A 72,089-nucleotide genomic window follows, 5' to 3' on the forward strand; every position below is an offset into this window, starting at 1 on the left:
TAAAACGGAACATTCAAACATTGACGGTCTTCGGAGACTCTCGGCTCATCATTCAAGCAATGAATTCTCCTTCGAATCAGTGGCAGATCCATTTAGGCCGAATTCTAAAGAAAATAAGACCCATGCTGGCTAAGTTTCAGAAAATCTCCTTCTTCCACATTATGAGGCAGCTTAATTCTCAAGCTGATTTTGAAGCCAACCTTGGAGCTGCCAGAAGCCAAAGAACCCTATCAGTCAATTTGGAAGATTCTCTCTGCATCATCCCATAATCGGATTAACCAGTAATTCTGTTTTAACACAGAAAACCCAGAAATTTGCTTGCTGGAAATGGTGTTTCAGTAACACAGTTATATTATCAGTTGCTGAAACTGGTGTTTCAGCAACGCCGCTCGTGGTGTTTCAGCAACGCACTGCGGGTGGAGGTGGAGTGCTGCTGAAACCCGATGGGTCTACTTTACTCAAGTACCATTGGGGTCTGGGAATCGAATCAAATAATAGAGCTGAGGCTCTAGCTTTGTGGCAGGGGCTGACTCTGGCTCTAAAACGGAACATTCAAACATTGACGGTCTTCAGAGACTCTCGGCTCATCATTCAAGCAATGAATTCTCCTTCGAATCAGTGGCAGATCCATTTAGGCCGAATTCTAAAGAAAATAAGACCCATGCTGGCTAAGTTTCAGAAAATCTCCTTCTTCCACATTATGAGGCAGCTTAATTCTCAAGCTGATTTTGAAGCCAACCTTGGAGCTGCCAGAAGCCAAAGAACCCTATCAGTCAATTTGGAAGATTCTCTCTGCATCATCCCATAATCGGATTAACCAGTAATTCTGTTTTAACACAGAAAACCCAGAAATTTGCTTGCTGGAAATGGTGTTTCAGTAACACAGTTATTTTATCAGTTGCTGAAACTGGTGTTTCAGCAACGCCGCTCGTGGTGTTTCAGCAACGCAAAATTTTGACGTCAGGCTCTGTACATTCAATCGGACAGCTGCCCATTTCGCACGGCTCTTTCTGCTCCAGGGGAAATTGCTCTGACAAAAATCAAGGCGTTGGAAGAGTTAGAGGAAGGCTCCAGAAAGGCATACTCAGGTTGTCAGAATCAGCTGGTAACATCAAGGTAAAGAACCATCCGGCAGAGATACAGCGTTGCTTCTCCAAAAGACGACCCTGAATCAAAGATTGATCATGGAATCGTGGACTTCATGAACTCAGAGAGAAATGAAATTGAGAAACTCAATCCAATGTAAATGCAAGCGGCAGCTGTTTTGCCGCCTTTTAAATAAAAATCTAACCGTTAAAGTAAAAAAAAAAAACAATAATGGGTTAAACTAGTAGTATAGGGTCCTAACATGCTCCTCTCCTTTAAAAAGTGCTGTCCTCAACGCTTGAGTAGTTCTGGATGCTTTTGTATAAAATTCTCGTCCTCCCGTGTGGAATCTTCAGTGGGTAGGTTCTTCCACTTGATGAGATACTCTAAAATTGATCTATTTCATAGCTGTCAATTTCTCAGTTCTGTGACTGCTTCAGGTTCCAATATGATTTTTCCTTCCTTGTCAATTTCTCGCAATACTGTTTGAACTCGGATCTTCTGCAACTTTTGAATGAGTTCCCACCCTGCTTCATCATTCTTCCATTCATCCCTTGCTTCATTTATCGAATTTGATTGGATAATTATACCAACCTCTAACATTTCGGCAACCATACATTCAATTTCACTCCTTTCGGCATATGGATATCTGTAAGGCCTGTTGTTTGGAGGAACACTTCCTAGAATCAAATGAATAGCATGATCATGATCACGAATAGGTGGGATGCCTTTGGGAGTCTCAAATACCTTGGAATGATTATCCAAGACGTTTTGGAGATCTAGAGAAATAGATTATTTCGATGTGGGAACCTTTAGCGAACATAATTGTGAAATTACGCCTCTTTGTTCTTTCTTTAGAAGCTTTGTCATTCCGTTAGAGATGATTATCTTTCCCAGTTTCCCTGTGATACCCCTTAATTCAACTTCATTTCCTTCTGAAGAAAATTTCATGAAAAGTTCTTGAAAATTAAAATCTATTGTACCCAAGGATTGTAGCCATTGGACTCATAGTACAACATCAGCACCACCCATTGGAATGGAAAGCATTGTGCTATTCAATACATATTATCCCATGGATAGCTTGATATTATGATGATTTCTAGAGCAATTTATGGTTCCACCACTTGCAACCATCACTTGACACTCTGGTGCTGGATATAGGAAGCAATTCAATTCCTTGGCTATCTTACAATGAATAAAATTATGGGTACTGCCCGAATCAATCAACACTATTACCTTTTTCTTCTTGATATGTCCTTCTATCTTGATAGCTTGAGAAGTGGTAATTCCGGCCAATGCATTACAACATATTTTTGGATTCATTTCTTGATGACAGTGTGATCTTTCGCTTCTTGAACCTTTGTCTTCTTGATATGTCTGTTTATCTTGAGAGTTTGAGGAGTGGTAATTCTTGCCAATTCTTTACAAGATATGGTCAGATTCATTTCTTCTTTCTCTGGGGTTGGTTCCTGGTGTATATCCTCTTATTTTGAGTTTCTTGATCCTTTTCTTCCTCCTCTTCACAATCTATGTAAAATAATTTCTTCTCAGCACACTTATGATCTTTAGTGTATTTACTATCACAACTGTAACAAATCCCTTTTTCTCTTTTTTCTTCCAATTGTTGTCATGTAAACCTTGTAGGTTAAGGTTAGGAGAAAAAACACTTCCATATTTGTAGTTGTGAGTGGTAGGATTCCTTGTTTCCATAATTCTGCTTTCAATTTTTCTTGCCAACTTGAATGCCTTCTCCAATAAATCAAGTTCCCAAAGACGAACCTCATGTTGAATGTTATCCTTTAAAGTCCCTATGAAGACATCAATCCTTTTGTTATTTGAAATATCATTTACCCTTATATTCAATTTTTGGAAGTCCTCAATGTGCTCTGCCATTGAACCCTTTTGTTCAAGATTTACCAGTTGGCTAAAGAAGGTGTTACTCTTTGTATCCTCATAATGTGCTATCATTTCTTCTGTGAAAATTGACCAAGTGACAAGTGCTTTATGAGAACAAAGCCCTTTATACCATAAAAATTGGTTTGATTCTAAATATAAAGATGAAATATGTAACTTTTTTAACAGTTACACCTCATGTGGATCAAAATATTGCTCCATCTATAGTATCCAATTTACCAGATCCTTGCCATCAAACTTTCGCATATCGTTTTTTTCTTGATTTTAGGAGCTCGATTTTGAAACAAATGTAACTCTATAATTTTGGATCTTTAAGTTCTAAAATTTTGGCCTGTTATAGCCCTTTGAGTCCTCTCTCTAACCCGCAAGTTTGATCACAATTGGATTCCCGAAAAAATAGTTATGCCAAATCTCCCACGATGACCTGATTATAGACTAGTTCAGTAGAGCGAACTTGTACGACATGCCACATGTCACTGTTTTGACCTTATGTTCTAAAAATGATACCCAAAAAATTACAGTCTGTCGTCTTTCTGTCACTTCTTACGAAATTTGAATCAGATGCTCCGAGAGAGAGTTATGACATGTTTTCCAAGGTCACCTATTTGGGATGTAATTTGGGGGCCTGTAGAAACCCTACATGTCTTGGACTGTATCTCTGAAAAGATAGTGAAGAAAAATCTGACGTTCGGGACCAAGTGTCACCACGTTTTCGGCTCAACTGGGTTTTAATTTCAGAGTCTGACACTTCGTAGAAAAACAATTATAGCGAAAATTTCACGATGGCCTGTTTGAGATGGAATTTTGGAGCTTGCAAAAACCCTAAATTCCTTAGATCAGATCTCCGAACATATAGTGATACAAGATCTGAAATTAGTATCCGAGGTTCAGCGTGATTTCGTATCAAATGATTTTTTGTTTTAGCTTTTGAAACATCGCAGAAAAAAAAAAAGTTATAGCGAAAATGCCACGATGTCCAGTTTGGAGCAGTGAAACCCTAGAATCCAAAGCTCTGATACCAAATGTTATGAAACCATTTCACAAAAAGATAGAAAATATAGATGAACGCCTTAGAAATCGGCCTCTTTAAGGGGGCAACCTCCTTTACATTACGAAAATGAACAATTCGTGGATGATACAAATGACAATACCTCCTTTCTATAAATAGGAGTCTAAGGGGACATAATATAATCATAGCTGATATAACAATAATAATGTAAGGGCACAATAATAACAATAGTGGGCTTCTATGGGGCACAATAATAACAATATGGGGACTACATGGGCACAACAATATAATAAGGGGGTTGTACTAATAACAATAAGGGGTTAAACTAGTAGTATAGGGGCCTAACATAATCATTAATGATTGAATCATTAAGAGTAACATCAACTGGGAACTTATTCAAGATGGTGGTGAATCACTGATTTAAGTCTTTAACTTTTTCATTATTACCAATCTTCAAAGAACTTAGCTCAATAAGAAGCATAGATGGTGTCTTATCTTCAGAGAACTTTTAGAGGAAATTATTTTGGAACTCATCCCAATTCCATATATAATCTACATACAAAGAGTGATACCATGTGGCCGCTTTATTCTCAAGGGTGTGAGGGAAAAGCTTAAAGGCAACATCATCATGTTGTAATTTCATCATTTGCAAGGCTAGATACAAATTGTTGATATGGTCTTAAGTCGTGGTCCCTTTCTCAGGATCATATTTTGGGAGGTTTTTCTCAGGGTGTCAAAGAATACCATGAAGCTACCCCCTGATATCCAAAGGAGACGGAGCCATCCAGGATAAAGGTTGTTAATGATTAGCTCTAGGTGGATGGTAGACAACTTGGTTAATGTTATCTTCTTGATCATTTTCAAAGCCAGACCTAGAGCCTCCACTAGTGCGTGGAGGTCCTTCTTCATCCCCCCCAGGGACCCTTAAGTTTCCTAGATTCCTAAAGTTTCTAAGGTTTCTAAGGTTATTCAAATTACTCGGGGATATAATGTTCCTCTTGTTCTAAGGGTCCTAAAAATTGTGCAAATTGACTTGATTCTTAATGTTCCATCCAACCATTGGTTTTTGAACCACCTCAACATTATCTTTCTATGGTTGGTTGCCACCTTGTGAAGTCACGCCTCTATGTCCCTCCCTTTCAAATCCTAGGGGGCTCTCCAAACCTTCAATTGAAAGTCTCTCAGCAACATTCACATAATCATCCAAAGTCATAATGATCAAATGTGGTATCGATCTTACCAAGAAATCTTTACGGGTATGGTGAGGCTTAGAAGTCAGTGGATTAGGGAGGGAGATTGTAGCATCGATACATTTAAGGCCTTTTGGAAATTGTTGAGTAATAGGGGATAAATATAGCAACTGCTCGTATGTGATTTCATAGAGAAGTGGTTCCTTCTTGATTGGAGCATCCTCGAGTGGAGGAGGTTGAGAATCATCTGGGGGAAGGTCACCTAAAGGTGGACCAAAAGAGGGACGGTGAGGTGATGTGGAAGGAATAGGCGAGGTTGGTTACTAGCTTGTTGGGAGGTTTAAGGATGAGGATGGGTTTTACTACCAATAGTTTTGTAAAGGCCCTCCTTTAGCACCAAAATCTGTTGACAGGTTGGAATGTACAACCAACAACTAGGGGATCTCTCCGATGTAGGGTCCAAATCAGACTCTACACCATTTTCTTTAGGAGTCCCATCTGGTATGTGGGCCTGATTTCCATCTCATTAAGTGCTATTTTTATTCACACAAACAAATTCCATGAATAACAATAATATGACAAATTCCATGAATAGAAACAACGTAAATTCAAAGTGTGGACCTCAAGAAAAGCATTGTTAGCAACGCCTTAAATCATATTCAAACACATATACATATAAGCTTATCAACCATGAATGAGTTCATTACTAATAACCATGTGAAAGAATAGACAAGCATATGATTCCATAAAGATATAATGCTAATGCCAAGGAAATATTTGATCAAAACTAGAAAAAGGCAAGAACATCATATACTAGTTGTTCACTGGAAGAAGAACCCTGCAATGCACAATGATAAATAAGGAAACAATTTGCCAAAGTTCAAGGAACCTAGAACATTATGCTGAGAATATCCAAAGCTCTATCACATGAGACATCCATCAAATCCAAGAATGGATTTTTTTTTTTTCTTAGTGAATATTCTCAAACCATATGCACAAAATATAAGTCCAAAGCTAAAAGTCCTTTACACTATGCCATGGGGACATATTTATAGAAAGAAGGTTGAATTTTTTCCAACCTGTGACTCTTGAGCTACCCTGTGACCTTCACACCCCTATGAGACCCTACTCTACTCTTGTCTCTATCCTACTATGCACATGTTGCATACAAGAGATGGCTCTACTCCGCTAATTAACCAAAGATAATTCAGGAATATATACATATAATTCTTGCACAAGATATGAATTCCAAACCTTGTACTTTCTTGCCATGCTAACCACCTTTTTCTACTCGTCACTGTGTTCTTTTTTTACCTTGATTTGATTTGATAAGCTCACCATCTTGGTATATATCCTCACTGGTTCTATCACATACTGAGTAATTGTTTCTTTTTTCACCTGCAAGTTTTCCATAGTAGAGGCCTGTTTGAGAGGATTGAGAAATGCTTGAATTTATTGGAGAAACTCTTCTTGCTTCCTTACTTCCCTGACTAATTCGATAGAAGGGACTTTGTGTACTTAAATCACAGATTCTAGTCGACTCAACAAATGCTTATATGAAGGCAATACTCTGTCTACATCCTTTGCTAGTTTGTCTCATGATTGGACCTTCATGTGAATTTGGACTTTGTCATTTTGAGCAATTATCCAATCTTTTGTAGGGAGAGTTTCGGCACATTCAAATATTTGTTAGTCCATTCACATATGTTGTTGATAACTGTGGTGGCTTGTCTAAGCATAGTTGTCTTCTCCTTAGTTTTAGCTGGTATGATTAGGAATGGTGCTATAGTCTAATGCCACTTCAACATCTATTCATAGACTACAACCATAACTTCCTATAATGTTGCTACCTCTTCTTCAATAGATGCTTTCGACTCCTTTGCACTTGAATGGGATAGACACACAAATTTATTATCTTCTTCAGCCTTAACATCTCTTTGCTCGAAAGCATAGAGATTGGCTTGAAGTTTTACAACTAGTTTGTTTAGCCTACTTGCATTTAGCTCTATTGCAGTCACAAATGTGGTTCCAACCGAAACGATCATTTCAGGATTCATTGTAGTATCCAGGACAATCCCCTTCTCTGTATTCATTGATAAAGGCATGGAAGGGTTATTGGCATAAAATTTTCTTCTCTCTTGCATAATCTTACAATGGACTTGATAAAAAATTAATCTAGTAATGTCCAGTACTTCTTCCTCTTCCTCATATGGGATACCCAAATCTTTGAGTGGAAGACGTCTGCCAGTAATTGGGGTGGATGGAGGAATGTCCAATGGAGATAAATCAATCTGCATCCCAGAACCTTGCCCTTGCTGGTCATTTGATGTACTGCCTTATTGCTTGCTAAGGCAACCTAGCTAAGCCTTCTTATGGATTTCTTCATACCATCTCTTTATTTCTTCTTCAACCCGCTACTCCTTGTCTTCTTCAGTTTTCCTCTTTCATTCCTCTTCAAATACTTTCTTTTCTTGCTCCTCTTCTTCCTGCTTCCTCTTTAGTTCCTCCTCTTATTGTTTCTTCCTAATTTATTCTTCTTCTCGACTTTTCTTTTTCTCAACTTCCTTTGCTTTTTGTTCTTCCTCTTCCTTTTTAAGTCATTCTTCTTCCTCTTGTTGCTTATTCCTTTCCTCTTCTAACTTTTGTTGTTGAAGTTCCCTGACCTACTGATTTCCTACTCCTTGTGATTATCTAAGCTCTTCCACCCTTTTCGTCCTTATCTCTTGCTTTTTCCCAGCAATAGATGCATTCCTTTCTTCTAGGGTTTCTTCATCTTCGTTTCCCTCTTGCTCATCCAATGGGTCCTCTTGGTCATTTATTTTATGCTTCTTTTGTTTTCCATTTGTCTTTTGTTGCTCTCTCTTCCATCTAAGTAGTGTGGCTTTAGCTTCCAGGGTTATACTTTCTTGGGATTCATCTGCTTGTTCATCCTCATGCTCCTATTGTTCACTTGGTCCTATTTCCCTAGTGGCATTAGAACAGATTCTAACTTTGTCTTCATGCCTATCCCTTGTATGAATGTACGACCAATTGAAACCTACCCTTTTGTAATGAATTATACGATTTCCTTTGGGTTGTAGCTGCGGTGGTTCAAATGTACGAAGTAGAAACCTTTCATCTCCTCCGCCTCTTTTTCAGCCTCCTTGAAGTTCTCTAGGGTGTGTTCCCCAATGGCTAGAGGGAAAAAATGCCATGGTTTTTTCTTGCCTTTGACTAAGATCTTGGGGAACCCCTGTAGTTAAGTGGTAGCAGACTTCTTGTAAGAGCACTTTGTCTGTTGCCAGTATAGGAAGAGCATGTGGAGGCTTATAGGAGCCAAAGAATCTGATATAGGTGGCCTCTCCAATGGGAAACAAATGTGCCACCTTGTTTATTGTTTCCTTATCCATTTTATACATGCAAGGGGAATCTTCTCCAAAGAGCATCTAGTATAAAGGTGCAATGAATGATTCAAAAGTAATTTCATGCATAATTTTGTAGCCTAGATCCCATAATATTTTATAGTGAATGTGCATGGGATCTGGTACCTCTGGGGTCCAATCATAACTCCATCCCTCAAACTAACATCTAGAACATACTACATCCAATAAGTATGATTCCATATAAAACTCCGATGACTAATTTTTTATTTTTTATTTTTTTATTTTATTATTATTTTATTTTATTTTTATTTTTAATAGTATAAAGGTGCAATGAATGATTCAAAAGTAATTTCATGCATAATTTTGTAGCCTAGATCCCATAATATTTTATAGTGAATGTGCATGGGATCTGGTACCTCTGGGGTCCAATCATAACTCCATCCCTCAAACTAACATCTAGAACATACTACATCCAATAAGTATGATTCCATATAAAACTCCGATAACTAATTTTTTATTTTTTATTTTTATTTTTATTTTTAATTTTTAATTTTATTATTATTTTATTTAATTTTAATTTTATTTTATTTATTTATTTATTTTTATTTATTTGAATCAAATATCAAGTTTGTTTCATGATTAATTTAATTGGAGATTGTGAAGATTTCAATTTTAAAAAGCGTAAGCTGACCTTTTTGACATAACACCACCAACTAGATGAAATGCTATGTCAAAATGATTAAAAGAGACAAACCAACCACAATAAGAAGTGGAGTTAAAAGGTGAATGAGAATCCATGAAGCTTTAATTTTTGTTCATCCTTAGAGGAAGTGCAAATTAAAAAGCTTATGTATTGTAATCAGCTTGATATACCAAAAGAAAACATCAACGCTGTCATACTACAACGTTGTGGCAGAAGGATAGGGAAGAGGAGAATACTTTCTGTGCAGAAATAGCGAAAATATGGCTGACAAGCCTTCCCGTGCTTTGTTGATCTATGGGGATGGCCTGATGCCTGCTCTGGGTTCTTCTCATTCTCATCTACATGCTCTAGCTTCTCGAGGCTGTTGTGGTTTTCTTGCAGTTAGAGATCTACCCTTGCAAGGCATGTTATATGTATATGTTTCTCTGACTCTTTTAAGAAAAAAGAACATATTAGTGTTTTTGATATTATGGATTTATTGGAAACGACTTATGAACTTTTGGGTTTAATCAAACCGTAGTTTCTGATCAATGATTGTAGAGTTCTATTAGGGAAGTGGGATTGTATTTCACATTTTAAAACTTTCCATCACTAGCAAACAGAGCTAGAGTGTACTGCACAGATAATGCTCCAGCAAAAGACTTTTACATGAATAATGATCTTTGATATTGAAGCAACATTACCTGCTGTGTCAAAGCGAACATCAGGATAACCAGCTTAAGGAATTCAGGATAACCAGCTTCAGGATCCGGATCCCCCCATTGTTTTGCCTTTCTCCTTCCTCTGTTTGTGATGTATTTTTATTATATTCAATGTACCACTTTACATATTCCATTTTTTCGCTTTTTAGCCATTTGTCATGTAGACAGATACATTATTGTTCTAGGGATCAACACTGGGGGTAGTACATAGATAGCATTATTACCCAACTCCACTTGCATGTCTCCTTTTGCTCTTGAAACATGCTGGATATCGCACAGTTGAATGACATGTGCTTCGATCCTCCACTATGCACATGCTGATCAACAATAAAGTGGTATTGGTTGAGAAACAAGAAATTGTGGAGAAGGATGTCTCTACAAGGGCATAGCTCGGCAAGGGCCCCCGTTTAGAGGACCTTGTTGGCTGGCTGTGGTATATTGGATTGGGGGTTGACAGAGTCGTCGATCAGCTTCGGTCGGTCGTTTGGTGGTTTTGGGATAAGAGAATAAAATCAATAAGTTCACTCGATCAATGCTTCTTCTCCCACCTCGTAAGATGGTCATTTTCTTAGTTTGCATTATATATGTAATTATACAAGAATGCTGGGCTTAAATAGGCTAACTGCCTCCTTCCTTACTTCCTGCGCACGTATCTAACTGGTAACGGTGTATCTAGAATGTTGTGGCAGAAGGATAGGGAAGAGGAGAATACTTTATGTGCAGAACATAGCGAAAATATGGCGGACAAGCCTTCTCGTGCTTTGTTGATCTATGGGGATGGCCTGATGCCTGCTCTGAGTTCTTCTCATTCTCATCTACATGCTCTAGCTTCTCGAGGCTGTTGTGGTTTCCTCGCAGTTAGAGATCTACCCCGCAAGGCATGTTATATGTTTCTCTGACTTTACTAAGAAAAAAGAACATATTAGTGTTTTTGATATTATGGGTTTAATGGAAACGACTTATGAACTTTTGGGTTTAATGTCAAACCGTAGTTTCTGATCAATGACTGTAGAGTTCTATCAGGGCAGTGGGATTGTATTTCACATTTTAAAACTTTCCATCATTAGCAAACAGAGCTAGGGTGTACTGCACAGATAATGCTACAGCAAAAAACTTTTACATGAATAATGATCTTTGATATTGAAGCAACATTACCTGCCATGTCAAAGTGAACATCAGGATAACCAGCTTAAGGAATTCATATGGATAGAATTGGCCTAGTCTGATTCATATACACATCAAAGGGGCAATGGTGGCCATTGAATGGATCGTTTGGGTTATGAGTGGGAGTGCACCATTACAGATATTTGGTTGAATTGCATTCAGAGTCTTATATATGTCAATGTCATATTGGGCACCCCATGGCATTGAAACATTTAGTCCCTAGTTTAGGTATCCTCAAAAGGATATGGCAGGCTTGAAGGAGATATCAACTTATCAAGGGGGTTGCACCAAGATTGGGGATTGTTACAACGGATGGGATTTGGCAGCACTTTCAGTTTGAACTTTCCTTGTGGAGAGGGGCCAAGTTAGTTTAATTCTTTCTTTATTGGAAAATGGCTAGTAGTTGAAAGTTTTTACATATGAAAAGACTTGTCGAACAAGGATTCCGATAAGTAGCTGTCTTGAGGAACCCTCCGTTGGTTTCCAAGGCTTCAAGCTGTGGACATAACTGCATTTAGCATACTCTGTTAAATAATTCCAAATGACAACTTGTTCAAGTTAAACTTGGAGTTCTTGGACCTATATGTAAAGATTGAAAATGGTCTTGTGGAATAGGACCAAGGAGCTTTATTCCAAGATTTGTGTGTCTTCCCATTATTGTTTCTCTTTATAGGAAGCGGACGTTTGAAGATCATATGACAAGATGTATTAGGCAGTCTCAAGTTATCTGGAAGTTCTACTCTACTATTCCTTTCAAGTCTTAAGTTCTTGGGTGGTTAGCTCTTCATAACATGCAAGGGGTAAGAATTGTCTACATCGTGCTGGTTTAACTGATAGATGTTATGTAGTTTGGCATAAAGCACAAATGGTTAATGTTCTGTGAAATGGTAGGGTCACCAAAGTTCGTTGGTTATTGATTGTTGCTGAATGCAGTACCCTCTTGTTATCCCTCTACATTGGAAAGAGATTCTTTTTGAGGATACATGGATGATCTGACAAGCGGTAAGGAGTGTGTGGTATGCGATGTGACTACGGGGCATCTCCTCCTTATGAATAAACTGGTGTCGAATAACCTTTCGTGGGGCAACCAATCTGTTCCATTTAGGAGAACTGACAACTTTTTAATCAGAGTTGGCTATGCAGATCTCATCCAGGATGGAGTTATTTAGGAAGGATGTAGATTCTCTCGAGGTTAGAACCAAAGGAGATATTCTAGTGTTGCTTGATTATGTAAGGAGGGGCGGGTACCTGTAGTGTATGTGTCCGCTTTTTGGCTTCATGATGTATTTTTACTTTGTGTAGTAATGAACTATTAGATGCATTTTAAATATGCTTCTGTAAGAAATAAAAAGGCTATTGTGCAATTGATGTGGATGCTGTTCGTTTTGACAATACACTAAGTGCAACATACTAAAATACTAAGGCTGTATTATTTTTCTTAGATGTTTTTCCTATTTTATGTGAATACATCCTCAACAAATTTGAAGCAAACTATAATTTTCCAATTATTGTTGTGACATGCGTATTATTAGTATTGTTTATAAATTTCCATCAAATAAACGAATAATATCTTTGAGTTTGTCTTAAATTTTGAGTACCATCACTGTAGTATTTAGCATATTGAACACTGTGATTGAGCATGATTGATTTAATGATGCAATTTGAGAACATGCTATAAAACATAAATGATTGTCATTTCTTTGGCTCGGTGTTTTACAGTGAGTGAAGATGAGAGAATGGTGAGGGAACTAGCACAACTGTTGGATCTACATGAATTCTATTCAGTAAGATAATTGCCTTATCTAGATTTCAGTCTGTGAATTTATCCAATCGGTTTCTATAAAACCACTAACTTGTTTACTACATCATCTATGCATGCAGAAAGAAAAAGCTGTTGAGAACAGTGCTGATGCTGGTGCAGCTGCCAGTTGGGAATGTAAGGAATATGCAATTATTCCGAGGATAGCAGAGAGGTATATTTTTTTTGGTTTAGTGTCTGGACTAGGCTTTTTGTTTAAGCCATGTTTCTAAACAAGTTTTTAAAGCCAATATATGCTATCTATTGAACTTCAGGTTTATGGGAATGAATGCTGCTATGGTAACAAATTCTGGCACTGCTAAGATATTTGGGGAAAAAGTGGGCTTTTTTGTCACACCCTTGCATGAACTTAGGAACAAAATGGAAAACTCAAAAGAGTCAGAAGAGCTCCCAGATCCTCTTTCAGCAGCATCTGAACTTTTGGATATGATAGGGTTACAAGAAGACACAGTAGCAGATACTAGCAAGTTTGACCTTGTTATTGTGCATATTGCACCAACCCTGAAAGTAAAAGAAGCTGGAAATTGTGACAATAGCGCATCTCCAGCCAATGCCCTCGAATGGATCAATGCATTAGTTGGGGAAATAACAAAAATCGTGCACCATGGTACTGCAGCTGCCAGTCGTTTGTATCTTTCGTTGGTATTGAGCTATGGATCAGTTTCTCCTGACAAGACTGATGATTCTTCACTTCTAGTTTCGTCGGAGGAAATAAGTCCAAGCCTGGCATCACTTTGCCCACGTCAGAGCTACACCATGAAATCAGGGAAACCACTAGATGATGTGAGGTAGTTTTTTCAATCTACTTGATACCTGGGAATTAACATAGCTCAAGCATCTCTGATTGGTGTATAATTATCATATGTCTAGTAAATATTCATATGTTTTTCCTGAAGAGCTAATATTGCTATCTCAGCAGGCACCATCATCCTATGCTAGTTGTACAACATCAGCAAGCTGTCACCCGATGTGACGATGCAAAAACATTTTCCTTTGAAGATTTCCAAGAGGTAGCAATTTGACTCTTCTGTGCTCTTTATACTCACATAAACACATTTGCAAAGTTTTTAATTAGTATTTATAGAATGCTGTGGCTGTTTTGTTGGGTTGCATGATGTTGAAATGGCAAGGGGGTCTGTGATGAGAATCTATGTGTATATTCATGTATTTTAGTAAATGCTCACGTTTCTTATGTGCATAAAAATATATTTGTCATACATCTTTGGGATATTTATGCTACGTCAAGATGAAAAGATTCTTAGACTATATTTTCTATTCTCTTCCATGTTTTAGACATCCTTCCTATCTTTGAGAGCTGTTCTAATTTTTGAGAAATACTGCATATATTGCTTCCTAGAAAAAATAAATATATCATAACGTAGGGAATTACAGCATACTAACAACAGGGGTACTGGGAAAGTCCCGCCTCAAAAGGGCCCAAAAGTAAAGCATATGAGCCCATGCACCAAGAGGAAGGGACTCGGCATCTTGATGAAAGACGCTAAATTGAACTTTTGCAAGTAAAGCTAGCTTTTACTTAAAGCTCCATAATTACCCTAGGCTAAAAGCATAGTGGTCCTCATGAAAAGTTATTTTACACTGATGTTTCCATAGAAAACTAATTATAGCAGCGGAGCTTTGTGCCATAGAGATTTGTGGTTGTCCCTAATCATCCAATTGTTCCCCAGTAGAGAACCTTTCCACGAAAACAGGGCGGTGAAAAGGAAGTGAAATTCAGCTTGAAACCATGCCCAGAAAATTCTGATGGATCAGCATCTCCAGAAAGCCATACTCAACCATTTTATCCTTACTACACAGGGCACAGGCAAGATATGCTAACACCTAATTATGAAGCTTGCTCTTGATAGCCAACCCTGGATGAAGTAGAAGGCACTCACATATTCTGTGTTTAAAAGAAGAGTGTGATTACCAAATGGACTGGCATCTCCTAAATCAATGTGCCATAAGATCCCTTAACCCCTACCTTTTGTTCAAGTGGGGGACAATGTTGGATGAGTGCCTTACCAGATCATAGAGGTTCTTTACCACATAGATGTAAAATGGCTTTTCACTCCTCCATCTCCAAGACCTCCAGAACGGCCTGACTCATCTTGGTGCATTTTCAAAAGGAATCATATGACATTAGACCCTCTAAAACTGCTTTGTCCAAACAATTGAGCTCTTGAATTCCGTTAAGACTCAAGAGCATGGCATGTGTGCTATTGTTGGTGATCATGATTCCACAAATCCTTCCAAAAGAAGAGACCCTTTTTGGCCAATCTTTTGCTTGCAAACCTATGACCATTGAGGGACAAAAATTCCCAAATCAATTGTGATGTCAAATCCTAGGTGATGTCTCTCAAATTGCCAAGGAAGAAACAAGAAACAATTTGTGAAGCAATCCACACCCTCTTAAGTGGGGCAAAACTTATAATCATATGAAATCCTGAGCATTAGTGATTATTTCACAAAATTGAAAGTGATCTTTAATTCTTTGATTGTGTTGAGTTTGATGAATTTTGTGTCAAACTAAAAATTACCAAGCAGCATCCTTCTCCACTTTGCAAATTGCCGATTTTCTACAAACAACCAGCCCTTGAACTCTTACTTTATGGAGGCTCAATCCCCCTTGATCTCTTGGTAAATTGTAGAGATGCCAAGCCACCAAAGAAAACTTCTAAGAATGCTCTTCAACATTTTTTAAGTAGGTTCAAAAAGGAAAAGATGAGGAATAATAGATTTGCTTGACTGCTAAGATCTTGTGAACAATTGGAACCTTCCCAGCAAGAGGAAGATTGAGACGATTCGTGAAGTTTTCTTCAAACTTGGCCATGATCCACTTCCATCGATCAACAAGAGAATTTTGAATGCCAAAGGGAATATCCAAATACTGAATGATCTCTCTAGCTTAAATAAACTTCCATTTATGGTTCAACCAATGAGGAGGGTCATCCTGGCCAATAAAAAATATTTCTGTTTTCTCCTCACAAACAACCACTCCATTAGCTTCTGCAAAAGTGTCCAAGCATAAAAAGTACTCTCCACAGACTGCTGAGTCAATTCAGGTATTAGGGCCGAATTACCAACAAAGTGGACATTAAATAATGGTTACCACCAGGCCAGGAGAAACCTCTAAGTTGCCCATTGCAATGTAGTATCCTCCAACAAATAATCTAGGGCACAATCACATAACAATTTGGACTAAGAAGGAAACCATGTCAAATGTAGCATTGTAGAAGAATAAAATTAGAAATCACACTATTCACACTAACTCTTGCTGAGGCCCATGAGAAAATAAATGTGGCTGACCTATGATAAAAAGAGCCAAAGTCCAACATGTTACGGATGGAGTCCAATTCAATTCTGTCATAAGCTTTATCAAAATAAATTAGAAAAAAAAGACTTTTGGCCAAACCACCATGCCCATTTAAGCCCCTCCCATGTAGTTATAAGATAATCAAGAATAAATCTGCCCCGAATTAATAAAAGTAATTGGGCCCCGTCCATTGACCAACTCCCTCATACCACCACTTCGGATAGCTTCTTGGGACATTTTCGAATACACGGTCTAAAACCACATGCCACATTTTCTTGTACAATTCCACCGGAAGATCATTGAGGCCTGGAGATTTTTGATTCTTGGGTTTTCTAATGTTTGTCTCCTCTATATATTTGTTTGGGGCCTCCTTCAACCCCCAGATTTAGCCAAGTACACTTCATCATAGTACATTGGATTCAATGTATAGGCTAAAGAATATAGATGAGTATCGTATTTATTATATTTACTAATGATTATGTCCAATAAGGTGCCATACAGAAGAGTTACCTGCTATTCAAGACTTGCTTAATTATTTCCAACAGATGGTCAGAGTCCTCATAAATGTCACACAACATATGCACATATGAATCACAGAGTTGTGGCAAATCAACCAATGGCTCCATTATTGAAATAAAAAGCTCAGCTTGACCCTTCTAGCCCTGACTGCTTTGCTGTGTTGCTTTGTTTCCATGTTTGCCACTTTTAATTAACAACCATGGAAGACAAAGCTTCCCTCATGTCTACTAGCCACTTAATCATTTTGTAGTGGGTTGCAAGTCTGGTTTCTCCAAACTTTACAAGTTGGAGTTTGGCAAATCTATGATACATGGTTTCTGTGTGTTGGTGGTTAATGATAAATCCCAAATTTCTTTTGACTTTTCACATATTTTCCATCTGTTGAACTTTAGCAACAATAGATTTGAAAGTAAGATTTAAACTATGTACCACACACAGGGTCCAAAAAGTATGGTTACGCCTTTCCTCAATAATGGCAATAGCTGCTTTGCCCGAACATGCATTGTTTGTTATTCCAGATTTGATGAATGCCTTTCTTTGAGGAATAATAAAACATAAGAGCTTTGGGAAATAGTATCAGTCAACACAACAACAACTTCTGAAGGCCAAACATTCTTAGGTATTCCATGATAAGACTTGATGAACATTGAATCTTGTTGCACCTTCTGAGTCATCCTTTCTTAGAGAATTAAATTCTATTAAAAGTTGGAAAGTATACTTTTTATTTCCCCACAGACATAGAAAATGATCAAGTAACTGCTCCTAAGTGGATATGGAGTTGGTTGTCAACTGCATGAACCAAGGTCTAGCATCCCCTTCCAAGGAATGTACAAAGAGACATATGAAAACATCTTGTTAAAATTGGCAACTAGGGACAAATTCCACTTTGGACAGCTCAATTGATGGAGATGATTATTGCATTGAATTCCTTTTTTTGAGATGACCAAAATCGACCTAAAGATCATCAAATTTGGATAAGGAAAAATATGTTATTGAAGTCAAGTCCACACATGTGCTGATTGTCAAGGTCAGCCACATCATTATGTAGGTTCATGAAGCCCAACAAACATGTCTTTTGATCCTCAACAACTTGTATAAATAAGAGAGACCTCCACCCTCATTTGGCACTTCATCAACTCACACATTCTTCTCTCTCCTCATCTGATTGGTTCGTACACCTCATTGGGAAGCTGATTTTCTCACACATGTGGCAGGAAGGAGGACAAAATTACAGGGCCGAAAGTTCTGAAATTTTCTGCAGTTTGACCAGGGTTTGACCAGCGTTGACTTTGACATTTTGGGCACTTTTTGACTTAGATTTTCAGGGAGAATTTCTGTCTCAGCAGGCTGCATTCATTGGCACCAGAAACAAGATTTTCTTGGCTGTTTGACCTGCGTTGACCACAGGGTTGACTTTTGTTTGACTGGGTTTGACCGCTGCAAACAGGACTGTTTTGACTGCCGTTTGACCAACTAAGGCCGAGTTGAATGCACTTTGAGTCAGTTGCTAAAGGGCTGTTTTGACCCTTGACCGTTGACTGGTTAGGGCACACACTGCTGCTGATTTCACTGCTGTTGATCAGGGACAGAATTGCAGATTTGACTGGGCTGTTTTGGACAGTGGTTTTGATCATCTATTGGCAAGTCAATTTTGACTTTATTGTACTCTCTCTTTGCTGAAGATTTGATATAATAATAAGAAGAATTGTTCAAAGGGTTTTCCCCATATTGAGGTTTTTTCTTGGCATTCGCCAAATATTGGTGTTCTCTTGTCTTGGCTTGACTTCTGCGTTTTATTGTTCATGTTCTATCTATAGTTTCTGTCAATGTGATGATTAATTTGATTGCTATTTGAAATTAAATTGGAAATTGTCATTGGGCTAACTAAAGGACATTAAAGGAATTGATGCAAGCATAGAACATACCATTGTTAACTAAAATTAACATGGTATCAGAGCCTAGGTGAAGACAAAGCCCAAGCAAGAGAGAGAAAAGCAATCACTAAGAGATCTGTTGGACAAGGGTCTCCATGGCATCTACATCTTACTTCAAGACTAAGGACAAGCTCAATGACAACTCTGATTATCATGAATGGAACATAACTTTGGAGGAGCATGAAGTATTGGACTATGTGCAGGGAAAAGTGATGGAGCCTCCTTAAAATGCATTGGTTGCTGCTAAGACAAAGTATAGAAAGGAGCTCACTCTCATTGCACTTGGAGGTCTTTCAAGACCATGGGTTGTATTTACCACCACCATTCTCAACAATGACAGGATACCTGGTTTTGATAAGTTTTTGGGTAGATGCACTCAAGAGGAAACAAGGATGATGGAGAGAGATAAGCCCTCCAATGGAAATGAACCTACTGCCTTCTCCGTTCATGCAAAAAGGAAGAATAATGCTCGTCGAAGGAGACAGGGTCAAGGATATAAGAAGGGATTCAGAGAAGGAAGAAAAGGAAGGTGCTACAATTGCAACAGGTTCGACCACTATGCTAGAGAGTGCCCTCACAAGAACAATTCTCCAAGGGATGATGACAACAACAACAATAATTTTAAAGGCAATGGCAATCAAAGGAACAACAGGTTCAACAACAAAGGAAAGAGGAATGCTCCCACTGCTCGAAATGGAAATGATCAACCTCCCAAAAGGACAAGAAATGCCAGGTATGATGAAAGTAATGTTGTAGAAAAACAAGATGAGTTTTGTCTTATTTCCGCTCTATCTGCTGCTCTCCTCCGGATACTTTGGATCATTGGTTGATTGATAGTGGAGCCTCAAGGCACTTCACTGGATATAAAGAGACCCTCTCAAATTTAATTAAAAAGAAGACTAATCTAGAGATTATACTTGGAGATAATGCCACCTACCCCGTGAAAGGGATAGGTGTTGTCACACTTCACTTGAACCAAGGTCAAACCATCCATCTACAAGAAGTGTTGTATGTGCCCGATTTGAAGAAGAATTTGGTGTCTATTTCTGCAATGGAAGATAAAGGCTTCAAGGTAGCATTCGTTGATGGAAAGGTACGTATTTGGCAAAGAAACCCTAAAGATGCATTTACTCTTGGATTTAGGGTTGATGGTCTCTGTCAAGTTGGAAGAAGTCCTTTGGGAGCTTTGGTGACTGATACTTCTCTTCAATGTGACTTATGGCATCGGAGATTTGCCCACCTACATTACAAAGCCTTACTGGGGGGAAGGAAGATGGTCGCAGGTATGCTTGAGTTTAATATGAACCATGAAGGTGTTTGTCAGGGTCGTGCAGTTGGGAAACATACAAAGAAGGTGTTTGTCAGGGTCGTGTGGTTGGGAAACATACAAAAGGACCATTCCCTTCTAGTGAAAGCAAGACAACCGATATTCTTCAAGTGGTCCATTCTGACCTGTCTGGTATCTTGCCCGTAACTTCATTAGGAGCTACCTATACTATGCAATATTTGTGGATCACTGCTCACGCAAAACATGGATCTATTTCTTGAAGAGGAAAGATGAAGTGTTCAAATGGTTCTGTTCTTTCAAAGCATTGGTGGAGAATCAAACAGGGATGAAGATCAAGATATTGAGTACCGACAATGGAACCGAATATGAATCAAATGAATTCAATGACTTTTGCAGAGAGGCTGGCATTAAGAGGGAGACAACTATTCCATACACCTAAGCAAAGTGGTGTTGCTGAAAGGAAGAATCGAACAATGATGGAAGCCACTCGTGCCATGCTCCATGATCAAGGTCTACCGAATTTCTTATGGGGAGAAGCTGCTAATATGTTCAAAATAGGAGCCCTCATCAAGCGTTGGATTTCAAGACACGCGGAGAAGTTCTCATTGGTAAAAAACCCGATGTTTCTCATTTTAGAATCTTTGGTTGTCTGGTATATTTTCATGTGCCTAAAGAGAAAAGGAATAAGTTGGAAGCTTCAGGGAAGAAAGAAATATTTGTTGGCTATAGTGAAAATTCAAAGGCATATAAAATCTAGGTGCTTGGTGAAAGAGATGTGGAAATAAGCCATGACGTCACCTTTGATGAAGACACTGCCCTTGGGAAAGCCAAAGATCTCCCTATCCCAAGGAAGAACGATGATGCTGCAGAAAAATAGGATGAACCTCCGACGGATGAGCTTATGCTTGATGTTGAAGGCCTGATGGATCCTATTGATCCACCTCCTGGTGATCCCTCTACCTCAAGGAAACGTCCATTATGGCTCAAAGATACTCTCGAAGATGTTGAAAGACATATTGCTCCAAGAGGGACATTTCGTGAAAGTAAGAAGCCGAACAAGTATCAAGGTTATTTGGTTGCTATGAGTACTATTGTTCAAGCTGAACCATGCACGTTCGAGGAAGCCGTAAAACACCAAGTTTGGAAGGATGCGATGAATGAGGAATATGAATCGATCATGAAGAATGATGTCTGGGATGTGGTGCCTAGACCTAAGGACAAGTCTATGGTCACCTCAAAATGGCTTTACAAAATTAAACATGGAGCTGATGGGAGTGCTGAAAAATATAAAGCCAAGTTCGTTGCTCATGGCTTCTCTCAAAAGGAAGGAGTGGACTATGACGAGATATATGCATCGGTTGCCCGATATACCACTATTCGATCTAGTATTGCTCTCGTGGCCAATCAAGGATGGAGCTTGCATGAAATGGACGTCAAGACTGCTTTCTTGCATGGGTCACTTAAGCAGGAAGTCTACTTGTAACCACCGCAAGGGTTTGAAGTACAAGATAGAAGGACACGTCTGTTGGCTAAAGAAAGCACTCTATGGGTTGAAGCAAGCACCCAGGGCTTTGTACGAAAGGATTGACAATTATCTTATAAAGCTGGGACTTACGAGGAGCTATGTTGATCCAAATATATATTTTAAGGTTGAAAAGGACATGCCTCTTATTTTGGTTCTTTATGTAGATGATCTCTTTTTGACTAGTGTGAACCCTCTCATTTCTCAATGCAAGAGGGAGTTGACTTCCGAGTTCGAGATGAAGGACCTAGGTCTGATGCATTACTTCCTAGGCTTGGAGGTCTGGCAAAAGCCAAGCGAGATTTTCGTTTCTCAAGGAAAATACATTGTGAAGTTGCTAGAGAGATGTGGGATGGTGGATTGCAAGTCTGTGTCTACAGTGGGATGGTGGTTTGCAAGTCTGTGTCTACTCCGATGGAACTCAACTTCAAGAAGCTATGTGGAAGTGCTGTTGGGCTCGAATTGGCAAAACCTTCTGAGTATCGACAACTTGTGGTGGCCCTGATGTTCTTGGTAAACACCCGACCAGACATATGCTTCACTGTGAATATTTTGAGTCAGTTTATGGTTGAGCCTCATCACATACATTGGATTGCTGTTAAGAATCTCTTGAGATATCTCCGTGGCACAATCAACTATAGGCTGAAATACACTATTGGGAATTTGAGGCTTCATGGATATTCTAACGCTGATTGGGCTGGCAATGTGGTAGATAGAAAGAGAACGTCGGGATGCTGCTTCTCATTGGGGTCTGCTTCAATTTCATGGATGAGCAAGAGGCAAAAATAGGTTGCTTTAAGCACCGTTGAGGCCGAATATATTGCTACTAGTATGGCCTGTTGTGAAGCTATTTGTTTGAGGAAGCTCTTTAGTGAGCTATTTGAGCACGTGCTGGATACCATTGTGATCTATTGCGATAACCAGGGTGGGATTCACCTTTTAGAGAATCCCGTATTCCACTGCTCCAAACATATGGACATCAAGTACCACTTTATCCGGGATATGGTACAATGGGGAGCAATAAGGCTTCAACACATCAGGACTGATGAGCAGATTGTTGACATTCTCATGAAGCCCTTGGTGAAGGTCAAATTCTTAACCTTTCGAAAGATACTTGGAGTCGTGGAAGGACCCTCCCATGAGGGTCCTACTTGAGTTGGACATTGAGCTCTGGGAGCTCCTGGGGGCCTAGGGTACTTCTTGGAGCTATGTGCAACCAAGGTGAGTGGTTCACCTTCCCCTATAGGTTCACTGTGTACAGGGTGAGTGGTTCACCTTCCCCTGTGATACCCCATGATGATATATGAGAGCATAGGGTGAGTGGTTCACCTTCCCCTATAGCTGATGATATATGCATAGGATGAGTGGTTCACCTTCTCCTACGGCATATGAGCGAGATGAGTGATTCACCTTCTCCTGCGGATGCCTTAGCATACATCCTACCCATGCAGTCCGCGACTCATGGGAAGTACCTCTCATTTGGCCAATGAGTTGGGAAAAGGGGATAGGGACCATAGCACTATAGATGGATGCATTGTGTACTGTCATACTCCCTATGTGTAGGATGCATGGTGTTCAACAACTTGATTTGGGATCAAATCCGATTTGGGTTCTATCCCTGGACTGGCTTTTGTCAGTGGAGAGTGGCAAGGTCTTGTGACTCGCTCTTGATTGATTCTTCTTCATTATTACATTAGTGTTTAACAAAATTGAGACGAGGTGCAAAGATGGATCATTATGACATGATGGCATGATAATGGATGGATTGGTAAGTAGAATTCTCCCTAGTTGAGAGGGAGTGTTAAAATTGGCAACTAGGGCCACATTCCACTTTGGAAAACTCAATTGATGAGATGATTATTGCATTGAATTCCTCTTTTGGAGAGGACCAAAATCGACCTAAAGATCATCAAATTTGGATAAGGAAAAATATGTTTTTGAAGTCAAGCCCACATGTGCAAATTGTCAAGGTCGGCCACATCATTATGTAGACTCATGAAGACCAACAGACATGTCTTTTGATCGTCAACGACTTGTATAAATAAGAGAGACCTCCACCCTCATTTGGCACTTCATCAACTCACACATTCTTCTCTCTCATCTGATTGGTTCGTACACCACATTGCGCAATTTCTTTTCGCACATGTGTGGCAGGAAGGACAAAATTAGAGGGCTGAATTTTTTGAAATTTTCTGTAGTTTAACCAATGTTGACTTTGACTTTGACTTTTTGGGCACTTTTTGACTTTGATTTTCAGGGATAATTTCTATCTCAGTAGGCCACATTCATTGGCACAAGATCTGAGATTTTTTGGGTTGTTTGATCTTGTTGACTGCATGCCTATTAACCCTAGGCTTGACCGCTCCGAAGAGGACTGTTTTGACTGCTGTTTGACTAGCTAAGGAGGCTGAGTTGAATGCACTTTGACCGACCGCATGCCTATTTGACCCCAAGGTTGACTTTTGTTTGAGTGGGTTTGACCGCTCCGAAGAGGATTGTTTTGATTGCTGTTTGACCAACTAAGGAGGCCGAGTTGAATGCACTTTGACCGAGCTGCTAAAGGGTTGTTTTTACTTTATTGTACTCTCTGTCTCTGTTGAACATTTGATATAATAATAAGAAGAATTGATCAAAGTGCTTTCCCCATCTTGAGATTTTCCTTGGCATTTGCCAAAAATTGGTGTTCTTTTGTCTTGGCTTGTCTTCTGCATTTTATTGTTCATGTTCTATATAGAATTTCTGTCAATGTGATGATTAATGTGATTGCTAATTGAAATTAAATTGGAATTTGTCATTGGGCTAACTAAAGGACATTGAAGAAATTGATGCAAGCATAGAACATACCATTGTTAACTAAAATTAACACACCCTCGTCCTCAACAATGGGGCTATTAGTGAAAACCTAAAATGCTGTGATATGTTCATTGCCACTTCTAGAGTCACTTCCACTAAACTTTGGAAGGGTTTTCAAATATCCATTAGGCAAAGGTTGAGTGGATATAGGAAAGATTAGGGGTTGATACCTTGCACCTAGCCAAATATTGACATAGCTAGGTTGATTACTGGCCATTATGACAACTAATGCATAGGGCGAGTCATGGTTTTTAGCATTAGGGGTCTTTGAACATAAGGGTTTAGGGCAAAGAAATAGAGAAATAACATCCTATCTTAAGCAAGATTGACAATGTATAGTTTTAAGCAAAAATGTAGCTGTAAGAAGGGTATTTTCCGAGATATTTTAATCAAAGAGACAACAAGGACTTTTAGGATGAGATTTAACAAAATATGCAAGATGAACGTAGAAGCCCAACTTGAATAAATGGTGTCAATCAAGAGTTGGCCATTGAAGAGATATGCACTAATTTAAGCTTGGTCCAACACTTTGAGATGGATGTGGAGTCACCAGGTAGATGCTTTTGCTTGAAGAGCCACTTCTTACTCACCACAAGTATTGGATAATTAATAGTAATGGCAATAGGGCTTCATTGCCTAGTGGAGTCACCAATGACCTTCTATCAAGCTACAAATCTTCAATAATATGGGAAGTTGGGTTATCATTATTCACTAGGTTAAAAACCTAGTAATAGATGAACAATCGAGGCACTAATAGATTTGTTGTTACATGCCAAAGAGAACTCTGTCGTTGACAACGACACCAATTCCTATATTGTGACCCAGGTTGCCCCCTATCACTCATAGAGGGGCCAAATGGTAGGGCATAATGTATAGGGTGCACCTTCTTGTGCTACTCCAGGCTTTCGAGGAAATTCTTGGCCTAAGGGGTATCCTCAATATTTTCTAAGGTAAGAGTCCTTGTTTGTCAACCAAGGATGAACTATTTAAATAAATGAAGCTTAGACTAGATTTATATTAGAGAAAAAAGCTGCATGGAGTCAATCTTTGTTGTTGATTTAGGATAGAAAAAGGATGTTGAAATGTATTTTGGAGGTGATTCAAAAAGGGCCATCAATAAGGAAGTTTAAGACGATTCAACCATAAGAATGATTTATGAACCATGGCACCATAATCTAGTTTGTCTTGGCAAATAACTTTGAAAAAAGAACAAATATGAGTAGAGGAGGCATAATTACTTTCCTATCACATATTTATTAGATAGAAAATCAAATGGGTAAGGCAAGCATAGATCCATCAATTTATTCAACACTATGTGAGACAAAATGAAGAAGAAAAAACTTGCATGACTTGCTTAAATTTATTATTTACCAATGGAACTATTGACCAGTTCGTGTCAACCACCTTATAGTTGCATACATTTTTTCAAAGAAATCCATCATGTTCAAGCAGTCACACATCCATATATCATCAACATTTTATCAAAGTTGTCAATCCAAATTCTATAGCCCTGTGGGCCTTTATTTTAAAAATGATTCTAGTATGACTATGAAGCCATGTAAGACCTAGGTAAGCTTAGGAATTTTCATCAACGAGTTTCATCTTATGGAGTTTTTTAACCTCAATTAATTACTTGTGTTTTTAAACAGTTAGATAATTAATAGAGTTTTTCTTTCAGATATACCCCCAAAGCTAGTGTGGGACTCCATGGTGATGTCCTAAGCGAGTCCTAGTGTATCGAGTCTATGTATAATTATCATACTAGATCATGTCTTGAGTTTTGCAAAATTTGGTTAAGTCTAAGTGTCTATTTTAAATTATTAAAATTTCCAACTGGTTGGAAATTTAATAATTATTTGGATGTAAATTGTAAAATCAAATGTTTGTAAAAGTTGAAGGGGGTAGAGTACTCATAATTAGAACCTCTACACCTCAACTTTGTGTTTAGACACCTTTTGAGGGTTGAAATTATGTTTATCCCCTCAATTACTTTTATTTTTGATTTTTGGAAAATAAACGACAAGAAATTAGCCAGACAATAGTCAAAAAAATAAAATTGAGAGAAAATAATATTCTCTCCAAGTGGAAAAACGAATTTTTGGAGAAGGTGGTCTTTCCCGAGGAAGAATTAAATTTGACAAACTCAATTCCAAGGCAAAAAAACCCACAAAAAATTTGATGGGGCCAAAAAAGAATTAATTTTCAAGAAAATTAATTTTATGGGTCCAATTAGTTGAAGAAAATTCGTGGGTCCAAAAGAAATTAATTTTCAAGGTCCTCCATTAATGGAAAAATCAAATTTTTAAGAAAAATTGAGCCTATGGACCAAGGTGGTTAAATAAAAAATGTTTTTTTGAGGAAAAAGTTCAAAATAATATTTTTTGGAGCAAGAAAAAAGGGATTTATCATGGAATTCGAATTTTTGCTCCAGATCAAGGGACAAAATTTAATTTTAGGATGGATCAAGCATCAACTAGCCATTATTCTCCAGAATCAAGTCAAAATTTTGCACATTTTTGGACCTAGCTGTTTTCCACTTGGAGGGGGATATAGATCTTTCTATTTTCTATAAATTGAGCTTGAGGCTTCTCATTGTAATCATCTTTGGATGGTGATTTGGTTCTGAAAGCTCTGTAACAATATTTTTCTGATTAATAAAATCAAAGTCTTTGGGGGCTAATTATGGTGTATCTCTTCAGCTGGTTGTGGTAAATTTATTTTTGATGTTGCTTTAAATATCTACTTTGTGCTTTAATTTGTTAAATTCTATAGCCATTTGGATTTATAGTTGCTTATTTGCACCTATATTTGGGTTGAGAACATTGTTGATTTGCTAGATCTATTGGATTCTTGTTTGAATTACTAGATCTGCTTGTCCCCTTGTGACTTACCCGTTTTGAATCTAACAAAATCTTTCGAGTTGTGTAGAAAATCTTATTAATCAGATATCGAGCATTTGAAGCGAGTTCTTGTTTGAATCTTCATCCCCTTGGCACGCAAACAACGAAGAACCCGTAGTGGGTTTTTCCTGAAGGCTCATGATAAGATTAATTAATGGGGGTTTTCTTAGCCACCTATCTAAAAGGAAATTTTTTATTAATCTTCAAAAATTCTATTGCATTGTGCTATAATTGATTTATATGCTATTCAAAGAGCTTCAAATATTGTGATAATTTGTAAATTTTGTAAATAGTTGTGAATAATTATTTCTCTAACCCTTTTGTATCTATAGATTTTGTATATATTTACTGAATTGGAGTTTTTCTTCTTTGTTTCTTGGTTTTTATTTGTTTTGCAGGTAAATTTGCTCAAGGGTTGAAGGGAAAGTCGAAATTATTTTTCAAAGATCAGTGTCCATGCTCCTAGCTTTAAAACCCTTTTTTCTCTCACTATAATTTGCAGCTACCCTAGCCAGTAGGGTTTGCGGCATTTGGCTTTCAAATTTGAGCAAGAAAATAATATTGTAAGGCTTTGAATTTCAAATTTTGTAGGGAGGCCTTCCAGCGAAGGGTTATAAATTTTTAAAATCTATTTTGGGCCTTTAACAAATCAAATTTCGAAATTTTATCCATTTATCCTTTATCCTTTTTGTAGAGAAACCATTTTTTTTAGGGAATCCAGACTTTGATTTGGGGAAGGTTTTATATTTTCAGGTTTGGGAATTGGTTTCAATTTTTTTCTTTTTTTTAGGGAAGCCGCAATCTCCTTGGGGGCTTTCTCTCAAAGCTGCAAGCCTTCAGGGCTTTTCTCAGCAGAAGATCAATTTTTTACTAAGCCCTTGGAGCAAAATTTTTAGAGATTACAAATATACGTTTGACCTAAGAGGGCTGAGATCTGGAAGCATACAATATTCTAGAGGGTTTAAAAAATTGAGGGTTTTCATTACAAATTTGGGCCGAGGATCTATTTTTGAAGGGTTTCATTCATTGGTAGATTCGTGAGATAGCCACAAAGGGGTAGGAGATGATTTCTCTAGGGCGCAGACCATAGAAAAATCATTTTTCTCTTATTTAAATTCACTAGCGCTTCAACCTTTTGAAACTTAATAAATCCCCTATAATTATTTGAAATTTAACTCATATATTGTTCGGCTTTGGGAAGCTAGTTTTTTTTTTCGACTTTAATCTTATTTTGGCACTGTTACCCACCGGGCCACCACCCATGGGTGGTATCCATAGGAGAATTTTTTTTCTCCTAGATGGTCCTCAACCGGCAGCCAACACCCCCTTGCAGCGACTAGATAATTTGATGTGCAACTATCTCTTCCAAGTTCCACTTGAGCCAACCATGTGGTCTCTCACCCATCTGTTATGATTGTATGTTTGAAGGTGGGCCTCCCGACCCCAAAGGTATGGATTTTCATTGTGTAGTTTGGTAATTTTGTTTACTTATCATGGACACTTTTTGGGCATGGCTTAGAGGGGGGACACTTTTGTACTTGTCTCCTCTCTGCGATTTGATGGTTAACCTTGTCTCCTCTCATTTTAACCCCATTCATCACTTTTCCCATCCGGGTGCACATTTGTCCATTGGGTCCACAAGGAGTTAGCCTCCTCCTCCCCTTGCCCACACCTTGGGTCGGGCCTGGAATGATGACCCGGAGATTGATGCAGCTAAAAGAAAAAGAAAAAGCATAGTTTGGCCACTTCAATAGGAAATGTACCATAATGGCCGGGGCATACACATTTAGCACTTGGGCAAAAGCCGAACATGAGCTCTAACCCTATCATTGTGGCCATCACCTCGGTTCCTAGGGTCCCTCATGTTGACCCCTTTCATCTTTAAGAAACCCATGATTGTTCCAAACCCTGTTGGGCGATGAAGTACCCCACCTTAAAGGGGGTAATTACTGCTATATCCTACACATCATGCTCTCATCCCCTGAAGCCTCGAGCAGTTATAAAGAAAATCAATAAAAGGCGAAAAGCATATGAAGAAGGGTGGAAAAACAAAGGTCGGGGTAACTCATGCACTATGATTGCACCCTCCTATTCATACACCCAAGTGTGGGCTTCCTTTATTATGGCTACCCTTATACTATGGCATGTGGCTTGGAGCCTTCCCCTGATGCCCCCATTCCATTCCACCATTATATCACGTAGTACCTACCAATTGACGGATGTACCATGGACATGTCACCCCCTTTAGAGGTAGAAACCGCCTAACAAGGTCCTTGGTTAACCCCCTTATTGAGCTTGGAGACACCTGTACATGCTAAAACCCACTATGGAAGGGCATGCCACCATGAAGTGTCCATTTGATTCCATGATTTGTAAGCTCTTTTACTCAATTACTCTAATGATTTGTTGTACTGGAAGGCAAGAGAACGCATTGGATCTTATACAGGATTGCAGGTGGGTCTCCATTTATGGTTTGGTCTCCCTCTAAGGGGTCCAAGCCCTCCAAAGGTTCATATTGGCACTTGTAGGGTGAGTGTTGAGAGCCATGGGCCTCCACCATAGCAGAGAGCAGTTTAGCCACTTCATGGATCCCTCAAAACCATTCATTGATTGCTCGTGTTCCACCTTTTGAATGAGGATGATGCACCTGGACCACCTTGCCCAACCGATTTCACACTTGCACCACATACTTGGTAGATGTTCCAGGGCCCAGATGAGGATGTGTCTCACCATGGGAGACGGAGGGAGGGCTCATGTCATCATTCTAGTCCTTACAGATGGTATACATGCATTGTTGATTCACTTGGAGACCCATGAGGATGCCATTGTGCCCCCACACCCATTTGGGGATTACCACATTGGATTCGCTTGAGTATCAAGGGCCCACCCCCTAAATCACTATGTTTGGAGCCTATTTTCTCACATTGCAACGCTTTGGACTCCACTAGGCTTGCTCAATGACCCAATGACTCATTGTATTGACTATTTGCCCTCTTGAGAGGCTTCATTTTTGTATTATTGAGCTATCTTGGTGGGCTTGTCACCAAGTCATGTTACTATTGTACATTATTTTATTATTTGGGGTTTGATTAGGCCATTTAGGCTGTTCGAACTCCCTTATGGATTGTATAAATAGACGAGAGGCTCCTTAATTCCTCTCATCATCACTTGGATTGGATTAGTATCTCTTGAGAGAATTTCAAATTTCCTTTTGGAGGACGTGTTTGGTTTCATTGATGAATTTTAATGTTTGGTTACTATCTCTTGATCTTGGAGCTTCGAATTATGTCTTGAATTGATGGTTGGATATACTCACTATACATGTAAGTGCTCTTTTTCATGTTTTTCTTTACATTTATCTTGTCACATGAATAATATATGGGATTTTTGCTCTCTAGATCTGAAATTGTCCTAAATTAATATGAAATTGTGGAATTTCAGACTTTTGATGTTGCATATATTACATGTGTCTTGTATGGTGAATGAATGTTCCTAGAGGTAAAAAAATCATGTATTTTACCTTGATAAGCCATCAATTCTTGCACATTGAAGTATAAATACCTTTGGTAGCGGAGTTCATGCCCTAGATGTTATGCAAAGTTGCTTAAAGTCTCCTTAATTGGGTAAAAGGTTCTTCAAACTTTGAAATCACATTGTCTCCATCTCTCCCTAAAGGCAAGGCACTAGACTAGTCCTTGGTGGTCAGTTAAGCGAACATCTTTTCTACCTTTTTCTCCTCCATTCAGGGCCTAACCCTAGAAGGTCGCCTAGGGCATCAAGTGAAATCTTTTATAGCCAATGGCCATAAAAACCCTTGAAAATCGGTCCACAACTATGCTGGGGTCTCAGATTCAGTATTGCTGAATGTATCAGGGGAAGCTACGACGAAGGCTTTGTGGGACAAGTTAGGGACTTTGTACCAATCTAAGTCTCTGGTGAATAAACTGTTCCTGCGGAAAAAACTGTATAACCTGAGGATGAAAGATGGAGACTCGGTGACAGAGCATCTGAACGCATTTAATACTGTGGTAAGTCAGTTAGCTTCTGTTGATATTAAAATTTCAGATGAAGATAAGTGCATCAGTTTGTGGTGTTCTCTACTAGATTCGTGGGATAGTCTGGTTATTGCAATAGGTAGCAATGCAACTGCCTTGTAGTTTGATGAAATAGTCTCATCCTTGCTGACGAAGGAGATGAGGCGGAGAAATATGGAGAGCCAGAATGGTGATGCCTTGTTTGTACGATGACAGTTCCAGAACAGAAACAAAAATAAGTCATCGAGTGGGAGATCTAAATCTAGAGGGAGATCTAAATCTCCAGGAAAACCTGTAAAGGTGGTGTGCTGGAAATGCGGAAAGGAAGGGCACTACAAAAGGGACTGTAAATCTAAAGCTCCTGGTAAAGGAAAGGGATTTGATGATGCTCCTTCTGCAAAGGCGAAAACCACCTCAGATGCAGGTGGGGATGTGTACTTGGCTTCTTCAAGTACACATGTAGATCATGAGGCATGGTTGATTGACTCGGGTGCATCCTTTCACTTCACTCCCCATAGAGAGTGGTTCTGCGAGTATGAAAAATACGATGGTGGTGATGTCTTCTTAGGGGATGATAGGAAGGCTAGAATCATTTGTCGCGGAAAAGTAAAGTTGAAGTTGCAAGGTGGAAGGGTTAGAACACTTCCGGGTGTTCTGCATATTCATGCATTGGCCATAAATCTAATTTCTGTAAGCAAGTTGGATGATGTAGGTGTAAAAACAATATTCGAGAAGGATACCTGCAAGATGGTTTGGGGAGCACTGGTATTGATGTAGGGAGTTCGGATTGGAACTCTATACAAGCTGCAAGGTAACAAGGCTGTTGATGGGTGCAACAGTTCTGTGGTTCCTGAAAGTGGAGCAGAAAATCTATTGGTCTCTGGAGAGAAGACCATGCTGTGGAATCAAAGGCTTGGACATATTGGAGAGAAGGGCCTTCGAATACTTCATGGTAAAGGTATGAATAATAGCTCTCTGGATTTTGATTTATGTGAAAATTATGTATATGGGAAGCAGAATCGGTGAGTTTCCCCTCTGGTGGTAAGAGGGCGAAACATGTATTAGAGTTTGTGCATAGTGATGTGTTTGGACCTGTGAAGGTTCCATCACTGGGTAAGTCTGTGTACTATGTATTATTTATAGACGACTTCTCAAAGAATACATGGATATATTTCCTTAAGAAGAAATCTGAAGTCTTTGACAGGTTTAAAGAATTCAAGGCTCTGGTGGAAAACCAGATAGAGAAGAAGATAAAGGTGTTGAGGACAGATAACGGTGGAGAGTTTTGCAGTAAGAAATTTGAAGAATTCTGTAAGAAGTGTGGTATAGCACGACAAAAGACTGCTCCATATACACCTCAGCAAAATGGAGTTGCAGAAAGAATGAACAAGACGTTGATGGAAAGGGCAAGAAGCATGCTCAGTGGTGCCGGGTTAGGACAGGGATTCTGGGCAGAGGCGGTGGAGACATCGTGTTACCTGGTCAACAAATCACCTTCATCAACGTTGGAGGATAAAACTCCACAAGAGATATGGACTGGTAAGAAACCCTCTCTTTCACATCTGAGGGTATTTGGATGTGATGCATATGTACATGTTCCAAAGGAGAAACGAACCAAGTTGGATAGTAAATTTGAAAAGTGCATCTTTATTGAGTATAAGGATGGTTTAAAGGGTTATAAGCTTTGGAACCTAGTAACAAGGAAGGTTGTGTACAGCCGAGATGTGGTGTTTAGAGAGGTGAAAGATGTTATTAAACATGAAATCCAACCAAAGGAACCTAAGAAGATAGAGTTTGAGCTAAAGGAGGAAGAATCAGACTCTACAACAAAGGAGGAATCAGAAGATGAAGAGCCACAAACTCCGAGTGTGAGAAGATCAGTGCGAGAAAGAAGGCAACCAGAAAGGTATAGTCCATCTACTTTCTGTTCAAATTTTGCTTTATCTATTACTGATGATGATCCCAGAACTGTGAAGGAAGAGGAAATCTACATGAAGCAACCTGAAGGCTTTGCGGTGAAGGGTAAGAAAGAACTGGTTGCAAGTTAAGAAGTCTTTGTATGGGTTAAAACAGTCACCAAGGATGTGGTATCAGAAATTTGATACATTTATACGGGGACTTGGCTTCACCAGAAGCAAAGCAGATCACTGTGTGTATTTTAAATTAATTGGTGACCGTGTTATTTATTTGGTCTTGTATGTGGATGATATGTTGCTGGTTGGAAATGACAAAGAAATTATCTAGGATTTGAAGACCCAATTGTCTTCCAAATTCAACATGAAAGATCTTGGTGCTGCAAACTATATTTTGGGCATGGAAATTAAAAGAGCTCAGGCAAAGAGGAAGCTCTGGTTAAACCAAAGGAAGTATGTCGAGACAATATTGCAGAGATTTAATATGTAGGGTAGTAAACCGGTGAAGGTTCCTATTCCTGTAGGTGTAAAGTCATCTGCTGAACAGTGTCCCAAGACACAAGAAGAGGAAGAGGACATGTCCCATGTTCCATATGCAAGTGCAATCGGTAGCTTGATGTATGCAATGGTCTGTACTTGATCAGACATTGCACATGCAGTGGGAGTATTGAGCAGGTTTATGTCAAAACCAAGAAAGGAGCATTGAACAACAGTGAAGCGGGTTTTTAGGTATTTGCGTGGCACTAGTGATTATGGTTTGTGCTACCAAGGAAGACCAGGATTGGACAGAGTGTTGGATATTCGTGGCTTTGTTGATGCAGATTGGGCTGGAGATCTGGATCAGAGAAGATCTACAAGTGGGTATGTGTTTAACCTATTTGGAGGTGCAGTTAGTTGGATGAGTAATAAACGATCTGTAGTGGCACTATCAACTACAGATGCCGAATACATGGCAGCCACTCAGGCAAGCAAGGAAGCAGTTTGGTTGCAGAGATTGTGTTCAAGTATGGGGTTAATATAGGGAGCTATAAGGATAGACTGTGACAGCAAAAGTGCAATTTTCTTGGCAAAGAACCCTGCATATCATTCAAAGACAAAGCACATTGATGTTCAGTATCACTTTGTGAGGGATATGATAGAATACAAAAAGGTGTTGCTGGTAAAGGTGGACACTTTGAAGAATATTGCAGATGCATTGACAAAATCTGTGAGCTCTGAGAAGTTCTCGTGGTGTAGAGAAACAATGGGCGTTGTAGGGCTGGATAAATGACTAAGCTCTCTTGTGGCCCCCTCTGGAAAGAAAACAACAAGTGGGAGAATGTTGGGTTGTATTATATTCTTTCCACAACTAGCCCACGTAGTTAATCGGGGGGTTAGACGGGGGGCGGAGCCCCCCCCCCCTCGTTGCGTTGATTGCGTAGTGGGGGGGTCACAGGGGGTTTGAGGGGTACTCGTAACCTCGTGCCTCGGAAAATTTTGGCTTTGAACTCTATGTTAGGATCAACGGACCCACCTATTGTTTTGTGCATGATTTTCACACATGGTTTTGGATGCGATGGTTTTCGGTCCATGGTTTTGGGCGCGATGGTTTTCGGTCCATGGTATTGGATGCTTCGACATGTATAAATATGTATTGTAATATTGAAAGGAATATATGAAAAATCAAGCTGGTAGTCCCGGTTTTGGGATCCAGGGGAAAATCTCTGTGTATATGTGTTTTATGTGTTATGCTCTCGCATTGTTTATTTTCTGTGTTTTAGAATTCGTATGCAGGTAATTTCTGTACAGGGTTAAAACCTACAAGCACAAAAAATCCTAAAAGACTTTCGCTCCTTGATTAGTCTCCTTAAGAGGGAGACTACTTTCACTTCCTTACTCGGCCTCCTTGAGCAAAGTCCTTTCCCAAACTAGATCAATGCAGGTTGCGGTCTATCCTTGCTAACTTCAGACCTGCTCTTTCTTGTACATGTGAGGGTAATCTGGCCCAAAAACAGTCCTAAAGATGACCCTCTCCTTTGTTATCTTCCTTCGTTTTTTGTTGGCTTGGAGGCTTCTTCTAAGATGTAATGCACACTTCCTTTTCGAGACTTTCTTCATCGATCTGCTTGCCTTCAAATGAGGCCAAACATTGCTTATATATACATGTTTTCCCATGGCACTTAGGCCGATAAGATCACTTGGAGGAGGGCCGACATCGTCTTCTAGATTTCTCCCTTCGTTGTAGGCCGACTTGAAGAGGGCTAGTGACAAGGTCTTGGAGGATGACTTTGCATAAACAAGTTTGCCTCTTTATAATGTGTAACATGTCTTCATTACATGACAATGACTCTTTAGACTTTTATGACTAGATGACAATATCCCTAAGGGCTCTCAATGGGAGTCTTAACTAAAATAAAATCTCTTGCTCATGAAACCCATGATGCAAGCAATACAATAATTTTATTTTTCTTCTTTACATCTCTTACATAAAAATCACAATTACATGTCATTATGAAGACCGACCCTAGTTACACTTTTCAATAGGTGTTAGTAATGTAAAGCAAATTAAAAGAGAATGAACATACCTTCTCTATGAAGAGAACGTCGTAACAAAATTTGTAGATTAAAATATACCTTGAATTGTTCTTTCACAAACCTTGTAGGAAATCAAATCTTGACAGGCTTCCTTTGCAACAAAACTTCTTCCATGCTTCAAGTCTATCCTTTGAAGTCTCCTCCATAACCTTTGTGTATTTGCAATCTTTTCTACCAAGGAAAATATAATGAAAATGTTGTTAGCATACAATACAAATAAATCTTGATGTGAGGAGGAAACCAAACATGAAAAGATGAAACAAAGAACAAAATACTTATATTTTGGTAAAATGGTGGAGACTCCCTCTTAATTCAATCTTTCTGAGGGACACCTACAACTTATCAAAATAATTCAAAAATATTCTAACAAGACATGTTAGACCTACAAACACTAAAAATCAAAACATAAAGGAAAATAGTACAAAGCTTTAGAATAGAAGACTAAGAAGGATATGTAAGGGAGGACTTAGTAGTATAAGTTTTTGACTTCCGATTCTTTAGTGTTGTTCTTCTTAGGTGGAGCTTCATCAATAATGTTTGCTTGTTCCCTATCTCTCTTCTTATTCCTGGGATTCTTAGGACATTAATTTTTATAATGACCCATCTTATGACAGTGGTAACATTCAATTTTGGATAGGTCGAATTTTTTCTTTGGTCCTTTGAACTTCTTGAAGGTTCCCTTCTTCTTGTGATGAGCAGAATAAACATTAGATGTGTTTTCTTCTTCATCCTCCTTCTTGTTGTTTACTAATGATATTCGGGCTTCTTCTTGACTGCATGCATTCCACATTTGTTCGAAGGTTGGCGTTGTTGATTTTTGTTGCTTGGGAGGTACTCCAAGCCCTAGGTTTCAGGGTTTGGAGGTTGGAGCACCACAAAATCATTTGTGGGCTTGGAACCCAAGCTTGGGGTTTTGCACCCATCGATGTTTGGGCCAAAACCATGGAGCTTTTTGGACATGAGATGGATGGCGATGATAGAAGACGACGAAGAGAATCCAATTTTTCAAGAATCGTCGAATTCTAAGATGTTGTTGATTAGATGAATTTTTGAAGTTGACAATGAATTTTTTGGGTGTTTAAGTCACGTAGGCTTGAAGTGAAATTACCCAAAAGTCATGTATCTTCATGAAGTTGTTGAGCCCTCTTGTTTGGTATAAATAAGAGGTGATTTCAAGTCATTTTACCATCCAAATGTGCAACAAACATAGAAGATCAACTTCAGAGGTAGTCACAGCGCTAGAAGAAGGCAGGCCGAGTTTTCGTAGACTGGGTTTCCGTAGGAAGCGAATTTTTGCAGACTAGGTTTCCGCAGATTGGGTTTCTGCAGGCATCGAGTTTCCATAGACTGGGTTTCCGCAGGCAGTACGTTTCCACAGACTGGGTTTCTATAGGCAGTGCATTTCCACACACTAGGATTCTGTAGGTAGTGCCTTTCCGCAGACTAGGTTTTCACAAGCAATGCGTTTCCGCAAGCTGGGTATAGGCCGAGTTTTTGTAGGCAGGGGCCGCAGTTTGACAACATATTTGTGGTATGGCGATGTTGATTTTATGTTGAATTTGTTGCTAGTTGGATGGTCCTAGTGTGGACAGATTTGATGGAGTCTGTTGGCAGCCAAGAGGAAGGTTTCGTAAGTGTGAGGGTGCCTTAGCCAAAGGTATATGCTATAGTGAGGATTGATCACTCGTGGACTGTTGGAGGGTAGCGTGAGAGTAGACCAAGTGTGGATAGTGATTGGGCATTTATGGTCTGGTGGAGGACAGCGTGATAGTGCCCAAGTTGGAGCTCGGTGTGCACCATCTTCATGGACTTAGATGGTTGTTAGAGTGGTAGAAGTTGAGCTCAAGATTTGATCAGTTAGAGGAGCAATTGAGAAGCCCTTGACTTGTGTATGGAGGACTTCTATAGCAGATGATGGGTAGTCCTCCTAGCCCCTGTTCATTGTGGTAGATGGACATCTTGCAGCGATAGGTGGCAACCCTCCGTGCCTTATGTTGGTCTTCATTGGAGCAATGCAGGAAGACCATAGCGGGCTGAAGTACCTAAGTAGCTAAGGAGCAACAATGGGTATGTTGAGAGTTGTTCACAAACGGAGTTGTGAACTACTCGACAGGAGTCTCGATGTGTTGTGTCCTTGATGGACTAAGGCACAACTAGTGAGCAGATTGGATAGTTGAGATTCAGTGGCCAGATGGACTTGGATCGTTGATAGAGGCAGTGCTGTAGATGTGGAGCCGAAGGACCGGGCAGGTACAGGGTATGACCAAGAGGAGCTGAGAGAGTGCACGCACTACATCAGCCAGATGGTCAGTGTATCTTGTATGGGCAGATTGGTTGTCGATGGACTGACACCAAGCCCTAGTTTTGTGTCTTGTATCAGTGGATGTATGAGGGCCATTATCCCTTGTACAGGAGCCCTAGGCTGTTGTATTAAATGTTGATTAATAGAACAAATTTGGGTTGAAAATTGAAAAAAGTTGTCCATAGTTTGTGCACTAGTGGATTTACTGCTGTTTATATTTTGCCGTGCAAAATAGTTTCATTGTGATCTTTGGTTTGGTAGCGTCAGTGATTTAAGATTCTATCCTAGACACCAAGATAGTGGAAAAACAACATGCTATCAGAGCGTATCTGAGCTACTTTGAGGGACAGTGAATCAGAGTGTGAATAGCGAAGCAACTCAGAGGGAGTTTGGGTGTCTAGATCATGGAGCAGAGGGTTTAGCTGAAGACATGGAGATGTGGTCTTGATTGGCTTGGTAGCGAGATTGGTTGGGAGTTTTGGTGGATGGTGGTGAGCTTGGTGAACAACAGTTTGTTGTAGGGCAAGTTGCTGATCGTGGACTTCCTTTAACTTGCCATGGATGGTTGGGACAACTCGAGGGTTTCTTTGGCTTGGAGAAGATCAGGTTGATCAAGATGGCTTCATGTGATGGACTACAGATTGGTAGGCTAGATTCTTCATTGGATCGTGATGTTGCATATCCGAGATTGGAGGGATTTGCACGAGTGATATTTAATCTAAGAGGATGAGTGCTTGCAGGACTGAGCTAGTGGAGATCGTGGTGGCTCAAAGGGAGTCTAGCCTCAGAGGGAGCAACCCTATGGAGGTTTGAGATATTCAGGCTCAAATATGATGAGGCAGAGGCACTATCGAGATTGTCGGGTTCATTCTACAAAATACACTGCAGTGATGGATGCCAGATGGGCTAGTGTCACCGGATGATGATGGTTACTTCCTAGTCCTGGAAGTACCTCCCTCGCTAAGAGGGAGTGTTGATTTTTGTAGCTTGGGAGGTACTCCAAGCCCTAGGGTTTGGGGTTTGGAGGTTGGAGCACCACAAAATCATTTGTGGGCTTGGAACCCAAGGTTGGGGTTTTGCACCCATCTATGTTTAGGCCAAAACCATGGAGAATTTTGGACATGAGATGGATGGAGATGATAGAGGATGGCGAGAAGAATCCAACACTTAGAGAATCGTCGAATTCCGAGATGTCCTTGATAAGATATTAATTTTTGAAGTTGACAATGAATTTTTTGGGTGTTCAAGTCATGTAGGCTTGAAGTGAAATTACCCAAAAGTCATGTATCTTCATGAAGACGTTGAGCCCTCTTGTTTGGTATAAACAAGAGGTGATTTCAAGTTATTTTAGCATCCAAATGTGCAACAAACATAAAAAATCAACTTCAGAGGTAGTTGTAGGCCGAGTTTCCACATAATGGGTTTTCACAGGCAGTGAGTTTCTGCAGACTGGGTTTCCGCAGGAAGCGAGTTTCCCCAGGCTGGGTTTCCATAGGCAGCGAGTTTCCACAGACTAGGTTTCCACAGGCAGTGCGTTCAACAGACAATGCGTTTCCGCACACTGGGTAAAGGCTGAGTTTTCGTAGGTAGGGACCGTAGTTTGACAATAGATTTGAGGTATGATGTTGTTGATTTTATGTTGAATTTGTTGCTAGTTGGATGGTCCTAGTTTGGACAAATTTGATGGAGTCTGTTGGTAGCCAAGAGGAGGGTTTCCTAAGTGTGAGGATGCCCTAGCCAGAGGTAGATGCTACAACGAGGATTGGTCACTCGTGGACTGTTGGAGGGTAGCATGAGAGTGGACCGAGTGTGGATAGTGATTGGGCATTTATGGTCTGGTGGAGGACAACGTGATAGTGCCCAAGTTGGAGCCTGGTGTGCACCATCTTCATGGACTTAGATGGTTGTTAGAGTGGGAGAAGTTGCGCTCAGGTTTGATCAACCAGAGGAGCAGTTGAGAAGCCCTAGACTTGTGTGTGGAGGAGGAGTTATACAACAGATGATGGGCAGTCCTCCTAGCCCGTGTTCATTGTGGGAGATGGACATCTTGCAATGATAGATGGTAGCCCTCCGTGCCCTATGCTGGTCTTCATTGGAGTAGTGCAAGAAGACCATAGTGGCTGAAGTCCTTGAGTAGCTAAGGAGAAACAATGGGCAGATCGAGAGTTGTTCACAAATGGAGTTGTGAACTACTTGATAGGAGTCTTGATGTGTTGTGTCCTTGATGGACTAAGGCACAACTATTGAGCAGATTGGATAGCTGAGGTTTAGTGGCCAGATGGACTTGGATCGTTGATAGAGGCAGTGCTGCAGATCGGGAGCCAAAGGACCGGGCAGGTACAGGGTGCGACCGAGAGGAGCTGAGAGAGTGCGCTACATTAGCCAAATGGTCAGTGTATCTTGTATGGGAGATTGGTTGTCGATGGACAGACACCAAGCCCTAGTTTTGTGTCTTGTATCAGTGGATGTATGAGGGCCATTAACCTTGGTACGAGAGCGCTAGACTGTTGTATTATATGTTGATTAATATAACAAAGTTGGGCTGAAAATTGAAAAAAGTTGTCCATATTTTGTGCAATAGTAGATTTACTATTGTTTATATTTCGCTGTGCAAAGTAGTTTCGTTGTGATATTTGGTTTGGTAGCATCAGTGATTTAAGATTCTATCCCAGACACCAAGATCGTGGAAAAACAACAAGAGTATCCTTCCAACTGCTAATTTCTGATGCAAAATCACTCCAAGATTTTGGTAGACCTAGAAGAGCGACAATTTATTTATTTATTTGGTACTACTTCATCTATTGCTTGGAGTTCATCTCTTATTGTAGATATCCTTACAAAATATGATGACACAATATAATCTTTTGTCATCCTTATTGTCCTTAGTTCATTCTTGAAGCTAGCTATCTGACCAATGTTCTTGATGGTGAATAACTTGGAAAGAGCTTCATACATTTCTTGAGCGAAGTCTATGTTGGATATGTATGGAATTAGGTTATCCTTTACTCCATCTACTATTAGATTCATGGCCAAGATTTCAGTTTCTCTGAACTTCTCCTTTCCTTCATCATCAATACATTTCTTGAGTTTTCCTTGAACAAGATCCAAAACTTTGTGCTTAGCGAGGATAAGATCTATCCTCTTTTTCCATGCCTTGTAGTTGGAGGCTCCTTCTAGCTTATTTTCTCCCTTCAGTTGACATAGTTCCTATAGATAGTAGTCTCCTTGTATAGTCCTTTTTCCTTAATGATCTTTGTTTGATCCCCTTTTCTTCAATAGATCTTGAAGCTACTTTTTTTTTTTAATCTTCCTTCTTCACCTTAGCTCTGAAACCATGTTAGAAAATCAGAAAGGTAGAAAGATTTCCTTAATGTTGATAATTACTTGTGTTCTTATTATTTTCTTTAATGTTCTTCTATCATTGTATCATCAAGCAATCATCAAAACAAAAACATGAAGATCAATGACACTAGATGTAGGCTCTCAGCCAGGGCTAAAACCCGTCATTAGGGGAAAACCCAGTCAAACTCTTCCACTAGTAAATCAAATTGAGATGAACCAAAACCTTAGACCCAAAAGACCTTCCTCCTCCATTAAGTCAGCCTTCCAAGATGATTCAACAAACTTCAATAGTCTCTTCTTGTTCAGCTGCTATAGCTCAGCAACAATCCAGAATTTCGACCCACAACAACTTCAGAATTTCAGCCCCCAGCAACAATCTAAAATTTCGACCCCAGCTATTTCAGAACTCCGGCCCAACAACAATTCAACAACTTCACATGTATGAGATAAGGAGAAAATTTCGGCTTCTAGTGCTTGATAAAGTCCTCCTCCTTTTTCGCTACCCCTTTCCTCCCTATTCCTTGAATTTCACACCCTTTTCTTGTCCTAGAAATTGTAGATTGAACTTGATGAGTGAGTGCTCCAAATGAGGTTGAGTTGCTGCCTTTATATAGGAGATTTTGCCCCTCAATTAGATCGACTTGTCCAGTTTGAGGCCGACTTGGTGGAGGAGGCCTAGAAGACCTAATTTACATCAAAATAAATTTGTTTCTTGATCGACAATGCCTAAGAAGGGTCTATTACATTATGACATGGACAAGGACATTTGACATACTCCCTAGAAGCCTACAATGGAGGCTTTGACCTATAAATCATTGACCCAAGCATGAAACCCATGCTTTAATAAGTCAATTTCTTTAATAATAAAATTCCTTTTTCTTTCATTTGACAAATACATTACAATTATGAAGACCAACACTAGTTACATTCTTCAACAATTGGTTCTCATCTCGAATACTATGGTTAGGTAAACTTGTGAACCAATCAAGGACATTGACTTCTAATGATAAGTCCAACAACTTTATGAGAGAGTCCAAATGTGGTACACTACGTTTTACAATTAAACTCATGAAATCCCTCCAATGATCACTCGCTGTAACAACATTGTTTCCTGGGAAGGTGGGTAGTTTGTCAATAACCTTTTCAGATAAGTTATGTGGACATCAATTTATTTGTGAAAATTCAAGAGGTTTGTAAATTTCATCCAATCAGGGTGCAACCATGTTAAGTGAATCTAAGTCTTCAAATAGGAACTTAAGGTCTTCAACTACTTGATCAAGGTTTAAACTGTTTGAAGGTCTATTTTATTTACCCTTTATCTAAGATATCTCTCAGGTTTTGGATTCATGTGATTAAGGTCTTGTGAGGAAGTCTTAGTAGGATATACTAGGGGCACAACTTCACTCAATTGTTGTCAAATGAACGTGAATGATCTAAAGTTTTGTGTTTATGCTCATCAAAGGTTTGTGAATATAAGAATTCTAAACATTTCGTGATAGCTTGTAAAGCTTTGCCTGCTAGATTGCCCACCCTATATATCAAAACGACAAACATCACCACTTTATCCTTACATCTATTTCTCCTAGAAATTTGACTTATCTTGCATAAGCAACTCAATGCTATGCATCAGTAAACACCCAAAGGAAGACACAAGATTGAGAAAAAGCTACTTTATCCAGGCAAGATCATGAAAATGCTACAACAAAATCTAGCACCTCCTAAGTATAAAGTCCCAAGCACAAATAGGCTCTAGTGGCCTTTAGTATCCAAAAAAAATCATGCTACAACAAATGCCTACATATCATCAAAATCATTGCCTATATTAGGATCTTTGTCATCGATATAATCCTCTAAGCATTAAAATAAGATAGAAAAAACGTAGCATGTCATGTCAAGATTTTGTTTCTGTGATGGGTACATTTTTAGTAGAGTCGTGATAGAGGAGTTCGACAACCAATGCCACTAACATCAAAGTACATAGAGGGCTTGGTGCTGTTCATTAAATATTTGTTCCATACCCTCATACATGACAAAATCCAATGGAAACATTGCAATTCCCCCAATCTTGAAATCTTGAAAAACTGTTAAGTCTGTTGGATTTTGAGTGAAATCTAAAATTCTGCTTTCTCCATATGAAATCCAATGAGGTTGGAACCAGTCTCAAACATCCTGAGTCATTTCATGGTAATGTTAAAAATTTAAGTAAAAGGATGAAAATGAAAGATAAAGAAAAATGTCACTTTACATTACCATGAATTGCATTACAATACTAGGGCCATAGGCTTGAATATTAGGTTGAGGGCTATAGGCTTGAATATTAGGCTGGCCTAAGGGGTAATTAAAAGTGGGCCAACCAATTGAAAAAAAATACAAATAAAAATAAAACATTTTTTTTTATGCTAGCTCGGGTAGGTATAGACTTCACGAAACCGGTCCCGAACTATTTGGTTTGGTACCGAACCGGCCTATTCCGGTTCCAAAGCCCTTATGGGACTGGTTTTGGGCCCAAACCGATCGGGATGGCTGATTCTGCTGGTTCCGATCTGATTCTGATAACATTGGGGTGCACTATTCCAAGTCAAATGTCCATCATCAAGGTGAAAACATGGTGTGAATTGGGCTTATTCAAATGCGTAGGTGGACCTTCTAGTGGAACACACCACCAAGGAGTGAATGCCAAGAATATGGAGTTATATAAGTGAGTGGAAAAATGGTTAAATAAATAGGAAAGTGGACAAATGGGTAGGACACATTCATAACTAACCCTCATAAACTGTGTAAGCTCAATCACCTCCTCAACATATGTGCCAAGGCTAATAAATAGTCAACAAAGAGTGGTAGTGTGAGTGTGAATTTTTGAAAAGTGTAACTAGGTTCGGTCTTCATAATGATGTGTAATTGTGATTTTATGTAATTGATGTAAAGAAGAAAATAAAATTATGTTTGTAATGCTTGTCTCATGGGTTTCATGAGCAAGGAATTTTATTTTAGTTATGGCTCCCATTGTGTACCCTTAGGATTGGTCATAAAGTCAAATTGACTCAAACAAGAAGGATCTCATCAAGGAAGCTTTGTGTATTGGTCTTGGAGTGGAAAATAGGTCAAGGGTCTTGGTCTTGGTATTCGTCAATTGAAGTGTCTATAAGAAGAAGAATTCGTTTGGATTTTCCTCTCAAGTGGGAGAGGTTTTGGCCTTGGCTGACCGCCTATATTAAGTGTCTCTTGTCTCTTTATGGTTTATGCATTGGTAGCTGTTTGATGAAGAAGAACATTATAATAACATAAGTAAAAGAAGATCCTAATCTAAGAAGTAAAAAGCATTCACAAACAATTATCATAAGAGAAATCACCTAATTGCAAAGCCCAAGATTTGTCAAAATGGTTTCAGAGCGAAGGTGACAAAGTCAAGGAAGGACATCAAAGCAAATTGAAGAATATCAAATCTCAAGAAAGACATTATGATTAAAGCAAATTGAAGGATATCAATGTAAAGTCAAGATCTACAAAGAAGTATCAAAACCCTAGATCGAAGAAGAAGTTTACACCAAGAAGAAGTCTTGGGATCCTCAAAAGACCACAAAGACCCTACTCAAGTTGAAGGGACTTATGAATCAAGTTGCTTGAAGACTATTCATCCTAGATAAGCAAGATCAAGGACATTGTCATCATCTTCAAAAGTTCTAAAGTAATTTACTCTTGTTGAAGCAAGGACCTTACCATTCAAGAAGATCATCCAAGAAGCATCAAGACATCACCAAGAAGTCATCATCATCAACAAGGTCATCACTATCAAAGGGTCTAAAGTGATCTCCTTCTTTGTGAAGTCAAGGATCACTCTTGCAGAGATCTATCTTCATCCACGAGAAATTCTCTATCGTCTATATTATCATCAAATTCAAGGAGGCAGTGAGTGGAAGAAACATCTTCACAAGTAAGTATATTTATGTCTGAATCTGTCAAAATGTATTTTTGCAAGGAAAACAACAAATTGGTTGAGGCTTCAAACTATATTGCATGGATGAAGAGGACAGATCCGAATCTCATTGAAAATGAGGTTATGGTTCATGTCAAAGGATCTATCACCAAACCAGTGAAAGAAGATGCTCAAGCACTTGAAAATTTTATGAAAGGGGAAGTGAGGGCTCAAAGGATTCTCATAGAATCCATCAAGGATCCCTTCATTCCATGTATCTAAACTCGACACCTCAAAAGAAATATATGACAAATTGGTAGAGTTGTTTTCTGTAAGGACTGTAGGAGAAGTTATCTCTCTAAGGAAAGAACTCTACAAGCTAAGGATATCGAAAGAAGAAGGAATAGCCTCATACTTTATGAGGATATCTGAGATAAGGGATCGACTTCAAGATCTGGGTGAAATAATGTCTGACAAGGAGATGACCACTGTAGTACTAAATGCACTACTAGAGGAGTGGGGCAACTTTACTTCAAGCATCTATGGGAAGAAAGAAGCTACTCCATTCTAGGATCTATGGTCACTATGTAAGATTGAAGAAACTAGGTTGAAAGCTAACACTGATGTGGGATCAAGTGATCAAAATCAAGCATATGTTGCTATGACAAAGAGAAGAGGAAAATCTGGGAAATTTGGTCCTCAAAAAAAGACAAGGAACATGGCTAAGATTCAATGCTATGGATGTCAAGAATATGGGAATTACAAAAAAGATTGTCCTAAGCTCAAGAAGGACAATAAAAAAGAGGTAGAGAAGAAGCCCATATCACCGAAAAAGTGGAGGAAGCTGAAAAGAGGAAGTTCAAGAAAGAGGAAGTAGGAGATCTCTGCTATGACCGAGATATTCTTCCTCGCCTAATTCTTTTCAAGTTCCTATTTTCAAGTTTTCTGTTGTAAGATATGGCTATCATGAATCACTAAAGAAAATGATAGGATGCATCATGGCATCATAAAAGCATTAAAAACAAGAGCTCGTGACATCATCAGCATCATAAAAGCATTAAAAACAAGAGCTCGTGACATCATCATAGAGAAGCATGAAAGATAGCTGAAGTCTATGGCAGTCACCCATGGAAGGATATAGCTCTTGGAAACCTCATTAGTAGCATAGGTGGTACTTATAAGGTCATCTAGTACAAGGCTCATCATACATCTGTCAAAAGGAAACATTTGTTGGATGAGGATACTCAAGATACTCTATTGGAATCTTTGTCGGAATGTTTACCAATCAAAGGAAGCAAGGGTTTCATAAGGAATTCCAACTTGTGGAATTCATGGGATGAGGGTATGATGACAAAAGAGGTGAAGCAAATCAAGGGATTGAAGTTCTTTCAGTCAAGGAAGTTGCTGAAAGAAGTCTAAGATGACCTAATAGAAAAATGAGGTATGTATGCTCATATTTGATATTGAAGAGTCATGTCATATGGTTGTAGGTAACATTGATAAATGCTCTATCTCAAGAGCATGATCAAAAGAAAGGGATCTCCTCCTTTGCAAGGATGCAGGAAGGCATGGGTCACACATTGTCTAAATCAATGTTACTTGGGAGCGGGAGCAAAAACGGGAGCTGGAGCGACATTTTCAGAAGCTCCGGGTTTGGGAGCGAATCCCGGAGTGATTTTTAATATATATATATATATATATTTTTTTTTTTTAATTTTTGATACATATATGTCAACAAAAACATGTAGAATGATGAATTAGATATAAAAAACATAAAAAAACATAGATTGATCATTGAACCATATCACATCAGTCATCTAGAAGTTATAATCTTCATCAACCATGTCCACAAGTTAGTAACATACATATTACAACTGCAACATATTGAGTTTCGTGAATCATGATTCATCAAATTCAATCTTAAAGTTTCAACTTCAAGCTTTCAAAATTGAAAATTCAATATATAACATTTATCATCATTGATCACCAAAGTTGTACTTGTAAGCTAAGTTTAACCATTACAAGAAATAATATCTTAGATATTTCTAAGTTCTAAGTTCTAACTGTTAACATGAAATGAAATGTTATAAAATGAAACATGAATAATGAAATGAAATGAAACAACTTTAGTCTTTCATGAAGCATCATATTCATAATTCACAATCATTACCAATGAGTTATAATTGCCAACTTCAAACTTCAAATTTTCATTGTCACGGTCATATATTGTTTACAAAAAATATCATTATGATATGAAAGAGTCAAGAGTCAAGAATCAAGGACTCAAGATTCAACAGTTATGAAAACTAATAGAAACTAGAAAAGACAAGTAAATTGTAAATCTACATGTGGCCCTTGCCACGAGAGTCTCCAAGAGTATAAGCAGGTCGTGGTGGTCTTCTAGGAGTCTCCCGCACAGACCGACGACCAGAACTAGAAGGCACATGCCCTCCACGTGAGGGTGTAGATGGAGGTGGCGACAGCAAAGGAACAAGACTCGGAACTCGAGCACTGCTACTGGATGGTGGAGGTGGCATGGCTGCTGCAGCTGCTTCATCTTCATCCCTTATAAGTTCCTCTTCCAGTTCTTCAAGATGTATAGTGCCATCCTCCAAATTGTCTTCCTCTGGGTGGTTGTCCCAAATTTTATATGTGGGATCCTCATAAGCTCGATCATAGTAATGACTCAACAACCTCAAGTTGTAGTGCACATAAACCAAGCTTTCTACCCGGTTTTCATTGAGTCTGTTTCTTTTCACATTATGTATGAAGCTGTAGGTGCTCCAACACCTCTCTGCAGAAGAAGTATTTACAACCTGTGATAGAACTTTTTTTGCCAATTTTGGCAAAAGTCCTTGGTCGCCATATGTTTCCCACCATGTGAGAGAATCAAATCTGTCTCTGTCTTCCATTGCATGGAAGTTACCAAACAAACCAGTGCCACTGAAGTATTTGCCTATTTCAAGGCGCACCGCTGCACATTCCTCCCTGTCAGGTATCAACTTTTCTAATGCTTGCAATTATCCACTAGTTACCTTTGCATCTAAATGGGGTTTGGTCCTAATACCACCCCATGGTGCAGGTTGGCCCAACCAAGATGTAGAGTAGTATTTTGGCGTAAGGATATACGCCAAGCAATGTAGTGGAAGATTAAGTTTATTCCACTATTCACACACACAATCGTGAATCAGTTTGTACAAGTCGGGATCTCTGTTATGAATAGTATCTTTTATTTTCCCCAACATGGTATCCATCTGCTCATACACCTCACCAATCACTGGTTTATCTGTATCTGCAAACCGAATCATGTGATAAATGGGCTTGGTGAAATCCAATACTTGTCTCGCACTTGTCCAAAACTGACCATCAAGAGCGGCCTCCTCGACCAGTTCAAAACCTCGCCTGTCAGCTGCATTTGTAGCCCTTTCCTTTAATACCTGCCAATGAGGACTTGATACCGTGCTAGCCAATGACTCTCTTACCTTCAAAAGGCGCCTGAAGGTGAGGTAATAGCTACCAAATCTGGTCTTCGCAATCTTCAACAACTCCAATCTTGAGTGACTGCGGAAAAGCCATGGGTATTGCTATGATTTGTAATAAATTTTATCATTTGTTTGCCTTTCTTGTACGAATCACCAATCCATTTGTATTGTGCATTTTTGTTCTTGACAACATCATGCATCAGAAGGTTCAATGTGTGAACCAAACATCCAGACCAAAATATGTTGGGGTATTTATCCTCAATAATTGCTCCCGCTGCCTTACAATTAGGAGCATTATCAGTGATGACTTGAATGACATTGTATGGCCCAATACGGTCAATTGTTTCAAGTAATGCTTCTGCAATGTTGATGGCGGTCTTGAACTTGTCTGAGTAATCATGTGCAGTTAGAAAGATGGCACCACTAACAGACACAACGAGAACACTTATCAATGGCTTGCCTTTTACATTTTTCCATCCATCAGATACAATGGACACCCCATGGTCAGTCCAAGAACTTGTCATTCTATTCAAAGAATGTGATATTTTTGCTTTTTCATGATCAAGGCCAATGGTTCTTGCCTTGTCATACCCAAGGCTCTTGTATCCTTTAGGGGCATCATTTATGGCAGAAACCATTTCGTGCCAATAAGGTGAGTGAAGAACATTGAATGGTATCCCACATGCATAGAGAAACCTGTAAACCTTTGAATCCACATCATTTCTACACCCCTCATCAAGGAAATCTGATATGGTTCTACGCCTTAAAGCTGATGGCCCTGTGCCTCCATATCCACTGCCTTGGGAGGATGTTGAAGGAGTTCTTTGTGCTTGTGATTGTGAGCTTGGTTCAAAGAAACCCCTTGATTTTTTAGATTTGTATTGGGCTTCCTCCTCTTCCCTTATGTATTTGGCTTTATCTGCTGCTGACACAACTACGCAAGTTTTGATTCCTATTTGTTTATCTCCATCCCATGGCCTTTTCCCGCAGAAGTGTTTTTTGGCACGGATGTATGAACCTGTGTAATTATTGTTGCAATGGGGGTAATGAAATTTAGTGGTTCCACCCCCTTTCCCTGCTTCAGGCCTGTCAACATATTTCCACACTGGGGTTTGGTCTTGTTTAGTTTTTTGAGAGTCATGTTCACCCTCCTCCAGCTCCTCACTGGGGTTTTCATCAAATCCACTTTCTCCAGCTTCTTCATCCCCCTCTTCATTTTGGCCCCTCCGTTTCCTACTCTTCAACACCATAATAACCAGAAAAGGGACCAAGAAGAGGAAAATGCCAAGAAATATAGCCAGGCCCATGATGTTTGATATTTGTAGGCTTTTGTATCTGCAAAATTTAATGAGAATGGGAATGGGAATAGGAATGATAAAATTAATTTAATTTATTTAGATTCATGATTTTTTTACTAAATAAACTAAATTAAACTAAAATAAACTAACTAAACTAACTAAACTACTAAATTACTACCTAAGGTTTAAAATACTAAATTACTAAGTTACTAACCTCCTTGCAGGCTTGCTCCTTGCTCCTCGGCGCTCGCTCCTCGCTTCTTTGCTCTCCTCAACTCATTCAAGTCACAATGAAATATTTTTTCCCCCCAAGTTGTTTTAAAACAAGTTTTTTTTTTTTTTTTTTCATGAATTTTTTTCGCCTTTGCGGCAATTTTTTCGCGCGATTTGCTCCCGGCGTTGCGTGCGTCGCTCTTGGAGCGAAAATTAAAAGCTCGGGAGCGATTGCTCCCTGATCGCTCCCGAGCTTTAATTTTCGCTCCGAGAGCGACGGGAGCGACGCTCCCGAATTTGGCAGGGAACGGAAATTTTTTGATCGGGAGTGATTTCAAGAGTGCGCTCTTGACCCGCTCCTGCTCGGAGTGCTGATTGGGAGCGGGTTCGAAGGGGGGCGGGGGAGCGCTCCCCCGCAACTCTGGTCTAAATCAACATAATATGTCATATGGAATATGAGGTGGTTGACAATAATTCGAGGAACTTTGATTGAAAGTTCCTGGGAAGGAAATGTGTGAAGAAAGAAAGGAAGATATCATGAAATATGCAACTATGGAAAAAGGCAATCAACACCCAAGGACTGAGAGATTTGACTAGTATATCTCCATGAAAGATATGAGGACTTTGATGAAGTCTAAAAAAGAAAGAGACCCTTGATAGTCTGTTTGATGGCTCTTTTGTTGAAAATAGTAGCAAGAAAGGTCATTCTTGACTTGTGCCTTAGTCAAGAAGACCTCACCACCAGTCTTTCCTTAGAATGCACGAATTCCTAAGGAGTAGTACAAGTTCATGAAGCAGTGACTCATGCACAAGAGTTGGAGGCTAAGTTCGTTTGTCTCCTAGTGTGAATTAGATTTGGAAAAGGACAAGTGAGAAGTCTCAAGTTCTAAATTGAGATTAGGACGAATTACACTAGTCAGTTAGACTCTTAACTTAGCAATCACAAGTTCGAGTTCCAAAAATACACTTGCTAGTTTTAGCATGATCGAAAAGCATATAAGGAGGACAAAGGCACGTCATTATTCATTCTTGTATGCACGAGATTGTGTGTGTGAGAGGCTTGCTAGGAGAGCGTGTAAGGAGAAGCCTATATGCAATAAGAGAAGGAGAGAATTTTTCTTGCAGGTGTGCGTTAGGATTTAGGAGGATCCTAAATAAATGGAGCCCAAATTTGCGCTAGGAATGGGAAACTTCCTGCACTAGAAGATAGGGGCAGAGAAACAATGCAAGCAAGAGGAGCTGGATCAGGATTGTGTGTAGGGTGTTCAAGATTAGTTTAAGTAGGGCAAACATGTGTGTTTTCTAGTGAAACTGTATTGCCTTGTAAGAGATCAATTGCTCAAATTCTCTCAATAAAATCTGCAGTTAGTGGAGGGTTTTCCCAGTTGGGTTTCCCTAGAAAAAACTTGTGCTTCTTGCTATCGCGTGACTGTGTTTTATTTCTGTTCTATTTCACTGCAAATTGGTAGAGAATTTTTGTGTCTCAGTGCAATGATTAGTTTCGGCTTTTTTCATCACAACAGTTGTAGAATTTGAAAGAAATTCTACATGGTATCAGAGCAAGGAACAAAATAAAGACCAACACAAGTCACAAGTGCAAATATTATAAGGTGAATGACAGATAGGGGAGCTGCAACCTAGAGGAGTCTTTCCAAGAGAAGCAAGGACGAAACCTGACATATCTTTGCTGTGTTTGGGAGGTTGAGATAGGTTGAGGGTAGGCTGAAGTGTTTGAGAACAAATTTGGGCAAGTTTGCTATGAAAGTTTAGGGTGCTCTTTCTTTGTTTAGGTGATAGGTTGCTCTGTGTTATTGCAGGTGGACAAATCTCCCTTTTTTGGGAGGGCCGAGAGGCCTAGAAGGTGGCTAAACCTTGGCCGCAATCACATAGAACAACAACACAACTGTAGGAGCCTTGAAGTGGAGGAATTGCGTAGTTGTATGATGAGTTTTAGGGTTGATGTGGATTGCAGAAGCCCTAACCAGAGCCAAGAAAAAAAACTCAGAATACAGTGCATATGCCAAGGAGATTTCTAGGGCATAAATCGTCATCCAAACAGAGGTCTATTGTGTCATTCCAAGTGTTTTTTTTTGCTAGGTTGATGTGTCCAGGTTGGACAACTTGTAGAATAGTCATAGTACAATATTGTGGAGGGTTGTTAGTGGTTGATTTATGCCCAAAGTTCAACCTATTGTGAAGGACTACAAGGCTGCTCATGGGCAGGTGTTGGAGAGCTCTCTGGGGAAGCAGGATGGCGTATCAAGGATTGAGAGCAAACCACTGTTTTGAGGGAGCCTCTAACTTTGTCTCTTGGAAAGGGAGGATCACGATAGTGTTGGAAGATAATGGGGTGGGAGAGTTGATAAGCAGGCGATAACGCCACCTCAAGATCCCCAACAATTGGCCCAACATAACAAGAATGATATCAAGGCAAGGAGGATTATTCTAGAAGGGGTAAGAGATCATATAGTTCCTCATATCCATGAGAAGAAGACAACATATGAGATGTATCAAGCCATATTACAATTATATCAGAGTACTAGTGATATGAGGAAGCTTGCTCTTAAGAAGAAGCTAAGGAGTATCCAGATGAGCAAGGATGAGCCCATCGTCACATATTTGTCAAGGTTCACTTAGGTACGAGATGAGCTGAGTGCTGCTGGTGTGACTGTACCAGAGCATGACCTTGTGAGTTTTGCTCTTCTAGGACTTCACAAGTCTTGGTATGGTTTCCAAGATGCAGTAAGTGGGAGAGAGAATTTTCCTAGTTGGGAAAGGCTATGGACTGACTACGTTCAAGAAGAGATCCGGAGAGACACCAAAGATGGTAGATCGATGAAGACAGAGGACGAGGAGAACTTTGCTGTGGTAGGCAAGAGTAGCAAGGCCAAGGGCAATGAGGGCAAACGAGTGGCCGAGTCCAGTCAGAAGGGCAAAATGACGGATCTAAGCAAGATCAAGTGCTTCCATTGCCATGAGTTTGGACAATATGCCACTAAGTGTCCTAAGCCAAAGGAGTCTAGTAAGGATCATGTAGCTGCATCAACGAAGGTAGATGCATTTTCTGCCTAGTTCGAGAAAAATTTCTCATTGATTGCTTGCATGGCAAGCTCAACAGACAACAATGTATGGTTTATTGATTCAAGGGCATATTTCCACATGACTGGGAACAAGAAGAATTTTAGCATGAATATTTTCACAGTCAACAACTTGATGTTGTTGAAAACTTCTGGTAAACTTCATCGAACACAACGCACAATTTACTAGAAGTTTTCAACAACAAGAAGAAGAGTTTCAGCCACCTGAAGGAGAAGGACATGTAATTTCAGATTGAGTTAGGAGATGATGGTTAGTATGTAGCTAGTGGAGTTGGCACTGTTAGTTTTCAAAGGGAGTCGAGTAATTCTCTTCATCTCGGAGATGTCCTATATGTTCTAGGATTAAAGCATAATCTTGTTTTGGTAGCTACCCTTGAGGACAAGGGTTATGATGTCATCTTCAATAGAGGTAAGGCTTATCTCCAACACTTAGCTTCTAGATGTAAGAAGCAAATAGGTGTGAGGAAGAAGGATCTCTACAAGTTTTAGGTAGAGACAGGTGCAACCTTGAGCAACATGGTAGGGAGATCTCAGAGTAGAGAAGTGATGGTTGAGGAAAGTAGAACTCAGAGGGAGTCCTTAGAGCAAGAGTCAATAGAGTACTTGAGAAGAAGCTACTCAAAATGGAGCCTCAATCAGTGTCTCAGTCTCAGTCTAAGCTAGTTGGAAATTGAGCCGACCAACAGGATGATGAGGAGCATAGCCCAGGGCGAGTGGAGGTAGCCACTCAGTTAGTGACTCCCAGTATAGGGAGAGTTTGAGCCAAGTGGGCAAAGGATTTGTTTAAGGGAGATCAGGAGAGAGATGGATCTTCTAGTATCACCTTCAGCCAGAAGAAGCAACCACAAAGGTACACAAGGTACATGGCACTTATGGCTGAAGTGATGGACTTGCAGAGCATGGTTGGAAAGAACAGGTCTTTAGATCAGATCCCTCAAAAGAAAGAAGGGAAGTCTTCTAGTTTAGAGGGAGCAACTGCAGCAACGGAGAATGTGGTAGTGTTAGAGACAGATCCAGGTGGACGAGGTTCTTCCAGAAGCACCTTCCTTGCTAAGAGGGAGTGTTGAAAATAGTCGCGAGAAAGGTCCTTCTTGACTTGTGCCTTAGTCAAGAAGACCTCACCACTAGTCTTTCCTTAGCATGCACAAGTTCCTAAGGAGTGGGACGAGTTCATGAAGCAGTAACTCATGTGCAAAAGTTGGAGGCTCAATTCGTTTGTCTCCTAGTGCGAGTTAGATTTGGAAAAAGACAAGTGAGAAGTCTCAAGTTCGAAATTGACACTAGGACGAGTTACACTAGTCAGTTGGACTCAGTTAACTTAGCAATCACAAGTCCGAGTTCCAAAAATACACTTGCCAGTTTTAGCATGATCAAAAAGCATACAAGGAGGACGAGGGCACATCATTATTCATTCTTGTATGCACGAGATTGTGTGTTAAAGGCTTGCTAGGATAGCGTGTAAGGAGAAGCCTATACACAACAAGAGAAGGATAGAATTTTGCTTGCAGTTGTGCGCTAGGATTTAGGAGGATCCTAAATAATAGGACCCCAAATCTGCGCTAGAAAATAGGAGACTTCCTGTGCTAGAAGATAGGGGCCGAGAAACAGCGCAAGCAAGAGGAGCTGGATCAGGATTGTGTGCAGGGTGTTCAAGCTTAGTTTAAGCAGGGAAAACATGTGTGTTTTCTAGTGAAACTGTATTGCCTTGTAAGAGATCAGTTGCTCAAATTCTCTCAATAAAATCTACAGTTAGTAGAGGGTTTTACCAGTTGGGTTTTCATAGAAAAATCTTGTGTTTTTTGCTATCACGTGACTGTGTTTTATTTCTGTTCTATTCCGCTGCAAATTGGTAGAGAAATTGTGTGCCTTGGTGCAACGATTAGTTTCAGGTTTGTTCATCACAGCAGTTGCAGAATTTAAAGGAAATTCTACATCTTTCGCTTATGATAAATTGCTTTCCCGCCTTCTTTGTTAATTGTAATTTCTTTTCACTTTTATTGTGAAGTCTAAAATGTTTCCTTTGAATTGAAGAGAGAATCCTTTGGTTTGACATATACCATAGGTGGTAACGTGTAAGTATCAGCCCAAGAGTAATATTTGTGGTCACTAACTCCATATAGGTTAGGTTTGATGGCGTCTTTTTCATGTCTCGCTCTTCATTTTTATACAGTGTTCCACGGGGACGCGTCCCCCAGGGTGGGGTGCGCGCACCCCTCGCACCCCACGCACCCGGGACGGGGAGACTCTCGGGGGTGCGTTTCCCCACGTCCCCCTTTTGGGGAGACTCGGGGAGACGCAAGGGGGTGCGTTTCCCCAATGTGGGAGACTCGACTCCCCGAAAGGGGTACTTCTGGGCGTCCCCCCCAAAAATGGGGTTCTTCTGGGCGTCCCCCCGAAAATGGGGTTCTTCTGGGCGTCCCCCCTTCATTTTTGTCTAATTACCCTTTATAAACCAAAAAAAAAAATTAAAAAAAATGAAAATTAATTTATGAAAAAAACATAAAAAATAAAAATAGACTAAATTAACAATTACAAATAAAAATTACATGAACAAGTTAGGGTTAACTCCACTTTTCAAGTTTTCATTCTGCCGCCATTCATTATGCTCTTACCTCAACGCATTTTTTTCTTCCATCTGCTCTCACTGCGCCCACGAGAGCTTCAGCACATCCTCACTCTTCTCCACGCAGCGGCTTGCTGTTAGCACTTAGCAGTCGCTGCCCAACAGGTGTTGGCAAAACAGAATTAGCTAAGGCTCTTGCATCCTATTTATTTAATACTGATGAAGCTCTAGTGAGGATTGACATGAGTGAATACATGGAGAAGCATGCAGTTTCAAGGCTGATTGGAGCACCACCAGGGTATGTGGGTTATGAAGAAGGGGGACAGTTGACTGAGTCTATACGTAGAAGGCCTTATGCAGTTATTCTGTTTGATGAAATTGAGAAGGCACATACAGATGCCTTCAATATTCTACTTTAGATTTTAGATGACGGAAGGGTAACTGATTCTCAGGGTCGAACTGTAAGCTTCACCAACAGTGTCATTATTATGACTTCAAACATTGGTTCTCAGTACATTCTAAGTAGGCTTGATGATGAACCTGGCTCAAAAGAGGAACTGTATGAGAGAATGAAGAACAGGGTTATGGAAGTGGCTCAAACGACATTCCGCCCTGAGTTCATGAATCACATTGATGAGTATATTGTTTTCCAACCTCTAGACCGTGAACAAATTAAGAGCATTGTAAGATTACAGGTATGTGGTTCATCTATCGTCATTCTTTTAGTGAAAACCAAAGCGAAATAGCGGAGATTGGTCAGATATATTAGAAGTTAATTTATTTATAACTTTTTGATTTAATCATATAGAAACCACTGTTTGGAATATATGTTAGTTTCAGTTATTATTTTGGTTTTCAATGTAAATTATAGAATGATGATTGATGAATGATAATTGAAATGGATCAATGTACATTGTATTTGAATATTTGAATTTCATATTGAATTTTATTATTGAATCTTATGGTATTGAATCTTGATGAATTAGCATTATTGAACAATGAATATGAACATGAAAATTTCAAAATTATATACATATATATAAATTTATAATATATATAATTAAAAATTATATTATATATACCTCGACGTCTCCCCGTCTCCCCTAAATTTCCCTAAAATTTCAGGGTTCTCCCACACGTCCCCTTTGTGCGTCTCCCCGCACCCGCGTCTCCCCGTCCCGGAGACTTGGTGGAACATTGTTTTTATACTCCAGCATTTGGAGATCTATACCAGAGAGTTATTTTGTTCACACAATAAATAGTTAAAAAAATACAAATGCTAAAGCTAGCAGTTGACTTTAAATGGTCCAATCAACAGATTATCTGGTTGATAAAAGAATTTGTCCTCAATGATCTAGACCTAATATCAGTCTATTCAATAATTCTATCTACCAAATACAAGTACAATATCTGACGGAAATGTCCAATGCATAATTGGATGGTTTTGGTACACGCATATTTTTGGTTAGTCTACTTTCTCTAAAACCTAACTGTTCCCAAACACTGATCAGGACATAACATAGATGTTAATTTCCTCCTTAATTAACTAGTAGGCCGATGCTGAAGATGAATAATTACATGGTGATGTCATTGTTTTCTCTTTGCATGAATGAAACCATTGGTCAATTACAAAATGACATTGTTTCTCTTCAGTTTTCATTTGAGATTGATGTTCATTTTATATAATATTTTGCAGAGCTAGATGATTGTTCCTTGCAAGTCACTGATTTTAGCAGAGTAGAGATCTTTATTTTGTTTCCATTTTGGTCACTCTATTTTGTCCAGATCTTTATTTCTTTTTTGTATATTCCTCTCCACCAGAATTTATAAAATTCTGACGTTAAAAGTGTGATTAGATATTGGTGTGTTATCAATAAATGATCTCAATCTTTTTTATTTTTTTGATCTTTTCACTAGTTCACATTTTGTGAAGGTTTGTTCTTCAAGTTCCTCGCAGTAATGTAATAATCAGTCACATAGAAAAAATTAAGTGGAAGTCTCAGGGCATTTTAGAAAGCCATTCTATTACCAGTCCACTTATGTTGGCAGAAAAACACACTGCTGTACTTATCTCAAATGATACAAGGGCTATATGGAGCTATGTGTCTAAGGGAATTAGGTTACATGTGCACCGGTCAAAATAGCTTTCATTCAATTTTCTGGAAATGGTGTGTTTTGATTGACTATTTTTCTGTCTTAAACTGTTTAATCTATTAACTGGTGAAATACCTATGAAGCCTGATAATAATTTCTGTTGCAGCATGGAGGGAATCTTGCAATACTTGCAGATCGGCTATTGTATGAGATTGCATTCAAGCTTTGGAAAGCCCCAAAATATGGAGCATGATGATGATAAATGTCTTTTGAATAAAGAAGCTCGTTACCGCTTAAGTATTTTGATTTGCAGAACTGAAACGATCTTCCAAAGTAATTTGAAATTTTGAGGTTTCCAAACGGGATTTATGCAAATGTATTCTCAACTGGTGAGTGCAATTATAGTAGTATGAGCTCCGGCCAGGATTTATATGTACAAGAAATAAAGCTATCTGTCTATGTTCCCAGATCTAGTGATTCAAGAGAGGAGTTTATGAAATCTTTGTCATCATTGACATATTGTTGCGAGAATCATAAAATAAGCGATGGAATTTTGGAGCAAGCAGATTTTGTGAGAGATTAATTTGATATATGAAAAAACATTCAGTGCTTTGGGACTGACTCCGGCATAATGACTGTTTTCTTTTTTATCTAAAACTGCTTTAAACTTAGGTGCAAACTTTCTTACTTGAAAATTTAAACTCAGACAATTCCTAGTCTCAGAAACTTTTCAAGCTTAGCAATGGCAGAGTTCACAATTTTAGGAAATGGGGACATGGCTATCTTAAAATGTGCATATCTATACGTGTATGTGTATTTGTGTATCTATGCATCATCCCACCCACTCACCTGCTTCCTCTCTGGGACTTCTGGCTTTTAGAATACTTCCAGACAGGGAATAACTGGTTGTAAAGCGAAAATTGAAATAATTAAATACAATCTTGCATTTTGAGTATATTCCTAGAGAGGATATGATCACAATGTACTTTTATATGTGCAGAGTTCACCTAGCTAGCTCACCCCGGTGCTAACCCTAATATTGGATGGATGAACAATTTGCCCAACTGTAACATGTTGCCATCAGTTTTATGCTCTAAAATCAGATGGAAGAATGATTTGCCCAAATCAGGATTGTGCGAGATTTGGGTAGAGCCTAGGCATCACTTGGGATAGTTTATTTTCCTCACAATTGGCTCTCACCCTCAACCCCTCCCTATGAGATTTGAACTTGTGACTTGATGAGGACTAAACCCACACAAACCAACTGGTCTATACCCCATGGGTTGAGATTCTTTCATAGCCCAGGAAGGAATTCCTTGACTCAGAAACTTTTCAAGCTTAGCAATGGCAGAGTTCACAATTTTAGGAAATGGGGACATTGGCTATCTTAAAATGTGCATATCTATACGTGTATGTGTATTTGTGTATCTATGCATCCACCCACCCACTCACCTGCTTCCTCTCTGGGACTTCTGGCTTTTAGAATACTTCCAGACAGGGAATAACTGGTTGTAAAGCGAAAATTGAAATAATTAAATACAATCTTGCATTTTGAGTATATTCCTAGAGAGGATATGATCACAATGTACTTTAATATGTGCAGAGTTCACCTAGCTAGCTCACGCCGGTGCTAACCCTAATATTGGATGGATGAACAATTTGCCCAACTGTAACATGTTGCCATCAGTTTTGTGCTCTAAAATCAGATGGAAGAATGATTTGCCCAAATCAGGATTGTGCGAGATTTGGGTAGAGTCTAGGCATCACTTGGGATAGTTTATTTTCCTCACAATTGGCTCTCACCCTCAACCCCTCCCTATGAGATTTGAACTTGTGACTTGATGAGGACTAAACCCGCACAAACCAACTGGTCTATACCCCATGGGTTGAGATTCTTTTATAGCCCAGGAAGGAATTGCTTGGTATGGAGGAGTTTTCTTATCCCGTAAACAAGGGGTATGATACACCAATTTAGTATTTGGCTTGTATGTGACCTTTTATATATATATACACACAAACATTTCACACATTAAGATACATTAATGATCAAATAAAAATTTGTTCAAACATTAAGATACTTCACATAAAAATGAAAAATAAGTAGATTGGAATCTATGATTTTTAATATATATTTTATCAATTTAACTATTTCCAAATTAACTTACAATTTATATACAAATATTGAATATTAAAATTCATGATGAATCGTTTCAATCATTTAGAATATTTTACGACTTATGTGGGCCTAATGGTTAAGAGCATGTGTTTTCTTTTAACAGGCCATAGGTTCAAATCCAAAGGGGGTAGGGGGGAGGAGGGATTGAGTATGTATGTCTTTCTAGATTTTAGCAATCAAATTGTTGTGTGAAGGTGGATCCCTTCTCCTACAAACAAAGGGGTTTTATATACCAATTTATTATAATTATTAAAAATAATTATATTAAAATTCTTGATACAACCATTTAAACCATTTAAGAATTACTTAACAATTTATATAACAATAACTATATTGGGATCAATGAGAAATCAATCATTTGAAAATTAATTGATAATTTATTTAAGATTTAATATTTAAAAAATATATTAATAAATAAAGTTTTTTCTTTTTCTTTTCAAAAGTACATCTTATAATTAAAAAATTGTTTATACCTAAAAATGTAAATGTGGAAGGGTATATACAATGAACTTCATAACTTCTTCTCAAGAGTTACTAAAGCAAAAATAAAAGCATAATACTATGTGGATCCAAAGATTATGCATCTTTGATCAACATAGTTCTCTTTGCTAAACATTGATGGCAAACCTTGTTGAGAAATATATAGGGCACTGATTAGAGTGATTTCTCTTTCACTCTTTGTGATGTATTTTTATTTTTTTCTTACTTATTAGCTTCTTTAGTTATTATTATGTTTGTATATCATCAAACAACTACCAAAACAAGAAGAACAAGAACACAAAATATATGCTGCAAGCTAGGGCCAAAACCTCTCCAATTGATAGGAAAATCCACATATCTCATCTTATAGATTCTTTAATTGGCGAATTCCAAGACCTCTAGACCAAGACCAATACTCTCCAAGACCAAGTGCAATCTTTTCAGATGATGTGCTTTCCTTGAACAAGTCGAACCCATTCAAATCTCTTTCAGTAGCACAACTTCGACCCCAAGCTGTAGAATTTGGGCCTCCATTATAGACCTGAAATTTTTGGCCCTCTACAATTGTTGCTACCACACATGTGAGCTTTGTTTACCCTTCCAAGGCTTCCTCAAACTTTCACTTGGCTTTCTCTTCCTTCTGGAGCTTGATGATGGCTTCTTGTGACCTTTGCTTGAGCTTCTTTCCTTCTCTTCTTCAAGATCGAACTAGTAGAAAAAACCTTAGATCTGTTGCAGAAACCCTAGCCTTCCTTCACACTTGTGAGAGAGAATTAGCCCAAAAACAAGTCTCCTTTGTCCTCTTCCTTCTTTGCTTCCTTCTTGTTCCTCCTTCCCTTGGATGAGTGGGGGATGAATGTGCTTCAAGGAGGTCGAGCTTTCTCCTTTATATATGCTTCTCAAGGTGGACGTGGCTCCTCAAATTAGGCCGACTTGCCAATTGCCATGTCGACTTGGTCTTGAAGGGTATTTTGACACTTTTAAGGTAAAAATAATTTTCTTTACAAGTTACAAGGTGCCCGATGGGGTCTTCAACTTATGAAAATGACGCTTTTGACTTCTTAACTTAAGACCAACACTAGAAGCACTCAATGGGTGCTTGACCTATAAATAAAAGACCTTGAGCATGAAACACATGCTCCAATAATAATAATAATAATAATTTTCTTTCATTTTACAATTTACAAGAATTAAAAGTACATTTCATATTTATGAAGACCGAACCTAGTTACACATTTTTCAACACTCCCTCTTAACTAGGGACATTCTCAATCTAAAGAGATCTCATAAGAAGAGTTAGATTGATAACCTATTTGTTTAGCATCATAACAACTAGCATTTTCATATAGCAAGGCCTTGACTAACAACTCTATCTCTCTGCAAGATTAGAGCACAATGCTGGCGAGACCAATGATTTATAGAGACCATCATCATTGCCTCTCAAGGTACACACCCCACCCGGGTGTTCACAGAGTATGACCTTCTTTGGACTATTCTTATCTTGGATAGCTAGTCCTCAAATAATATTGGTCCACGACTACTCTTATCTTGGATGCCCTACCACATCCTCAAAGAGCATTAGATGCATTTACCCAATCCTCCATTTTGTCTTCCCAAGTGAAGACAAGAATGATGTGCCTATCTCTCCCTCTCAATTAGGGAGGATACATCAACCAAACCAAGCTTGTCTCTGAGATATACAAGCTTCTTATTAGGAAGAGATTTTGTCAATATGTCAGTTACCTGCTCATTGATGGAGATATATTGTGGCTGCCACACACCATCTTGTACTAGCTTCCAAATGTAGTGATACTTCTTGTTGATATGCTTTGTCTTTCCATGAAATACTGGTCCTCAGACAATTGTATACAATTGGTGTTATCACAATGTATGACTGTAGTGTCCATTGGTCCTTCAAATAAGTATGATAACAACTTCTTAACTAGACAACTTCTCTGCTTGCTTCACATGCTGCAATGTACTCAGCCTCAACACTGCTCAAAGCAATCGTATCTTGGTTTATGCTCATCCATGAGATCATGGAGGATCCAAAACTAAAACATCCCCCTGTAGTGCTCCTTCCATCCTGCTCACTGCCTCCCCAGTTGGAATCTGTATATCCAATAAAGTGGACATCATTCCTCCTATCATATTTTAGGCAATAGTGGATTGTTCCTTACAAATATCTCAGTATGTGTTTTGCTGCTATCCAATGATCATGCTTTGGCTCCACTTGGAATTGATTGAGAATATTTACTACAAAACATATGTTTGGTCGAGTATTCACCAAGTACATTAGTAAGCCAATCAATTGCCTATACCTGGAAGGATCCACATGGCTTGATTCATAACTCCTTAGTCTTTTCAAGTTTGTGATCATCAGGGTTGTCATTGGTTTGCAATCCATCATGTCAAACCTGTTTAACATCTTGATGACATACTTTCATTGATCTAGATAGATTTCATCAGGTCCTTGCCAGACTTCCAGTCCCAAATAGTAGTGCATCAACCCTAGATCTTTCATGTCAAATTTTGCTGCTAGATGCTTCTTACATTCTTCAATTCGACCTTCCACACTTGTCAAGAGAAGATCATCCACATACAAAATAATGATTACCAACTCTCCCTTCACAACCTTAATATAAAAGTTTGGATCATCATAACTCTTTGAGAAGCCTAGTCTTTGTAGGTATGCATCCATTCTAGCATACCATGCCCTTGGTGCTTGCTTGAGGTTGTATAATGTCGCCTTCAATCTGCAAACATATGCCTTTCTGTCTTTAATTTAAAATCCCAAGGGTTTCTCTATATAGACTTCCTCATCAATTGTGCCATTTAGGAATGCAATCCTGACATCCATTTGGTGGATGTTCCATCCCATTGATGCTGCCAAAGAGACCAACGAATCAATAGTTGTATACCTTGCTATTGGAGCAAATGTCTCTTCATAATCAATGCCTTCTTGTTGATAGAATCCCCTAGCCACAAATCTTGCCTTATTATATTTATAAATACTTCCATCTGATGTAGGTTTGAATTTGTACAACCACTTGGAAGTTACCACATATTTGTCTTCAGGCCTAGGTACGATCTCCCAAACTCCATTCTTCATTATAGATTGATATTCTTCATTCATGGCATCCTTCCATTCTTGGTGATTGACAACTTCTTCAAAAGTGGATGGCTTTGCTTCAATTAGTTTTGTCATGTACGCTGTATACCCAAAATATCATTTGGGCTTCTTACTTTCCCTGAATGTACCTTGAGCTGCCTCATGACCTTCTGCATCTAGAAGTGTAGACTTCAACTAGTTAGGTAATTTTCTGGTTTTCGAAATTACCACAGGTTGTATTGGTTCATAGGGACCTTCATCTTCATGGTTTGATTCTTCTTCCCTAGTAACTTCTTCGAATACCGAAAGTTCTTCATCATCAGAGTCCATAGGGAGATCCTTTGATTTCTTGAATGCAATACTTTCGTCAAATATCACATCTCGATTGACTTCTATTCAATTTCCTTCCTTTATGTAGATCCTATAGGCCTTAGAAGAGTTACTATAGCCCATAAAGGTTCCCTTCATGCTAGATAGATCCAACTTCTTTCTTTTATCCTTAGGTATGTGTATATAGATAGGGCAACAAAAAATTTAGAGATGATCTACGGTTGGTTTCTTCCCAGTGAACACTTCTTTAGGAGTCTTGTTATCTAGAGACTTGTGGGGACTTCGATTTTGTGTATATACAACTATCTTTGTAGCTTCACCTCACAGAGATTTTGGTAAGTCTTGATCATGTAACATTTCTTTTACACATCCTTCAATGGATCAATTCTTTCGTTCTGTAAGTCCATTTTGTTCGGGATTACATGAGACTATCAACTCCCTCTTAATCCCATACTCCTTAAAGAAATCTATGATTTCCTTGGATGCATATTCTCCTCCATTATCAAATCTTAATATCTTGATTCTTCTTTCATCTATAAATGTGACATAATATAGATGACCTCCAAGTGATTTAGGAGTCATAAGACCACAAACATCGTAATGAATAAGATCCAAGATTTCTTTTGATCGTGAAGCACTACTTCCAAATGGTCTCTTGGTGTTCTTACCCAATGCACATCCCTTGCATACCCCTTCGTGATCTTCTTTTAGTTTGGGGATTCCATCTACTATAGAGCTTAGAGTTGGAATAATTCTGAAATGGAGATGACCAAATCTTCTATGCCAAAGTTCACATGGGTTGATTTCAATGTGAACTAAAGCTTGAGCAAGAGGGGATAACAACTTGTAGAGTCTTCCTTCACGAATCCCGATTACTCTAGCATTTTCTATGCTTGAGTTCTTACTCCATACTACAACTTTTCCATCAATGAAATCCACTCTATCACCTTTATCTTCTAGACTTGAAATGGAGAGTAAGTTCTTGTGCAAACCTGGAACAAATAGGATGCTGTTGAGTTGAATATTGCTTCCATTCTCCAACTCTATTGAGGTTGATCCAATTCCTCTCACAGGATAACTCTTATTATCTCCAAGCTCTATGGAGTAAGAAGACTTTCCTTTTGAAAATGTTTTTAGTTGCCTGTGATACCCGGTTATGTGCCTTGATGCTCCACTACCGATTACCCAAATGTTCTCATCTTGAAATGTGCCAGTGAATGCTGAGAAGAGTCCTTCGTCCTTTGTCTTTGTTACATTCTTCTTTGGAGTAAACAAGATATTCCATGCTTCTTTGATACCCTTCTTGAGATGACTTACTACCTTTGAACACTTCTTGAGGAACTTCTTCAATGTAGTAGAGATCTTCATAATGCCCTCTGCCAACCATAGCCTGATACCATGTTGAGAAATCTATAGGGCACTGATTAGAGTGATTTCTCTTTCCTTGATAATTGCTTATGATGTATTTTTACTTTTTTCTTACTTATTAGCTTTTTTTCTTATTAATATGTTTGTATATCATAAAACAACTGCCAAAACAAGAAGAACAAGAACACATAATATAGGCTACAAGCTGGGTGGCAAAACCTCTCCAATTGAGAGGAAAACGTGCAAATCTCTTCTCTTCCTTATAAATTCTTCAATTGACGAATTCCAAGACCTCTAGACCATGACCAATACCCTCCAAGACCAAGTCAAACCTAGTCAAATATTTAGCACAACTTTGACCCCCAGTTGCAGAATTTTGGCTTGCATTGTAGACCTAAAATTTTTGGCCATCTTGTAGTGGTCGCTGCCACACATGTGAGCTTCGTATAGTCTTCCAAGGCTTCCTTAGACCTTCACTTGGCTTTGTCTTCCTTCTGGAGTTTGAGGATGGCTTCTTGTGACCTTTGCTTGACCTTCTTTCCTTCTCTTCTTCAAGATCGAAATAATGGAAGAAAACCCTAGATTTTCTGTAGAAACCCTAGCCTTCCTTCGCACGTGTTAGAGAGAAATAGCCCCAAAACAAGTCTCCTTTGTCCTCTTCCTTCTTCTTGTTCCTCCTTCACTTGGATGAGTGAGGGATGAACGTGCATCCAGGAGGTTGAGTTTTCTCCTTTATATAGGCTTCTTAAGGTGGACGTGGCTCCTCAAATTAGGTCGACTTGCCAGCTGCCATGCCGACTTGGTCTTGAAGGGTATTTGGACACTTTTAAGGTAAAAATAATTTTCTTTACAAATTACAAGGTGCCCGATGGGGTCTTCAACTTATGACAATGACTCTTTTGACTTCTTGACCTAGGACCAACCCTAGAAGCACTCAATGGGTGCTTGACCTATAAAATAAAAAACCTTGAGCATGAAACCCATACTCCAAAAATAATAATAATAATTTTCTTTCATTCTACAATTTACAAGAATAAAAAATACATTTCATATTTATGAAGACCAAACCTAGGTACACATTTTTCAACAAACCTCGTCTCGTCACATAACACTGAAGGTTGACAAAAAATTATACCCTTGACCAAAAAATATTTTGCACTTGAGTTTCCAGAGAACAAACAAAGTCGATATTTGTAGACAATGTCAAATCTCGATGAAAGCATCGCGAATAAGAGAGCAACAATCTCCAAACTACAAAATGTGCCAATATATCTATCAGGTAATTTATTTGCATAAATTTTATGACATTTATTTATCAACCTAGATTTATAAATTTATGAAATGCAAGCACTATATTTGCATAAGTGGTTTATCTACTATTCAAAACTCTATTGATCTAATTTATCCTACTTGTATGCAATTCAAACAATCACAATTATGTTGGGTGTGGAACCTCATTATCTTGCTAATGGTTTTGAGATTTTTGTTTCAGCTATGGATGGATCTCAGTCCTTGATGGGGGGAGGGGGAGGTTGTAGGCAGTGAGGTGTGGGGGGGATTCCCCCCCACTATTGTTGTCAGCGATGGGGGAAACTGCAATTCTTTGGAGCCCCCCCGATGAGGGTTCAAGGGTGTTGCCCCCGAAGCAAAAATTAGATGAAAAATTGCCTTGTAAAATATTGTAATTTCGTAGTCAATCTGGGCTGTTAATTAGGCGAAATATCTGACGGTAGAAGTTATGCTAATTTATGGTTTTTTCTCTAGAAGACAACCCTCAGTTTATATGAGGGAATTGTATCGCCACTGTGTAGTATTATTCTGTGCGAGAAAAAGAGAGGAGACTGCGTGAGAGCGAAGAGGAAGAAATTACAACAAATTTGTTGTAGGTTGTATCTCTTCATTTTGTTGGATAATATAAAGGAAGGACTGGAGTTTTTCCATGGATATAACCAAAATCGGGTGAACCACGTATATCTATGTCTTTCTTGTTTTATGTTTTTTTGTGTTTGTGTTTCCACAATATGTTATGTGTTCCATTGCTCCATTATTTCATTTCTAACAAATTAAAAATGTAAACTTGATTTGTCACTAAAAAAAGTATTTTATAAATCGTGTGCTATTTTGAAATATAATTGTATGGACTAAGGTTACAAGAATTATTAAGTAAATCTTGTTTTTAACATATACTCTATTTTATATCATTTAACTTTTATGATCCATACAAAAACTTTTCAGATAAAAATTTACACATGTATTCTAAAGCAATGATATGAATTCAAAGTTTGGAAAATGAAAGGAATATAATGTCATGTATTCTAAAGCAATGATATGAATTCAAAGTTTGGAAAATGAAAAGAATATAATGTTTTTTAGGATACTAAGTACAAACCTAGACTAATAAGTTTAATCTTCCAATCAAAATTTGCTAAGTTACTATAAAAAACTCGGAATACAACATTATGACCAATTCAATGAATTGAATGATTTATGTAACAATGTTCTAACCTAACTTAGTTCAATCAAAATGAGAAAATATTGATCCTTGTAGGTTACTATTATGGATTATGATATCATTTTATAAAACCAGTGAGTTCATATTATGAAATAGAGCTTTTATATTGTAGATTCGAATTAAGCCCAAAATTAGTAATCTATATATGCAAGAAATAACAAAAATTATAAAAGACACATGTACTAGAAAAGGGGGGCCTCTAGATTTGGTACACGTTGTAAAGTAACTCTTAGTACCATGGAATTATCACACTTCACTTGTATTAACAAGTTTCATATGCAATTGAGAATGGAAATCAAGGCATGCATTAAAAACTAAGTTGGTGATCTTATAATTCCTATGATCTACTATTTTCGTTAACAGTTAGATCCTAAAATAGGGTTTTTGATACTCTATATTCATTCAAATATGGTTTGCATTCTACAGGTGCTATATTGATATTGAAAGTAAACGATGCCCGTTTCAAATTTTGTGGATATGCAATTGGTGCTAAACCATCTCATGGAACCTGCAAAGAATCTTCCAGTCACTCATCTCTATTTAAGACAACTTTGATATGAAAATCCACAAATGATTACTGGATCTACAAGTTGGTTACATGGTTCACATTGCAATTACAAGATCTGCATATTCACAATTATTGATGTTGGCCATGGTTGGGTTGAAGACTATCATTTGCCTTCAGGAAGGTTCGATAGGAATTTAACCATACCATGAATATCACAAATCACTCCTAACTAGTCACTTTAGCTTTGACAAAGTGATGATAAGTAAATCGATGACAAATTATCATAATATGTTCCAGTAATTACGAGATAGAAAATCAATATCTAATATCATTTAACTTGTCAAATTAGGAATTTGGTACTAAAGAATAGTTTAACACCTCATATGCTCATTTTAAAGTTCATTTATTGGAAATGACAAGTATATTTAGCCAAAATGGATATTCTTGGTAAAAAATGATGAAAAAAGGTAGAATTTGGCTTAGTTCATAGTGCACAATTAGTAATAGATTACAAGCACAATATTTTCCTAAGATGAAGGTTTTGCATGTCCACATTCAAATTTCAATATTAGTGCAACATTTGGGTTTACTTTTGTTACTACTTCAAATATTCTCTCTTGCCCTAATTAAAATGTCAAAATTGGAACTAGATTGTCTACTAAATTGCCTTCTTAGTCGCCCACGGGGCTTTGGATTGACGGTGAATGGGTGCGCTGTTAAGGCACTCCTTGTGATAGGTCACCGGTTCAAATCACCCGTGGGTACTTAGGTAGTCTTAACTAGAAAAAAAAAATTGCCTTCTTAGTCTTTCCATTAAAACTTTGATATTGAAATTTTTGTTTTTCTTTGAAGTCTCTTTGAAAAATTGAAGAGCTTGTTTCTTTAGCAGTTGATTTTCAAACTTCAATTCTATGTTTCCTTCCACAATTTTGACACTTTTGAACTTCCAATTGTGCATTTTCATTCTTAATATATCATTCTAAACCCTATAATTCCTTTACTTCTTTCTATAATTTCTTGATTATTATTATTATTATTTTCCAGTAATTTTGAGAAAAAAGGATTTTGTACCTTGTTTTCAACTATTTGAGGCTCCATGACATCATCAACATCTTGTCAAGAAAGTGTTTTTTCATCATCTATTAAAGATTCTAGGTAATCATAAAACTTTTGACGATGAATATTAGGCTTTGGACTTTGTTAAGGTCATATGGTAGCATTTCTAGTGCAAGGTCTCCTTGGTAGGTTTGAAAAAACAAGGCTTTCCATATCAAAACTGTCATGGCCTAATTCTTTTTCCTTAATTCTTGTAATTCTTTGTCGAGTTGCGGTCTTGCTTTAGAGCTTGACCCCCGTTGTTTCTTTAACAATCATTCTAATCTCCCATACTCTTGGACTTGAACCCTAATCTTGTAGAGACCCTTGTCCATTATCATTCCCTTCTCGACCTTCAATGACAGGTTCTTCCTAGAATCCATTGTCATTCTAATCTCACATACTCTTGGACTTTAACCCTCATCTTGTAGATAGCCTTGTCCATTATCATTCCCTTCTTGACTTTCAATGACAGGTTCTTCCTAAAATCCACTTCGAATAAAAAATTCTAGCCATGCAATATTCTTGGTTTATAATTCATCCATGACAATCATTTTAATCAAGCCATGATGGTAAAGGCTGCAATGTACATTCCTCCACTGCTTTTGAATACGTTGTGCCATTTTGGTAAGTATTCTTATAAAATAAAATGACACATTTATCAATATGTTATTTTTCAAGTGCGAAATAAGGCATATATGATATAGAAAAATGAGACTAAATTGCCCTTCATAGGTTATATATTTCTGAATAAAGAATACAACATTTCTCTAAGGGTTTACCAACCAGGCCCTAGGTACTCACCCCAATTAGGATGTTGCTTTTCTTTATTCAAAAATGGTGTCCAAGCCTCTTCGTGTATACTTTTGTTCTTGAACCATTTCTCTCCCTCCTCTGGTAATCCAATAATTGTAGCTAATGAAGTTTCTTTGACCTGGATTTATAAGTTAACTAGTTCCTTTTCCCCATCAAATGTTTCAACAAAGCCCTTTGTTACCTCTACATTATGTCCCTAAAATTTTGTAAAAATTTCAAGCTAGTCTACTCTCTCAAATGGACAATGACATTCGTGATAAGCTTCTACACCTGCAAGCTCGTAAAAAACCACTCCTTTTTTTGTCATCTTACAATGTTCGAATTGTATGCACAATATTCCTTATCTACTTGCCATTCTTTAAATGGTCTGGTTAACATAATGAAACTTGCAATTCATGCTAATTGCTCTATGGCTAGGGATTTTAAGTTTGATGCCAACAAAAAAAAAATAGAGGCTTAAACTTTAACAATGGGATTTGGGAACTCATAAACATCACTCTTCAAGTCTAATCAATTATCTAAATCATGATTTCATATGTTCATACTTAAATTTAATTCCACTAGACATGTCACAAAGATTGTAATAGTGTAGGCAGATAGGGTAATTATGGTTTAGAAGTGGCAATGATATTCATATAACATGGTAAGTTACAATGTAAACTATGTTTGTTTAGATAAGCTAAATTACTTATTATTCATAATAATAGTAGTAATTTCCAAACTTTAGGTAAAATGGATGAATAATAAATCTTGGTTAAAAGAACATATTTAAGAATTTTTTTGTTTTGTTTTTGATTTTCTTGCTTTGACAAGATTAAATGTATAAACAAAATTGATTTATTTATTACCAAGCCTAGATTCTAGTAATTACATTGTTTAGCGAATTCAAGTTTTTAGAGGCTGATCTCTAAAATAGAGTAAGCTCTTGATTTTTCGTTAGAATTTGTTTAGACAAAAGCAAATGAATCTTAGTATTGAATTCTTGATTGCTGAAATTTTATACCTGGAGGTTGCATAAATTGAAACAAACCTCTTGTAATATTGTAAGATACTGACATTTAATTTTATGATTACTTAGGAACAAAGATCTTTGACAATTGTTACTAGATATGGAGTCTGAGACAAAAGTTCTAAACTGATTTTGGATCTTAAGTGCTAACTTCTGAACATGCTTCTTGTAAAACATGTTTTAAATGCTAAAACAATTGTAAATCTTGTGACTTTAAAAACGAGTTACACGATTTGACAATTCTTATAGTTTTGTTTTGAACGTGCTAACATAAAAACTTTTGAAACTTCTACCGAATGAAGTTGAGTTATGGTCTCTTGTGATACTTGGAATCTAGAATATTTTATAGACACTTGACTTTTGCACTTCTACCTATTATGAAACAAATCTAAAAAATTGAAACCAATCACAAGATTTCACATATATGATTATTGAAACTCTAAAGATGTTGTTGTTGGAATTTTGAAAGAGCAAGATTTTAACTTCGCTTACTAAAAATATGGTTTTCAAACAAAGTCCAAATCTACCTATGCCAAAGGTCTGGTTTTCACATCTAGACATCATTTTTTATCTTCTT

General features: G+C 38.5%; 1 protein-coding gene across 5 annotated transcripts; it reads left to right on the plus strand.

Moving 5' to 3' along the window:
* Positions 1-9,847: 9,847 nt before the first annotated feature.
* On the plus strand, positions 9,848-58,738 carry LOC149203052 (uncharacterized). Of its 5 annotated transcripts, none has more exons than XM_089403326.1 (6): positions 9,848-10,027; positions 12,849-12,913; positions 13,011-13,102; positions 13,203-13,736; positions 13,865-13,958; positions 58,273-58,738. In XM_089403326.1, exons 2-6 carry the CDS (start codon positions 12,866-12,868, stop codon positions 58,357-58,359), a joined length of 855 nt encoding a protein of 284 aa, XP_089259452.1. In that variant the 5' UTR covers positions 9,848-10,027; positions 12,849-12,865; the 3' UTR covers positions 58,360-58,738. The 5 variants fall into 5 exon arrangements, with proteins under 5 accessions (XP_089259452.1, XP_089259449.1, XP_089259450.1 ...); XM_089403323.1 differs by lacking the exon at positions 9,848-10,027 and adding an exon at positions 10,048-10,516; XM_089403324.1 differs by lacking the exon at positions 9,848-10,027 and adding an exon at positions 10,054-10,516 and having other exon boundaries at positions 13,868-13,958.
* Positions 58,739-72,089: the final 13,351 nt, after the last annotated feature.

Source organism: Pinus tabuliformis, chromosome 2_1 (assembly GCF_031772625.1).
Source record: "Pinus tabuliformis cultivar Carrire ecotype Pingquan chromosome 2_1, CPIR1, whole genome shotgun sequence".
Lineage (NCBI taxonomy): Eukaryota > Viridiplantae > Streptophyta > Pinopsida > Pinales > Pinaceae > Pinus > Pinus tabuliformis.

Coding starts and splice junctions, on each gene's coding strand:
- LOC149203052 (XM_089403323.1), top strand. Junction 12,914..13,010: donor ATCTACATGAATTCTATTCA/GTAAGATAATTG, acceptor CTATGCATGCAG/AAAGAAAAAGCTGTTGAGAA. Junction 13,103..13,202: donor ATTCCGAGGATAGCAGAGAG/GTATATTTTTTT, acceptor ATTGAACTTCAG/GTTTATGGGAATGAATGCTG.